The sequence below is a fragment of the Oncorhynchus clarkii genome, chromosome 4, assembly GCF_045791955.1.
Source record: "Oncorhynchus clarkii lewisi isolate Uvic-CL-2024 chromosome 4, UVic_Ocla_1.0, whole genome shotgun sequence".
NCBI lineage: Eukaryota > Metazoa > Chordata > Actinopteri > Salmoniformes > Salmonidae > Oncorhynchus > Oncorhynchus clarkii.
Genome location: NC_092150.1, coordinates 66,110,011 through 66,182,099, shown reverse-complemented (window position 1 = coordinate 66,182,099; position 72,089 = coordinate 66,110,011). Strand labels below are relative to the sequence as shown.

At 40.7% G+C, this 72,089-nt stretch overlaps 4 protein-coding genes across 16 annotated transcripts; 2 read left to right on the top strand and 2 right to left on the bottom strand.

Annotated features, from left to right (window-relative positions):
• Window positions 1-21,937: 21,937 nt before the first annotated feature.
• LOC139407125 (cbp/p300-interacting transactivator 2-like) lies at window positions 21,938-24,356 on the top strand. Its single transcript, XM_071150532.1, has 2 exons — window positions 21,938-22,081; window positions 22,416-24,356. The coding sequence occupies exon 2, from the start codon at window positions 22,424-22,426 to the stop codon at window positions 23,126-23,128; it is 705 nt and encodes a 234-aa protein (XP_071006633.1). The 5' UTR covers window positions 21,938-22,081; window positions 22,416-22,423; the 3' UTR covers window positions 23,129-24,356.
• A 3,212-nt stretch (window positions 24,357-27,568) lies between these two features.
• Window positions 27,569-49,209, top strand: LOC139407145 (beta-taxilin-like). 13 transcript variants are annotated; one of them, XM_071150619.1, is made up of 11 exons: window positions 27,569-27,793; window positions 29,003-29,344; window positions 30,086-30,177; window positions 30,828-30,998; window positions 42,228-42,422; window positions 44,824-44,943; window positions 45,252-45,326; window positions 47,329-47,421; window positions 47,639-47,734; window positions 47,945-48,568; window positions 48,689-49,209. In XM_071150619.1, the coding sequence occupies exons 1-11, from the start codon at window positions 27,658-27,660 to the stop codon at window positions 48,842-48,844; spliced, it is 2,100 nt and encodes a 699-aa protein (XP_071006720.1). In that variant the 5' UTR covers window positions 27,569-27,657; the 3' UTR covers window positions 48,845-49,209. The 13 variants fall into 13 exon arrangements, with proteins under 13 accessions (XP_071006720.1, XP_071006718.1, XP_071006721.1 ...); XM_071150617.1 differs by having other exon boundaries at window positions 47,945-48,646; window positions 48,707-49,209; XM_071150620.1 differs by lacking the exon at window positions 45,252-45,326 and adding an exon at window positions 45,139-45,213 and having other exon boundaries at window positions 47,945-48,448; window positions 48,599-49,209.
• A 7,379-nt stretch (window positions 49,210-56,588) lies between these two features.
• Window positions 56,589-61,437, bottom strand: LOC139407144 (headcase protein homolog). The gene is made up of 4 exons (XM_071150611.1): window positions 61,008-61,437; window positions 58,596-59,684; window positions 57,358-57,512; window positions 56,589-57,080 (listed from the first exon to the last, which is right to left on the bottom strand). The coding sequence occupies exons 1-4, from the start codon at window positions 61,168-61,170 to the stop codon at window positions 56,916-56,918; spliced, it is 1,572 nt and encodes a 523-aa protein (XP_071006712.1). The 5' UTR covers window positions 61,171-61,437; the 3' UTR covers window positions 56,589-56,915.
• Window positions 61,438-61,851: 414 nt separating this feature from the next.
• On the bottom strand, window positions 61,852-68,520 carry LOC139407124 (costars family protein ABRACL). The gene is made up of 3 exons (XM_071150531.1): window positions 68,420-68,520; window positions 67,350-67,415; window positions 61,852-63,216 (listed from the first exon to the last, which is right to left on the bottom strand). The coding sequence occupies exons 2-3, from the start codon at window positions 67,408-67,410 to the stop codon at window positions 63,032-63,034; spliced, it is 246 nt and encodes an 81-aa protein (XP_071006632.1). The 5' UTR covers window positions 67,411-67,415; window positions 68,420-68,520; the 3' UTR covers window positions 61,852-63,031.
• Between the last annotated feature and the right edge of the window lie 3,569 nt (window positions 68,521-72,089).

The following is a 72,089-nucleotide window of genomic DNA, read 5'->3' as shown; positions in this document are numbered from 1 at the left end:
GTCTGCTAACAGAACAACAAAGCAACAAACTGCTCTGCTATATCCAACCAGGTTTAACTCTTCACATCCTTTTGGTTTCTGAATAATACATAAAGGTGCAAAATCCACACATAGTCTACCTATTGAAACTGCTGTATACGTCTACAGATAACTTGCCTGAAAATATTTCGAAATGTGTGTCCATACAAAGCCATTCACAAAATCACATATTTAGATAGCTGTGATTTATGTACTGTTTACACAACACTGGCGTGAATTGCATTAGCTCTGTGACAGCTCTTGTCTTGTCAAAAGATGGACACAATATAAACAGTGTGTACAAAATATTAGGAACACCTGCTCTTTCCATGACAGACTGACCAGATGGGGGCCTCCCGAGTGGCGCAGCAGTCTAAGTCACTGCATCGCAGTGCTAGAGGCATGACTACATATCTGGGTTCGATCCTGGGCTGTGTTGAAGCCGGCCGCGACCGGGAGACCCATGAGGCGGCGCACAATTGGCCCAGCATCGTTTGGGTTAGGGGAGGGGATGCCCTTGTCCCATCGTGCTCTAGCGACTCCTTGTGACGGCCGGGTGCATGCACCCTGATTTCGGTCGCCTGCTGTGTCAAGCAGTGCGGCTTGGCGGGGTTGTGTTTCGGAGGACGCTTGGCTCTCGACCTTCGCCTCTCCCGAGTCCATAGTGGAGTTGCAGCGATGGGACAAGACTGTAACTACCAATTGGATATCATGAAATTGTTGAGAAAAAGGGGTCAAAAGTACACAAAAAATAGACTGATCAGATGAATCCAGGTGAAATATTCACTATATTCACTTATTGATGTCACTTGTTAAATCCACTTCAATCAGTGTAGATGAAGGGGAGGAAACAGGGTAAAGAAGGATTTTTAAGGCTTGAGAAAAGTGAGGCATGGATTGTGTATGTGTGACATTCAGAGGGTGAATGAGCAAGAAAATTATTGAAGTGCCTTTGAATGGTTACGGTAGTAGGTGCCAGGGCGTACCAGTTTGAATGTGTCAAGAACTGCAACTCTACTGGGTTTTTCATGCTCAACAGTTTCCTGTGTGTATCAAGAATGATCCACCACCCAAAGGACATCCAGCCAACTTGACAGAACTGTGGGAAGCATTGGAGTCAACAGCATTGGAGTCAATTGGAGCGCAAAGGGGGGAGGTGAAACTCAATATTAGGTGTTCTTAATGTTTTGTACACTCGGTGTATATCCACAAGTGTCTGGAGCCACTGAGGGGAGCTGCTCATCATGACACAGGCAGCCTTTACCGGTCCAAAGGTGACAAACACATTACACCCCTCACACATTGACTCAGTACTGGGACCCCGTGCACATAGCCAAGTTATCCTTCCTCATTGTGTATTTATTCCTTGTGTTATTATTTTTCTATTTTTCTCTCTGTATTGTTGGGAAGGGCCAGTAGTTAGTCCACACATGTTGTTTACGAAGCATGTGACAAATACAATTTGATTTGATTTACTTGATGTGACATAGGCTGGCTGCGAAACATGGTCTGTGTTTGTTTATACCAGAATGTTCCTCCTTAATTAGCTCCAGTGTTGAGCAGTTGGGAAGGGTGGGTGGGGGGGTGGGGGTTGTTTCAGTGCGTGGGACCACATAGAGCTCTACAGGGAAAGAAAACAACCCTCTTTCTCTAATTGAAAGCAAGTTTACAATGAAAACAAGATGGTGTTAATAGTGCAAGAGGATCCAACCGGTTCCACCTCAGACACTGGCATGCAATTGACACATGGACAGCGACAGGCCAGCAAAATAAAAAAATAAGTGAGTAGGAAAACAGTCAGTATAGCAGTAGTGTAGTGTGTCTCTGCTCTCTCCCTTCCCCCTTCTTTCTCTACTGGCCCTGCCTGCACACGAACCAGACAGCTGGCAGAGGCTTTTTAAAGACACAGTGCCTCAACTCGACTAGGACTTCATCTGGGAGCTGAGGTGATAGTCCACACTCCCTCCCCAGCAAATAAACACACATCCAAATATGGTGTCACGCAGCATGTCCACAGGGCAGTGAAAAAATGAGAAAATGGCTCCATTTGAGGACTATGTTTCAAGATGGAGAGAATGTCAGAGAATCATGCTGTGATGTCAGAAAGGCTGAGCTGTGAAATGAATAAAGAGTGCTCCCTGCGTGGTGCCAGGGGAAACACTAGCTCTGAGGGAAGCCTGATTAGGAGGTGTTTTTCTTCACTGACCTTGGTGCTTACAAGGTCTTGATCCCTGGGCCAACTCTGTGGCTCATTAAGCGCTAGGCCTCTCTCATGATCTGCTAGACCAGACAACTTTGTATTCCACTTATACGGTCATAAATCAAATCAGTAGTTCACATTAGTTGAAGTTACTACAAGGACAGCTGATGGGATCTGATTGGGTTCCAAAAGGTACATGGACTTTTCCTTATAATTGACAGAGCTTTTAGTCTATTAATTCAATACCATGGGTGAAATGTTCATCATACAAAACAGCACTGAACTGTGCAAACAACAACAGTTTTACTGAACAGTGTGAAAATGTGATGCACGCAATGCAAATGTTGCAGTATTCAGAACTCATCTTGGATGACATGCCTTCCCCATCCATTCAAAATGTTATTTTTCTCACTCTGTTTCTTTTTTTCCCTGCGAGGAAACTCATTCACAACAACAACGGAAACAGTATTTCTGAAGTGTTCGAGAAAAGCCAACCAGCTGAGAAACTGTGGTCTAACAGTGAGTTGAACTTTGACTTTCAATAAATACCTAGCTTAACATGAAATTGACTTATATTGGAGTTAGCCACGACGCTTCAAAGGAAGTCCTTACATGACCATGTATATTCGGTCTTATGCAACAGCATGCCTGAGGTCACAATGGAAGTTAGATACAGGACATGGCCTCTCAAGGTTTTAACAGGGAGCCTTAGGAATCCTCTCTCTAACTTGTAGTAAGTCCATTTTATTCCAATATTAAAAGTTACTGCCCTGATCATGACAACCTCATAAAATGAAATACTACAGAACAATCCATTCAGTATACTGGATATATTGTTCATGGCTGCACTACAACCAATACAGTGCCTTCTAACCAATAAAGCAGACAATGATTTTGAAACATTCTGGAGTCTGTGGTATCACATGTCAATGTTATTTATTATTTATTATGTCTATATTTTAAGACACTCAATTAAACCTGTGCTTTTCACAGTAACAAGAGCCTCTCAGCTTTGACCGACAAAATACAAATGAAACATGTTTACAAGGAAAAAAGCCCAATTGTCTCCAAACAATACCTTTCACCTGCTATTTGATTAGTAAAAGAGAAGTGAGTCATCCTGCAAGTTTTGTTGCAGTAAACATTTGACATGATGTTCTGCTGCAGTTGCCTGGCAACGTTTGAGAGAGAAAGAGAGGAGAGGCGACAGGCAGCGAGGGCTAAGTATGGGAAAGCAGCCCACACTGCTCCAATCAAGCTGCTGAGATGAAGCTAATTATTACTCTGGTAAAATTAAGGACAAAAAACTCCTTAATCTCATTAACTCAAACTAGGCCTCAAGCTGAGTTACAATGCCATGCTGGAATCTTCCAAGGCGAATCAAACAACCCTTTAACAATAGCATTTTCTGTCTGCTTGGTATTAGATAGCAAGAAGTTTGTGAAATGTCAAATGTCTTATGTTTAACAGGGAACGCAATAAGCTATGCAGTCAGTTTGTCATTGTGTGCATTATCTTTTCCTATACAACTCTCTGTTGTCCAATAGCTTCTTAAAGGGGGATTGGGTAAGCAGAACAAACTCACAGGGGTTGTTACATTTGATTTCTGTCACTTTCTAATTTCTGTCACTTTCTGACTACACCCCTTTAGATTTGAATGAAACCTACCATACGATGTTTGCCCATGGCAGAAGTGGTCAGAAATTGACTTTTTGGACTTGAATAACAAAACATTCAGGAGATAGAGGTGCTTAAAGTTGACCTATTTTGCATATCCCACCCTACCCCACCCATTCATGTCGTCATCACTGAAAAGATAAACGGTAGAGTTTAATATCATTGGAAAGCTTGCAAACAGGGTTGTCAAACTGTTTTAAAATTCATAACAAATAAACAAAAAATACTTTTAACTTGAATTATTACATTTTTTTGTAAACTCAGGTTTTTGTCATGTTCAGGTAACAAAATAAAGGAAACACCAACAAAAAGTGTCTTAATAGGGCTTCAATGCACCTTGGCATAGATTCTACAAATGTCTGGAACTCTATTGGAGGAATGCAACACCGTTCTTCCACAAGAAATTCCATCTGATGCTGGTGGAAAACTCTGTCTCGGGTGGCATCAGAATCGCTCCTGAGACACACACACAAACCACCTTTAAACCCCCTATGCTCCTTTGAGACCCTCATTCAAAATCACTGAGATCTTCTTCTAGCCATAGTAGCCAAAATAATGGACAACTGGGAATTTTTATACATGACCCTAAGTATGATGGGATCTTAATTGCTTAATTAACTCAGGAACCACACCAGTGTGGAAGCACCTGCATTCAATATACTTTGTATCCCTCATTTACTCAAGTGTTTCCTTTATTTTGGTCGTTACCTGTATGTTTTAACTTACACCCTATTTTACACCATGAGGTTTTTGTGTTGTTTTGAGACACAGCATACTCTAAAATACAGGGTGTGTGTCATGTTTTGGCTGATAAATGTACTACAATGTGAATAGAAATGAAATTTCAACTTTCAAATGGTACCACAGATATGGTTGGAGGTCCACACATCAGAGAATTTTGACTTGAGTGGGAATATCCATTGTTTTGAATGAAACATAGGAAACATATTGAAGTCATATAAATACGTATAATAGAATAGACATTCAAGTCAACATTCGGTGGGTGGCAGCCATCTTTCTGTAGTAGTTGAAAGTTAAAGTTTCAATTACATTTAAATGACAGTGCTGTACCTGCTAAATGATCTGATTCACCTGTCTGACCCTGATCTGATTCACTTGTCTTTGTGCTTGTCTCCACCCCCCTCCAGGTGTCGCCCTTTTGCCCCATTATCCCCTGTGTATTTATACCTGTGTTCTCTGTTTGTCTGTTGACAGTTCGCCTTGTCTCGTCAAGCCTACCAGCGTTTATCCCGTACTCCTGTTTTCGTTCTTGTCCCTGTCTTCTTGTTTTCCTGGTTTTGACCATTCTACCTGCCCTGAGCCTGCTTACCGTTCTGTACTTTGTGACACTGCTCTGGACCTGTCATTTGCCTGCCCTCTGTTTTTGAAATAAACTTTTGTTACTTCGAACTGTCTGCATCTGGGTCTTATCCTGAGGTCTGATATACTGTGATTGTTTTCAATTAAAAACATTTTTTTTAATGGTCACTTTATTAGCTAAATAATTTGTTCAAAACTGTTCAACTATTGTCTCTCTCTCTCTTGAGTCAACTACACAGCACATTTCATGCACTGCAGTGCTAGCTAGCTGTAACTTATGCTTTCAATACTAGATTAATTCTATGATCCTTTGATTGGGTGGACAACATGTCAGTTTATGCTGCAAGAGCTCTGATAGGTTGGAGGACGACTTTCAGAAGTTGTCAGAATTACTGTGTAAATCTATGGAAGGGGGTGAGAACTATGAGCTTCCTAGATTTTGTATTAAAATCCATGTACCCAAAGGAGGATGGAAACTAGCTGTCCTCCAGCCACACCATGGTGCTACCCTACAGAGTTCTATTGAGGCTACTGTAGACCTTCATTGCAAAACATTGTGTTGTAATTATTTATTTGGGGATGTGAATATTTAGTATCTAAAAATAATAACTTGTTTAATGTTTCACTACTTTATTTATTTATTAAATTCACTGAGGACAATGGCCCTCCCCTTTCTCCTCCGAGGATCTTCCACTGTAAATCCACACTTACTGAAATCAATTGATCACATAAATCAAAGGAAAGCAAACTATAATCTTAGCGGCCCTTAACTCACGTGTGTATATCAATGGGTTTCTAAAGTGGTGACTCATGACATGTTACTGCTGCATATTGACACACCATATGGCCACCAAAACACAATCAACATCCATGTACTTTGTGTGAATTCCTAAGTGTATTGGAGTGTTAATTGCTCTGCATTTACAGTAGCCTAAGAGGATAGTTAATCATTCTATTATTAGATGCCATAAAATGTGCATATGTGTAGGATACGGTGTGAAATTCCTGAGTGCTTGATGTCTGGGAAAGTTAAGTAATATCAGCAACATTTCAGTTAGAGCCACACAGCTTAATTTAATACCTTGAAGTTGGCAATTACATTCGCGATAGCTACCAGCACACTGTCAATTCCAGAGTGTCGGATAGAGTATTAATTTCCAATGGCTCTTGTTGCTTGGAGACCAGGGGAAAGTTGCTCTCTCCCTCTCTTTTATCTGTGGATTACCTCAATGTTTACTTATCATGCTGCTCTCAGCCAAGTGATGGGGAAAATATTCTGTATGTACTTGGGATGAGAAAAACGCTCATGGCTTAGTGGGAGAAAAACAAAGTGGTCAGTCCTTATCTTGATGTCTTTTGTTCGAGATGTGCGGTAGATTGTAGACAGTGAAATAAATGTAGCCAATTAGAAGTATGTTTTGTTCTAAGCATTGTGTCTTTGTGAGATGTACACTGTGTACAAAACATTAGGAACACCTTAAGGGATCATAGCTTTCACCTACATTCACCTGGTCAGTCTATGTCATGGAAAGAGCAGGTGTTCATAATGTTTTATACACTCAGTATAAAAGTCATACAGACTTTGCTTTACTGTTTGTCCAATGCATAACGCCAGTCCATAAATGTATCCGAAATTATTGCCAGCCTTGATAAAGATTAACAATAATGACTGTATAAAATAAATAGTTCCAATACTGAGCTATATTGTATGCTCAAATAAATTGGGAAATTATATTGTATACTAATACAATTGCTCAGAGAAAGAGATTTTGTTTAACAAGTAATGATTTAGACATGCTAACCTCTCACCATTACCAATAACAGGGGATGTTAGCATGTTTTGGGGTCATGATATTTGACCCAATGTAATTTTCTCACTCGTCATTATTCACGATTCATTCAGGACAATCTGTAATCATGGTAGCATCCACATTAATGTAGAAGTGTTTAGAAACATGTTATATTCTAATTTACAATAAAAAAAATGTCTCCAAAATTATAATACATTATGTAGCATTAATTTCTATTGGGCACAAAATAATCTGAAACTCAACCAAAACGAACTGCAAATGCATCCAACAAGTTTGTAGATTCACAAGCTTGATGAAGTCATTATGTGCTAGAAATATGGGACCAAATACTACACTTTTGACTACTTCATTTATAAGAATCTTTAGTGGTGTCAACTAATTTTGACCCTACCTTTTTGAGAGAGAAAAATATTACTTGTAAATATCTTTCTATGAGCAATTGTATTAGTATAAAATAATATATTTTCCCTCCAAAAAATGTGAGCTTACCATATAGCTCAGGATTTGAATGATGTATTTTACACAGTCATTATTGCTCATCTTTATCAAGGCTGTCAAACATTTCCCCACTGTGTATGTTAATATAACATATTAACCACATTCCCTAAACGAAAGCTCAGCACTTCTTTGGAGGTGGGCGCTTTTCATAGAGTGTTCATAGGTTACACTACTGTAAACAGAGAACAGAGAAGGGAAAACAAACCGAGCTATTACTGCACTGCCATGACGACTGTGGGTTATACCAGGACACAACTTCAAATCTTCTCTTCAACCTAATGTCACCTCACTCAATTCTTCCCTTTTCTTTCGGGGACCTCCTCCCATGCATGAGCTGGATTGATTGATTGATTGATTTTATTTGTCAGTTACAAAACACCCATATACACACGCAGTACACACGTTTTAAAAACGTGACAGGATACAACAAAAAAAGTAATAGGCTTATTTTCATTTTGGTTCATAAATTCCATGGTGCCAAAAAACGTCCGGTAGCACTTTATAATAACTCCACCTAATAAATCATTTATAATGGATTATTAAATAGTTTACTCATCATTTAGTAATTGTTATTCCCACATTTGTAAATCACATTTACATTTTAGTAATTTAGCAGATGCTCTTATCCAGAGTGACTTACAGCAGCATGTTAGTAACCTAGTTCTTCACACATTTATAAACAACTAATAGTGTGATTTGTAACTTTAGACACACTATGCTGAGCAAAATAAAGCTTTTAGTCAAAAAATGTTAACATTTCTTGGCAGTGACTTTTCTACCAAAACCGAAATAAGGGTTTGCAGTCACTCCTTAGAACAGTCTAATCTTGTTAACCCAGAACTAAAATCTTGAATAATTTGGTCAGCTGTAATTAAGTTCTGGGTCCATACCAGCGGCAGCGACGGCTCGCCCATTAGGGCATTAGAGGCGGCACCCCACTTGTGATTGGTACATTTTTTTGTTTTAAATGCTCAAAAAAGTGTGGAAATGTGTACATTTTCCTGTTTCAAAAATATGTTGTTTAAAACAAGCTGTTCAGTTGCCAGCAGCGGCACATCCGTCTCCTTGGGTGCACAGGCCATGCAAACATTGCCTGGATTGTGTTGCCAGCTATTTGCTGTGAGGGGGAATGGTCACAATGAAATGGCAGGAGGATTTCATAGCTTTAATCATAACAGCAGAAAGCAAATGGACCGTCCTGCTCAAATGTCCGTTCAGTCACAACTTCTGGGTCGGCTCTAGTCTCCTCTCCCCAATGAGTCGGCTTACTTCCACACCTGAGACTATAGTAGATCTGCTCTATCGGGTACTGATGTCGCTAAAGCAAAAAGCTAATTGTAATTATCTTGCAAATAAATAATCATAACAGTCATAGGAACCTGGGACCTGATAAACTGGACAACTACACCCAACAAGGGTCGAAGGACAGTCTTTCTAAACTCTTATCTGACTAACTCAGAAATATTACATTATTTCAGAATAAACAGTAACTGGCTAGCGCGTCATGCTTTGTGACATTATGTTAACTAGCTATCCCCAGTTAGATAATGTGTTTTCACTTATTGCATCTGTATGCTTGTTGCGTTCTCCCTGGTGCACTCGTTCCTTTGTGAGCTGGCTACTTGTTCTGGATAGTATAATATATTCTGTTCAAAACAGTGGCAACATGTGCAGCAGTGGTCATTCAGTGTTTGACATGCAAAAAAATAAAACAGGTGTATTTATGCTGTCGTTCAAATGCACAGATCGCTTTTGTATCTTCTCAAAGAAACTTCTGGTACTTTAAGAACTTGGCATCACATTTCTGTCATACTGCTTTGTTGATAACTCCAACCATCTCGCACCCTGGGTATTCAGCCAATCAGCGGCCGCCGCTCATCCATATGTGTTAGAAATTGGGGGTTCCGGTCTGCGACGTCTCCACCTTGCAAAAAAAAACTCTCAGCCAAAACATTAACATTAAAACTTTCCCTCAATTCCTTTCAAAAGTTGTTTCACAATTGCTTTTGTGAATATAACCTCCTGTGTTGTGTGCTTATTCTTTTACCATTGATATGTTCTAGGCTATTTTGAAACCTTAAGGAGCATCAGGTACTGCTGGAATGTCTACCAATGGCATGTCCGTCTTTTTGACGGAAAAAAAATACATTTTACTGGTCAGGCAAAACATTTATGGGTGTGCAAATACGGGCCTTTTTGAGTCTCAAGGTTAGATTTTTAAGATAGAATGTTAATTTAGATTTTTTTTATTTCACATCCATTAACACCATAGTACCCTCAAAGCTCATCACAAAGCTAAGGAACCTGGGACTCAACACCTCCCTCTGCAACTGGATCCTGGACTTCCTGACAGGCCGCCCCCAGGTGGTGAGGGTAGGTAGCAACACATCTGCCACGCTGATCCTCAACACTGGAGCTCCCCAGGGGTGCATACTCAGTCCCCTCCTGTACTCCCTGTTCACCCACGACTGCATGACTGCATAGCCAGGCATGACTCCAACACCATCATTAAGTTGGCTGACGACACAACAGTGGTAGGCCTGATCACCGACAACGACGAGACAGCCTACAGGGAGGAGGTCAGAGACCTGGCCGAGTGGTGCCAGAATAACAACCTATTCCTCAACGTAACCAAGACTAAGGAGATGATTGTGGATGACAGGAAAAGGAGCACAGAGCACGCCCCCATTCTCATCGACGGGGCTGTAGTGGAGCAGGTTGAGAGCTTCAAATTCCTTGGTGTCCACATCAACAACAAACTAGATTGGTCCAAACACACCAAGACAGTCATGAAGAGGGCACAGCAAAGCCTATTCCCCCTCAGGAAACTAAAAAGATTTGGCATGGGTCCTGAGATCCTCAAAAGGTTCTACAGCTGCAACATCGAGAGCATCCTGACCGGTTGCATCACTACCTGGTACGGCAACTGCTCGGCCTCCGACCGCAAGGCACTTCAGAGGGTAGTGCGTACGGCCCAGTACATCACTGGGGCAAAGCTGCCTGCCATCCAGGACCTCTACACCAGGCGGTGTCAGAGGAAGGCCCTAAAAATTGTCAAAGACCCCAGCCACCCTAGTCATAGACTGTTCTCTCTACTACCGCATGGCAAGCGGTACCTGAGTGCCAAGTCTAGGACGAAAAGGCTTCTCAACAGTTTTTACCGCCAAGCCATAAGACTCCTGAACAGGTAACCAAATGGTTACCCGGACAATTTGCATTGTGTGCTACCCCCCAACCCCTATTTTACGCTGCTGCTACTCTCTGTTTATCTTTTATGCATAGTCACTTTAACTATACATTCATGTACATACTACCTAAATTGGCCCGACCAACCAGTGCTCCCGTGCATTGGCTAACCGGGCTATCTGCATTGTGTCCCACCACCCGCCAACCCCTGTTTTTACACTTCTGCTACTCTCTGTTCATCATATATGCATAGTCACTTTAACGATACCTACATGGACATACTACCTCAATAAGCCTGACTAACAGGTGTCTGTATATAGCCTTGCTACTCTTTTCTTTTTACTGTTGTTTTATTTCTTTACTTACCTACACACACATACACACACACACACACACACACACACACACACACACACACACACACACACACACACACACACACACACACACACACACACACACACACACACACACGTACCTTTTTTTCTCACCATTGGTTAGAGCCTGTAAGTAAGCATTTCACTGTAAGGTCTACCTACACCTGTTGTATTTGGCGCACGTGACAAATAAACTTTGATTTGATTTGATTTAGAGACTAAAATAAACTTAAGCACTAAGCACCCACACCCAAACTTTTGACATTCTGCTATGTATTAAACGTACAAAAGTATTTATAATAAGAAATATTTAATACACCTGTTTAAATATGACTTGGGAAGATAATATTTTTTTGTACGTCATTACCAAATAGGCTATAATAGATGGTTTAAAAAAATATATGTTTTAATTATGTGTATTTAGGATACATTGTATGCTGGCTGTTCAACTGCAGTTAGCATGCTAGAATCCCTGATATTTATGACCAAATACTGTAAAAATGTCATTCCCACCACACGTCATTACCACCACATAATGAAATGTGATGGCAAGGACAGAATGTGATGGTAATGACAAAATGTATACATGTTTACATACCTTAAGACCTGAAAGGACACACGAATTACATACATGATCATGGTTAAGTGAAATGTAACACTTATTTACCCTTTGAAGGCCATTATGTTTTGTATTAAGTCAGGATGATTGAGTGATATTGATGTCCATTTATGTGACTTACTATGGTGATTACTGACTTAAATTATTTATTTTAGATTTTTCTATAAAATGCCCCCTAAATCAACCAAGTAGAGGACAAGCAAATACAGTATATAAACAAAAGTATATGGATACCACTTCAAATTAGTGGATTCTGCTATTTCAGCCCCACCCATTGATGAAAGGTGTATTAAATCAAGCAAACAGTCATGCAATCTCCATAGACAAACATTGGCAGTTGAATAGCTCGTACTGAAGAGCTCAGTGACTTTCAACGTGGCACCGTCATAGGATCCCACCTTTCCAACAAGTCAGTCCATCAAATGTATGCCCTACTAGAGCTGCCCCGGTAAACTGTAAGTGCTGTTATTGTGAAGTGAAATCGTCAAGAAGCAACAACAGCTTAGCCGCAAAGTGGTAGGCCACACAGCTCACAGAACAGGACCGCTGAGTGCTGACGCGTGTTGCGTGTAAAACTTGTCTGTCCTTGGTTGAGACACTCACTACAGAGTTCCAAACTGCATCTGGAAGCAACAACAGCAAAATAACTGTTAGTCGGGAGCTTCATGAAATGGTTTTCCATGGCCGAGCAGCAGCACACAAGCATAAGATCACCATGCGCAATGCCACGCGTCAGCTGGAATGATGTAAAGCTGGTCTGGGGCTGTTTTCATGGTTCGGGTTAGGCCCCTTAATTTCAGTGAAGGGAAATCTTAACGCTACAGCATACAATGACATTCTAGATGATTCTCTGCTTCCAACTTTGTGGCAAAGGTTTTGGGGAAGGTGCTTACCTGTTTCAGTATGACAATGCCCTCACACATAAATGGTTTGTTGAGAACAATGTGGAACAACTTGACTGGCTTGCACAGAGCTCTGACCTCACCCCCATCGAACACCTTTGGGATGAATTGGAACGAATGGTCTGTTCTATATATATAATAAAATTAAACATGTACAACTGTGACAAAATGTTTAATAGTATTTTTCATCAGTTGTTTTATACTGTACCAGTCAAAAGTTTGGACACACCTACTCTTACAATGGTTTTTCTTTATTTTTTTTTACTATTTTCTACACTGTAGAATAATAGTGAAGACATCAAAACTATGAAATAACACATATGGAATCATGTAGTGACCAAAAAAGTGTCTAAATATATTTTATATTTGAGATTCTTCAAAGTAGCCCCCCTTTGCCTTGATGACAGCTTTGCACACTCTTGGCATTCTCTCAACCAACTTCATGAGGTAGTCACCTGGAATGCATTTCAATTAACAGCTGTGCCTTGTTAAAAGTTAATTTGTGGAATTTCTTTCCTTCTCAATGCATTTTAGCCAATCAGTTGTTTTGTGACACAAGGTAAGAAGGTTATACATAAGATAGCCATATTTGCTAAAATACCAGGTCCATATTATGGCAAGAACAGCTCAAATAAGCAAATAAAAATGACAGTCCACCACAGTCACATAAACCATCAAGCGCTATGAGGAAACTGGCTCTCATGAGGACCACCACAGGAAAGGAAGACCCAGAGTTACCTCTGCTGCAGAGGATACATTCATTAGAGTTTCCAGCCTCAGAAATTGCAGCCCAAATAAATGCTTCACAGAGTTCAGGTAACAGACACATCTCAACATCAACCGTTCAGAAGAGACTGTGTCCATCAGGCCTTCATGGTCGAATTGCTGCAAAGAAACTACTAGTAAAGGACACCAATAAGAAGAGACTTGCTTGGGCCAAGAAACACAAGCAATGGATATTAGACCGGTGGAAATCTGTCCTTTGGTCTGATGACTCCAAATTTGAGAGTTTTGGTTCCAACCACAGTGTCTTTGTGAGACACAGTATAGGTGAACAGGTGATCTCCTCATGTGTGGTTCCCACCGTGAAGCATGGAGGAGGAGGTGTGATGGTGTGGGGGTGTTTTGCTGGTCACACTGCCTGTGATTTATTTAGAATTCAAGGCACACTTATCCAGCATGGCTAGCACAGCATTCTGCAGCAATATGCCATTCCATCTTGGTGGGACTATCGTTTGTTTTTAAAAAGGACAATGACCCAACACACCTTCAGGCTGTGTAAAGGCTATTTGAGTGATGGAGTGCTGCATCAGATGACCTGGCCTCCACAATCACCCAACATCAACCCAAATGAGATGGTTTGGGATGAGTTGGACCATAGAGTGAAGGAAAAGCAGCCAACAAGTGCTCAGCATATGTGGGAACTCCTTCAAGACTGTTGGAAAAGCATTCCAGGTGAATCTGGTTGAGAGAATACCAAGAGTGTGCAGAGCAGTCATCAAGGCAAAGGATGGCTACTTTGAAGAATATACCATTTGAACACTTTTTTGTTTACTACATGATTCCATGTGTCATTTCACAGTTTTGATGTCTTCACTATTATTCTACAATGTAGAAAATTATACAAAAATAAAACCTCTTGAATGAGAATGTGTGTCCAAACATTGACGGGTACTTTATGAAATATAATTTCCACCACAGTCATTATCATCGCGGTGCATATTTTTGAGGCCAAGGTGTTTTAAATTCCAGTGCTTTCCCTTATATGCTTGTTCTTAAGATAATTCCTAAAATAATGCAAAATATTAAGATGTTGGTGTTTTTGAGTATCATCAAGGCATGTATGGACATTTAGACATCACAGTGACGAATACATATAATTAGTCAAACTTCCAAACAGTAAAAAAAACAAAACATGAACAAATGTGAAGTGTTATATGAAATACCTTAGGCACAATTAGCACATTTTATGACGTGGTGGTAATGATATTTCCCTTCAGGTAATTGGGGTAACTGACCAAAATGTTTATATTCTTCAAGAGTACGGTCTCAACCACTATTAAATCTTGATTCCAGACAGAGTGAAGAAAATATTCAGGTAGATACAAAGCGGTTTCAAGAGGTTTCATTTAACATCCAAAAGTGCCCGTTTTGGCAAAATCAACCTTATAAAGTATAAATAGCCCACACTTTAGATGAGGCCACGCAAAAAGACTTAACTAATGATTAGTAAATGGTTTATAAGGACCTATATTCAACATATTATGAATGGAGTAATGATTCATAAATTATTAATAAACTATGTACATTATAAATCCTTTATTACGCGGAGTTATCATAAAGTGCTACCCAACATTACATACATACATAGATCAAAAATAAATCTAGTGCCTGAGCTAAGTGAGTTTTCTGAAATAGCACTAGTAGTGTGAGGTAACAACTGCACAATATAGGCTGTGCCACAATCTCACAGACCGCAGTCCAATTTGTCAAGCCATGGGGAATTCTGGTGTTGACCCTGCAGTTCTGTTATGCCAGTGTGAATCGAGCACAGGACGGGTCTTGCCAGTCTGTTGGGATTCCACGATCGTTTGGCTACGCTGAGTTACACAGCCATCAGACAGCATTACAGTCACGTAGTAACAGGAAGACATGATCCAAACACCGTTTGTTTATTTGCCACAGATTGTTTTCTTTACTTGTATAGATGCTGCAAGTGTTCATCTTACATTCATGTGAGACCAATGTGAGAATAACCCCAAATATATTTACATGTGGTAGTCAGTAGTTGACATATTCTGTCTTGAATGCTGTATCTGAAATGCAATAAGCTATTTCAAAGTGGGGAAAGAGGGAGAAGAGGACATTGAAAAGGAACTAATACTTCAGCACAAAGGGAGAGCGATGGCAGCATGCTGATCATTAGAGAAGTAGCTGACTACGAGTAATTGACATAATAAGTGATCCAATCCAGGGAGGTAGGAATCATATAACGCTCTTAATCCACAATAAACTCCACAGGTTCTTTGTAGTTTTTCCTTGTATGGATATAAAATCACATGCAATTATTAAGAGCTCTCTCCCTCAGAGCCTCCTTTGACAGCCCAGCACAGCAAGGACAAGCACAGGAGGGGGACCGCCATAATGATGCCATCAACAAACAACATAAACCCATTAATAATAAAAAAGCTCTGGAGCAATCCGGAGCAGAGGTGTTGAAAAACTCCTCCTCAAGCCTTCCCTCTGCTCGTCCATGATCAGAGCCCAGCTCGAACCCAAAGTGAATTGATTTATGGTAACATTGGGGTTGAATTGGCTCTAGAGTGTGTAAACATCCTGTCTTTGCATAATGAGACAAATGAAAGTCCCCAGCCAGCAGCCGCGTCTCACTGAGGGAAAGAGAGAGAGAGAGAGAGAGAGAGAGAGCGAGAGAGAGAGAGAGAGAGAGAGAGAGAGAGAGAGAGAGGAGCAGAGCCAAACATAGCGCGGTGTGGTGGTCACATGCACACATTCCTGGTGCGCCTGACCCCCCTGACCCTGCAGGCTGTTTTAGAGCACGGAGCTCATATCACGGGGGTGGGACTGGGACTGGGACCTCATGGGAAGGAGTGCAAAGCCTTGCTGCAAAACCCCAACAGAGAAACACCTTCTGGCCTAACAGCATGCACACCGAAATGTGGAATAGCATGAAATGACATTAATACGCAGTGAACCAGTCAGCTGAGGGATACAATTAACTTAGAGGAAAGGACCGATAGCAACAAGTTCTGTTTGATTGATGCATGTTGACTTGAAAGATGTAAATTACTTTACAAATGAGGGGTGAGGGGAGCCGTGTGAGGTGGAGCACCAAAAAAAAAAGTGATGGCATTGATTGTACAGTATGTTTATGAGAGTAAAAAGACCATGTGTTTACTTTACACTCCTATATGTGAATACAATCATTTGATGAAGGACGGACGCAGTGATAATCCATCTAGTCAAGTGGAGAGTCCTCCTCTATGAGGGACCTAGAGATGGTGTGTTTTACATTTTACAGTCAAATAGCAGCACAGGGTAGGCTATATTCCAGTAGACAACAATCAATGCTTTTAAAGTATTGTGTGGTTGTGAGCTTTATAAAAACTAAAGCCCTTTCAGCCACAGCACCAGACACAGATCCATCTAACATTCAAGCTCACTCTTTAATTAGAGCTGACAGAAAATGACTCAAAGCCGCTTCTTCTCTCTCATTATGACCATATACAAATGGGCATGTTTATCCACAACGCAACTAAAGATGACTGAAAGCGTGTTGTGTTTATTTTCAAATGCTGACATTTTATATCTAGGCTAAATGACTGACTGTGGTCGTCGTCGTCGTCCCCTCCCCCCCCCCCACACACACACAAGGGTGAGGTAGTGAACAAACCAACATGTTGCAATGAAAGCAGTCCAAGGTTTAAAGAAATATAGGCTTCTGTCGGTTGACGTTCTTCAACCATAGTGTATAGTCTCAGTCTTGAACAATAAATAAAAATCACAAGTAGAGTATACCAATAACAACAAGGTGCTGTTAAATACAGTACAAGCGAATATGTCATCTGAACATGTACAATATTTTCCCATGGTAAGTTTCCTAAGAGCTTGAGACAGCCAGCTAATAAAGAAATAAAGATAATATATAATTCATGGATGTACAATATATACCACACCCATGAGGCTCAATAAAAAATGCATAGTGTTATTTCTGTGGCCGACAGACAGTTTTCCTGATGTTGAGAGACAGAGAGAGAGATAGAGAGAGAGAGGTAGAGGGAGAGAGACATGGTTTATCCATGTGCTGCTGTCTTAGCTATGCCCCTTTGCCGTGGCAAATTTCACTTTCAACGTACTATTTAACCTCAGATTATGGCAGGTGCATCTGGCCGCTTATTTGTTTATGCCACTCCAGCCAGAGAATAAAACCTTTCTGTAGAGGGAGAGGTGGCCAGCCAGCCCACGTAGCACAAACACAGAGCAGGCTATTTTACAGCCTGTAGCAAGTAGCAACGGTAATGTGACATTTGAGCGAAGCCCTGCCACCCAATCGTTGAAAACGCTGCAACATCACAGGCCAATTGAGAGAGATAATTTTATAAAAGTTGTTTCTTCACAGGTTTGCAGTCTGGTGTCCACGCACTCATATTGCTACAGCAGAGTTGCTGATCACATACTTTAGTTTGGCTAATATTTCAACTTTTTTGCTTAGCGCAAGGGAGTGAAGCTAACGGGTTGCGAACAAGAGCAAATGAGCTGGCTATGCTGCTTGTAAGCCTCTCATGTAAAGAGGTTATAGTGTTGTAACTGTTTAGTGACTGTTCAATATTGTTCACTATGTAGTAATGAGAATCCACTCGGCACAGACGTCAGTTCTGTCACAACCTGACCTTAGTTATCTTTGTTTTCTTTATTATTTTGGTTAGGTCAGGGTGTGACAAGGGTGGTATGTGTGTTTTTGTCTTGTCTAGGGTTTTTTGTATATCTATGGGCTTTTTGTATGTCCAGGTACATGTAGGTTTATGGTGGCCTGAATTGGTTCCCAATCAGAGACAGCTGTTTATCGTTGTCTCTGATTGGGGATCCTATTTAGGATGCCATTTTCCATTTTGGTTTTGTGGGTTATTGTCTATGTGTAGTTGCATGTCAGCACTAGTTGTTTATAGCGGCACGTTCGTTTTGTTGTTTTTGGTTAGTTTGTTTAAGTGTTATTCGTGTTTTTCATTAATAAAAGAAGAATGTATTCTAGTCACCCTGCGCCTTGGTCTCATCGTTACGACGATCTTTCAACATTTTGCTTTCATTTACATTTGGTTGAGTTGTCAACTAATGTCAATTTAACATGAAATTAAAAAAAAAATGGGGTTAAAAGTAGGGTGAAAAAAGGCCAATGTTTCCTTATGTTAATTACTTTTTTCAAATCCAATTGGTTTTCCACGTTGATTCAATGTAATCACATTGAATTTTTGTGTTGAATTGATGTGGAAACATTGTTGATTCAACCAGTTTTTGCCCATTGGGAAGTCTCCCTCGTGTACCATTATTTCAAGGGAAATAAAATAGAATGGAATTTTCTGCCAGCCTGTGATCGTACGATTACAAATCAGCCTTTTAGAACGGCATCTCTTCATGATCTTTGACATTTATCATCATTTATGTCCCTTGTTGAAGAGATTATCTAGTGAGAATATATTTATAAAACACACATTAACATGGTTTGAAAAAAAAACAATATTTTGATCAACGAAATCCATCAAAGTGTTCAAATCTGTATTTAAAGACACGTGCATGCACACACAGACACACGGAGGGACACAGTTTCCCCCTCTAACACACACACATTAAACCCAACCAAATCAATGATTCGGTCTACACCTGGTTGCCCTCAGACTGATCAAGTGCCTTGGAGGGCCGTATCCTCAGGTGGGTTTAATATAGCTGGATATGGGCAGTCAGAACAGACCACAACAGTAGAGCTTAATACCTGTAAGACTGAGGTTTAACACCTGGATGTGCAGGCCTAGCTAAAACCACACAGCGCTTGGCTGTATGGAAATCTTATCCAGAGGGCTCAGCTGGATACTAGTTTACTGTGCTTAATGATGGAATTGTGCTATTGGAGACTATTGCAACCTTCTTTCTCTGATTTATTAAGAGGCATAAAGCAGTACTTTCTGATTCATTGAAATCATAATGGCCCCAATGGGTTTAGTGGTTGGTTGGTTGCACTGCACAGCAGTAAATAAAAACCCAGGGGCTTCTAAAGAGATGAGTATAATGTCACACTACAGTGGATTTAGGGGGGATGGTGTGGATTATGAGTCTAATATTTGTTTGCAACGGATGAAGAGGAAGGGAAATAAAATATGCCCAATGAATTAAACAGTGAACAGTCCATTAAAACATGAATAAAGCAGGTTGCATTTCCTTTCAAACAAAGAGAGCCAGCCAGAGCACCCGAGTGATTTCTAGTGGCACGAATGTGCAGTAGGTTTCCAACATACTGTATGGTTTAGTGGGTGTAGGCTCATTAGTTCTATTCCCCACTGGGGTTGAGTGAGGCATGACGTTGGGATTAAACCACCGAGGAATGCTATTGTCCCTCCACATTCAACAGTTGGAAAGGGGAAGAAAACTGTACTTTTGAAAAGGATAGACCAATTAGTAAAAGGGTAGAAGCATGGGTATACAAGACACAGGCTGGCTGGGGGAAACGCCAGGCATTAAGAGTCTATTTTACCATTATGTACAGAACTGCACTGCAGGTATTATGTATTAGTCTACGGTGACTGAGAGGCAATAGTTCACCATTGTGAGTTCTACTTTATAATAATATCAGTCATATCAACTAAGGTGGTAAAATGCATGTGGTTTGTTTGCCAAACAGAATATGCAACATCCCTTGGAGGAATGTGGTGAGAGACTGGAAATATAACAAATGCCTTTTAAGTTGTAGCCAGAGACAATACAGTATCATAACTATTAGGGCTCACTTTTAAAAGAAAAGTGGCAATGGAGACCTGGGTGCTTCTATAGAGGAAACAACATTGATTCAACCCTAAATGTGTAAACGGGTTTTCTATTTTCCCTCAGCCACTTTCCAGATCTGTGACTCAAATGGCATTTCACAAAGACGCCGCCTGCCGGGGTCTCCGAATCCCTAGCTCTCACTTTTCACACAATGGTTAAAGAGTTTCCCTCCAGCTAGGAGCCATGCTTTCTAACCAAGCATGGCTAACTGAAACAGAATCCACCCATTCCACACTGTGTGCTCTACTCGCTAGCCCCTTTCATTTTCACACAGTCAGCTGAGTGCACTCACATACCGAGCTCCTCTTCCCTCACTCTCTGTCAACACTGGTTTCCAAACACACTCAACGGAACTCAAGAGAACAGTTAGTCACTCTGTCATGACGAGGTGAAAACAAACGTCATATGGTACATCCAAAAGCATTGGAGATGGTGACTCAGAATAGAGGTTTTATATTCTAGGTATGAATTACATTTCTACTACATTATAAGCAGGCTAAAATGATGCTACACCCAAGCAAATTTAAAGATGCATTTAAATTCACTGATATCATGCTATCATCATAAGCATGAGCCACCATCACTTTAGTATTTACATACTATTCTGCAAATAAGACGCTGTGTACAATCATGCATTGCTAATTTGCCTCCAGTGTGACACAGGTAATTGGCAGGTCACTTTAAGAGCCTTGTGTAATATGGAGCTGGCTTTGTACTCTCATGAGAAGCCATGGTAGATGTGTTTGTGTACAGCAGTGGGCATCATCAGGGTTGAGGTGATCAGGTTTGTTTACAGAGCATGGAGAAGTTTGGCTGTTCAAGACACTGGTGGCAACTGCTACAAGCAGAGTGCAAGTCCACAGAAGCGTTCCATGTAAAACATGGAATGTGCAAGGACTGAGGGGCAGTGGACAGTTTTCCATTGTTCAATGTGGATTAATGTCACTTCACATGTCATTTGTAAATACTGAAAATACTAAGTCATGCAAATGAACTAGTAGACTGTTAAAGGGCTGTATACTGTATATCCTCTGTATAGCCTACTTTTCCAGGACAGATTATATAGGGTATTTTTATCCATAGTGAGAGATAGATGTCGCAATATCATACCCCCAAAATGTATTTTGTGCGGGGAATATGGGACCAAATATTAAACGTTTGACTACTTTAATACAAATATAAATTAATTTGTCCCAAGAATGTTGGTCCCCTAAAATGGGGGGGACTATGTCATTTCTAAACGGTTCACCTGGTTTTGTATAATTTCAGATGCAAAGGGCTGGAGTACAGAGCCAAAACAACAAAACTTGTCACGATCTCAATACTTTTGAAATTCACTGTATCTAATTTTGTATTTAGGTTGATCAACTGTGGATACACCTATGCTTATCCTAATTATATTGTTTTATGAGTTGATGCATGTTAAAGTCTGGACCTCTGACCACAAGACTAAATAGATTATACTCTGTCCATTAGGTCATTTTTGACCTCTATGCGCAAAAGTGAGAGACAGCTTCTATGCATGTTGATCTTTCCAAAGCTGTGAAATGTGAATCCACGGTTTGCCACTCTTGCCTTGAACAGAAATAGCTGCAATGAGGTAATGTGTGCCTCGGTGTTGCTGCTGTGAACGCGGGAGACGTTTTGTGCGAAGACTCTCCTCCACGTTTTGCGCGATCCTGAATCCAGACTTTTGTCTCGTCAGAGTCAAGATTCGGTTGCTCCGCCCCTGACTGCTTGTATATCAGCACTGGATGAGAGCGGTTGAAACAGTTTTGTATTTTTTTGAGCTGAGTTTGAAAGTACACCATCTTGATTTCCAGAATGCACACCATTCACTGAGTTGTGATTGCAAAAACTGGACTGATACAGTCACTCGCCTTGTGCTGACAGCGGAGCCACATCCAAGGGATCCCGTCAAAGAGGTAAATAACGAGTTTTGTGTTTGGAGTAGTGGAGTGAGCTGCGGAAATTGATTCACTGAAAAAGGAAAGTAATTACAATGTCACGGAGACATTTGAAACAACCTTGCAGCTCTGTTTATTGTGACTCAGTCTGCAGTTACATTGTATACATACATAGTGTCTAAGATTAATGTTTTGCATTGGGATTTGTTTCTAAGTAGTTTTAATATAATAATTTGGAGGCTTTAACTATTTACTGGGTGATAATCATTTTCACTGCGCGTAAATTGTTGGATAGCCTGTTTTTCTTATCCAGTCGATGCAAATTAAATGTTTGTATTTTAATTTGTGACAGCTTGGGGAATGGTAGACCGCATGATGGCAATGAACCATGGACGATTCCCTGAAGCTGTGAATGGTCTCCACCATCACCACCCAGCGCGCAGAATGGGCATGGGGCAGTTCTCGAACCCACTACACCATCAGCAACAACAGCAGCAGCATGGCTACACTACTGGTATAATGGGAGATAATTTGCACTATGGAGGGGGCAATGTAACAGCTAACCACGGAATTCGGCATTCTGTGGGGAATGTAAACGCTGGACACCCAAACGGCAACATGCCTCCCGGAGCGCGCTACAGCTCTCAATTTGTGGGACCTGCCGCCGCCGTCCCCACTCAAGGACAGCTCGCGGCAAGTATGCAGTTACAAAAGCTCAACACGCAGTACTACAGCCACCATACTCACCCCTCTCACCATCATTATATGCATGATTTGCATCCTGCGAATCATCAACTTAACGGGACGGGACAACAGTTCAGAGACAGCAACGCGAAACACAGCACGTCCAGTTTGCCTCAACAAGCGCATCATGTGCCTGCAGCAATACTGCCCCCCAACGTCATTGACACGGATTTTATTGATGAGGAGGTCTTGATGTCTCTGGTCATTGAGATGGGGCTGGACCGAATAAAGGAGCTACCTGAGCTGTGGTTAGGACAGAACGAGTTTGATTTCATGACAGACTTTGTATGTAAGCAACAGCCAAGCCGAGTGAGTTGTTAAATCTCACTAAGTGGACTTATACAGTCATCTACTCAAACAGACTTTAAAGCATTCCTTGTTGTCCCCTAAACTCGAACATTGAGAGAGAAGATCTGCAATATACCAATGGAAAACCATTCAAACATGTACTATACCAGATGATATATTCCTCAAATATTTTGGGGTAATAGACTTATACTGCAGATATAATGGAAAAGAGTTTGTTTGATGTAGGAATGCACTACAATCTCAATTGAATCTTTGTCAGAAAGGCAAATCTTTACATCCATGCTATGCATCATTACTTCAAGCTAGAATCCTTAGTTGCTACATCAATTTTTGGAGAAATTAACTAAGAAATGTTATATATATATACCCATTGATTCTTGAAGAATATAACTTAGAAATGCCTCATGAGCTTAGTTCAACTGTGATACCCCATCACCCAAAGGAAAAATATAAGCCCTTTTTTGTTAGCAATGTTAATATAAACAAACACTGTATAGCCTCAACATGGTTAACTATCATTTTGATATAATGTGTGGTCAGTCCTTGCACCAATAGCTGTGTCTATGAATTTTTGGCCCATTCCTCAGCTTTTTTTAAAAACCAAAACAGTGGGGATACCCACTTTGTTATTGTTTCAATTAAGGATTCTAGCTTTAGTTGGACAACAGAACATGTGAAATCAAGAAAACCTTTTAGATGAGTAGAGTGTGTCTGCTTATTTGAATAGGCCTAGTTCTGGAGGAAAATAGAGCCGTACAATAGCGTGCTTGGTATATTTATTTTCCTGCCTCGTTCAAACATTTTGGATGACAGAAAATGTTGAATAATTATGAATTGCAAATGAACCATATTCAAAATGCTCGAAGTGGTTAAGAAACATGCTTGTAGACAAGTACTGTGTAATTGTTCCCTACAATACTATACTGTACAATGTTGTGGCCATATACTTACCAGATATCTGTGCTTTAAAATGATTTGTCTATCATGGAGGAAAACTGAAACTTGTGCTTGTTTTTTTAAATTTCCTCATCTGCTGCAAATGTATTTTTAACATTGCTTGTATCACAGCCAGGATGCACTGTGAGTTAACATGGTTTTCTTTGATATTGTAAAGGTTAATGGTAGGAATGGAAATGTCTTTACAGAGATGTGGATCCTTCAATAACAGAGGGGGTGATGTGTGGGTATTTTCCACATGCTTAAATGGGAACAATGTCTGTTTAGAAAGAGAGAAAGAAAATGAGTCTTTGGAAAAGGGATACTCCTTCGCTTAAATATCCGACCCCTCCCCCCTGCTCCTTCATGTGTGGACAATAAACAGTGTGGAATGTTGTCAAGGTAAAGGGTATCATTTCACAGGACGTCTTGTTTCTCATCAGTCCTCAGAATTGACACCACTGTGCTTATTTAGTGTATGCGATACAAGGCAATACTACTGTGTTGAAGCTTTCCAGGAAAGTTTGACAGTATTTTTGTACATTTTTTTTTTTTTTTTAGAAGAAGAAGAAGAAGAAAATTGTTAATTTATTCTATTTTAATTTGCAAACATGAATAAAGCAGCTGAAGTGCATTACTGTAGTGATCATGGTGTCATTGTGGGTGTTGGCATCCGTTCCATGTTTTCAATTTGTGGGGTTTGTTGTTGCACACTTTTGCCACTTTTGCACAGTTGCAGGCCAAAGAATGAGGGCAATTCCACCGTAACAGAATGATGCTGAGACTCCGATTTCTCTTTTCACTTTTAAAATGTATGTCAAAACAAAAACCAATGATAGCAAAGATAAATAATATGCACAAGGACTACTTTTAACAATTTCCACTGGCATCTTTACAAAAACACATTTCACTTGAACAGTGCAGATGCAAAGTTTGGTAACAGTATGACATAACAGTCACCAATGTACTGTTCTTCAACTAAATGTGCATCAATCTGTTAGTGGAATTGCCCATGACTATCCTTTTTACATTCAGACAACAGTTTGGTTCACATGGATTCAAAGTTAGGGTTGTTGTGAGGAAATACTACTGGTGAGACTTACCACTGGTGATGCATAAAGCCTCAAAATACCCGACAACGTAACACTTCTAGTAGATATAGGATAGTAGTTAATACTACTTAATTTAGCCAAACTGTAATAAATATAACAAACTTAGCACTTTGAACTATGAAATTCCATTCGGACTATTCCGCCCATAATACCTTAATGGTGATCTTTGCAGCCAGCTGTCTCTCTTTGAGAGGGAGCGTGAGGAACCAAACACTTAACCAAAAGGAAGTGCTCAATGAGATGAACCCTGAGGTGTAACGCTGTAAGCGTCTAACCTTAACCATGCCAATGTTCAGCAGCTTCATATGCTGAGCTCTTTCTCACCGTCTGATGAGACCTTGAACCGTTTCTCATGTGAAGCGTGAGCGAATTTTAAACACATCTTAAATCAAAACTTGAGACTAATGAAAAGTATGGAAGATGAGTCCCATGTGAGATTTTCACTGAATATTAAGGTAGAGAGATTCATTCATCCCAGAGGCATACTACCCTGTATTGTCCTTGAGTTTCTTATTTTTTTTAAATCTCTGATTCAGTCATTCCTTTTATATGGGAAAAGGGATTAGATTCTCAGAAAAAGAGACACTTTAAAAGAAGCTTGAATTGTTAGCAAGAAAATGTTCGGAAGACTTGAAGGGTTATCAGTAAATTGCAATGAATCCTGAAATTGGTGTCTTTGACTATAGAAAACCAAATTGACACAACAATACAGTAGCTTAGCAATAGAGACACTTGTCTTTGTGAAGTGTGCTGTGCAAACCCTTGAAAATATTAATTTCACTCAGACAAAATGATAGGCTCTCTTGGCTCCCAAGTAAATAAAATATACAGTGAATGACAGAGAAGGACATTAAAAATAGTATTTCCATAAACATTAAATATTTACTTTAATATACCTCGGCTTCAGCCCGATCATAGACACAGAACTGTCTTAGGGACAGTTGGCAGGGACGTTTAACAGTGACGAGGAGTATCCTTGTGCCAAAAAACATAGATGCTGCTCCGCTGGTCAGTCTGTGTGCCATTAACACCTTGTCAAGTGTGCAAACAAACCCTGATTTGTATGTTTACAGTGTCTAGAAGAAGGAATAAAATTATCTGTCCTTAAAAAAGGCTAAATGCTTTCAGTGATTAATTTTGCTTACAGGTGTGCATGGATTTTCGTTGAAGACTTGACCATTTAAAGGCCCAATCTGTAATTTCAAAACCTGACCCTAACACTGTTTGGAAACTGACAGACGAGGCTGTGACAATGTAACCACTCTCAAATTTACAGACAAGCTTACGAATGCAAGGAGTGACACCCCAACAGTTTTTACTCAAATGTGTATATGTGTGGGCATAATTTTAGTGTTTATCTATGGTGATGTGTGTTAAAGGATCCCCAACTAAGAAAAGGTATGAGATCAGTAAATGCTGTATTAATAATCTCCCATTTAGAAAGTACATGTGAATGAATGTCTAGGTTGAGTCGCTGATGCTCTCTCCTGATAGCTACGCTAGTGCAGTAGGATACTTTACAACAGACAAACCATGGCTTTCACTATCAACCCCCAATTTACAGCGGCTGAAACGGAGACAGCACCCCATCCCCCACACCCAATCTATGATTGGCCACCTCAGTCACGTCCTGAATTACTAGATTTAGGATTTTAATCCCAGTCCAGCAGTGGGATTCAACATATTCTCCTGCTCAATCCACACCAATCAGATATGTTTAGCCAGTCATTTAATTTTGACCATATAGAGGGTTTGGGGTCAGTAGCTACATACAATTAATTTTAAATAAACAGTTCAGTGTTGACCTATGAAATAGATGGGGCAGAGGAAAAGCTTCCACATGAAATCCATGAAGTTAAATAATTAACATTTATGACTTGGCAAGAAGTTGAAGTAGTACTGCAGCTGGTGGTAAATCAGGGAGCCAGCGCAGTAACAAAATGCACTCTGGAGCAGTTAAATGCTCATCATAGCGAGTCATTCAATAAAGTTTTAATTAAAAAGAGGTCATTTAAATGGCCAAGTGCCATTTTGGCTGCCTCCTGTAAGTTTTGATAGCTAACATTCACATATTCCATGGAATGAAATGTGTATAGATTTTATGAGTCCTACAAACAGCTCTATAAAAAACTTCAACATAACATGATGAGACATTACCATTTTTACAGCTGTCACAACACAACATGAGCTTTAACTAGGGCCAGGGGGTTATCCTGGCCACATGACATGACCAGAAAAAAACTGGGCGCTACTTATAAGCTATCCAGGGTCCAGAGTATTTCGTAGTCATGTGATATGGTCAGGAAAAACTCTGTGCCCTAAACAAGAGGTATAATAACCAGACAATCTAAACGTGTACTGTAGACCTTCACCAAACATTTATTTAAAAACAGCCCCTGGAGATTCCAGAAAGGACAGTCAAGGGTGGTCCTCGGCGCTGCCCTCCTGGAAAGCCTGATCAGAAAGGCTATTATTGTACCCCCCCACCCCTCGATGGGCCGACATCCTCTTGGTGTGAGCCGAGTTGAGTTGCAGGAAGTTATTTTAAGGGGCTTGCCTGTCACAGTTGTTGTCTCAGTCACCAGAGTCCTGTTGGACCCATTTCACTTCTCTCTCCCCGCTGGACCTGGTAAGTGGCTGTCCCATACTATTTTACACACTTTTCAGGTACAGAAATGACATGTTAAGTTTGAGTTTCTGTTGGTCTTAGTGCTAAGTGTTCCTGGACTGTTTAGAGATGATGGTTGGTAAAACATATTTTTTTAAACCTGCTTCATGATATGTGGTGACAAAGTTTCTTGGCATTACTGTCAAGCCATAGTGACAAATGTGTTGTGCTAGTGCGACATGTGTAATGATAAATGTTCTGTACCATGGTGGTGCATTGAGTTGGTGGGGAAGTTTTCTGCCAAATTGATTTGGCCTGAAGTCACACTAAATTATTCAAACACTGATGACAAGTGTTTTTTGATGTGCGTTCTTAATTCAACATTATCAGAGGAGGTGATTAGCTGTTCCAAATGATCAACTGAAACACACGGTCGTTTAGAAAATATGTGTAATCTCATCAGGTGTTATAACAGCTAACCAAGAATGAATGCAGACATTCAGAACAAAATGTCAACTCTGTTTTTCTCACTTCTACGTAAAAGCACAGTCATTGACATCAGTAGATACGTGTCTAGAATACGAAATAGCTTGACCATATTTAGAGGCTCCTAAAATAGAGTGAAGCCTCATAACAGGTGCCATGTGCCTGCCCGCTGGAAGCAGGGAGGGGGGAAGAGGGCTGCAGAGTGGGACTAGGGATCATTTTATCCTGATAAGCAGGGGGCAATCATGTTGCAATAGAGCTGGGGGATAAACAACCTCTGGATACTTTAAGTTCATTCCATATTAAATGAAAGGGAGAAGTGGGAAGGGAGCCTGGTGGGTCTGATGTCTATTTGTGACAGGGCAGATTTAAATCCTCACAGTGGTATTGTGTCCTGACTCCTGACAGGCTACTGGGTTTTGTGCTATTTTTCACCACCCCTAGTGATTTGTACCACATGCATCAGACTGAAAGTTACTTTGCTTGGAAGTAATACTCTAACTAGTATGAGGATGAACAGGAGCTTGAACATCAGAGTAAACATTAGACAATAAATATATGAGATTTCTTTCAAATATTGTTGACATTTTAGTCTATCAAAAATATATTGCAGTTTGGCGATTTGGTTATAGATGTAGATGGCAGGTACCATTGATTAGTATACTTTTCAGTTTGTTTGTTTTACACTGTTTCTATGTATCTGCCACATGGGTACTAGTATCTAACATCTCCGTCCCCTCTCAGCCACATCTGTGAAAATGGAGACCAATGTCCAGTCTGCTGCAGAGGTCATTCCAGCCCAGACCAGAGTGACTCCACCACAGTCCCCAGTCACCACAGAGACCCAGGTCCCTCCACCCCAGGCCCAGGAGGCCCAGCACATGGACCCCATGGAGGAGTTTGGTCGTCAGCTGGAGGAGATCATCAACACCTATGGCTCCGCAGCCAGCCTGATGGAGAAACAGTGCATCGTCCTGGAAACAGAGGAGGTGGACGAGGAGGCCAGCAGAGAGCAAGGTGATGAAGTCACAGCCACCAAGGATGCCAGCACAGACAAGGATACAAAGAAGTTACTGAAAGCCTTAGGTGAGTGGTTTTAGTGTCACTGTTTTGTTTTGTTTCTCTCATGCATTATTTGTATTGTGCAGTTTTGCTTTTAAAGACAACATCCACAGTGATTTCTATTGAAAACATACAGTCAAGTCTTCACTCGAGAATGGCTTTGTTTTTCGACACAGCTGTGCTGTAATCTGTTGTTTGACAGCAGTTGCTGTGAGGGCATAGACAGAGCAGTGTGCTGATGAGAGAGTCCAGAGGAAATAATTTAACAACTTCCCTTCCAATCTAAGACAAAGTGCATGTCAGTTTACACTTAATCCCATTCATCATCACATTTTCACAAAGAGAAGAGTAGACTAAATAGCAGAGTCATGCTGTTACTGTATCTAACCATGACAGCAATGTTGTGCCCCATGGTCAGATTCTGTTTTGAGGACAGGTTACACAAGTCCTGGGCAGAAGCAACACAAACATGTATTTTCTAACCAACAGCAGACAGTTGGTTTCTTTGCCACAATATGAAACCGGGCCAGCAACGGAGGGTTATAAACACCTTCCTTGCACATTTTCAGGAATTTGATTTGATTTGCTTTTCCAAAGCCATAGTTGTCAAGAAGCAATGGCTTTCATGCTGAGGAAATGGCTTCAGAAGAGTATTTATTTTGAAGAAATTTATAGAATGATCCCTGGTGGGCTTTTTCCATCCTTCTTTTTTTTATATCAGTCCTACAGAAACAAACATTACATGATTTATCTCTATCCACACAGGAAAGGAGGGCACGCTACTAATGCAAAGTTTGAACAAGCTGCACACACCACAGGAGAAATTGGATGCTCTCCTCAAGAAGTATGCCGAACTGGTGAGTGTTCTCTTCTCCCCTCTATCAGCACACCAGAGAGTAGAGTCCTTCAGCACAGCAGTAACCAGCGGCAATAAAACAGACGAGGGAAAGTTAAAAGGAAACAAATAAAAACACACAAATGAATCAACGGGGAAAACAGAGAGTGCCTGGTGAGATCTTGGAAGGGGTTCAGCCTCATACCGTGATGACCTAAATATTCTTCGCCTCCGGCAGCAAAAGCAAATCCGAACACAAGGTCATATGCCATGTGATACAGTTAGCTATAACATGGCTCTCTAATTCCTCGACAGAGATATCAAGAACACTATGCATTATGAATAATATTATCAAAGACATCGGCTCTCGCAGTCAGTTTCATGTTTAACAAATGGATAGTTCCTTAGGCCATCCTAATATACAGTTCATAGTATCACCAGGAAAAGGAAACAGAACGTATAAACAAATGTTGGGTGTCGAGATTAAACAAATATATACTCATCCATATACACCCACCCAGCCATACCAAATCCTCTTCGGGCATTTTGTCTGCTTTTAGTCACCTAGCCGGTTGTTAGCCAAAAGCAGCTTAAAGAGCCCAAGTCTGTACAGAGGGCAGAGGCTGTGATCCAGTGTAATATATATAGCACATCTGTCTGCACGGTCCACAGCTGGAGGAACGTCGTGGGGAACAGAAGCAGCTGAGGTTCCTGCAGAAGAAGCAGGGCCACGTGGGGAAGGAGAGGGACCAGCTCCAGTACGAGCACAGCAGAGCCATCCTGGCCCGCAGCAAACTGGAGGGCCTCTGCAGGGAGCTCCAGAGGCACAACAAGACCCTCAAGGTGTGTGATCACTGCTCACTGCTCAGCTCAGCTTCAATTAACACTACACTAATCTAATCAACATAATGGGCTCAAGACCCTTGAGGTGGTTTCTCACAGCCCAAACTCCACATTACACTAATCTACTCAACATTATGGGTTCAACACCGTCGGGGTGGGTGTTCATAAGACCAACTAGGTTTTGAACCCAGGTTATCCACATGACGTAAGACTATGTTAGACCATTGAGCTAAAGCCTATAGGCATTAGCTCTGAAAGAAAGCATGAATCAGGCCTCAAGCAAGATTACGTACCACAATTCAATTTAATTGAATTGAAAGTGCTTTATTGGAAAGGGAAATAGGTTTACATGCCAAAGCAAGTGAAATAGATAATAAACAAAAGTGAAATAAACAATAGAACATTACACTCACAAAAGTTTCAAAGTAATAGAGACATTTTCAAAAGTCATAATATGGCAAGGTAACGATGTGCAAATAGTTAAAATACAAAAGGAAAAATAAATATTCTCTGGTTGTGTCACATTGGTATGAATGATTTGGGAGACAGGCACCAGAATGCGTAATAAGGTTTATTTATTACACCCAAATTACGGCGTGCCATGTAAAGGCATGGAGACGAAGACCAAACAAACACTATACAAAACACAGGGTAGAAACCCAAACAAAAGAGCGAGGAGTACCTCAAATAAATAACACAAATGCACAATGATTATCACAGGGGACGAGACCCGTAATCATCTGCGCAATCCACAATGGCACGAAAGCCAAAACACACCGCGCCGGTAGTCACATTGTAACAATAATCGACAGGACAATGGTAAACCAAGGACACACTTATACAATTACTAATCACTGGGAATAGGGGCCAGGTGTGCGTAATGAAAGTTCCGGAGGGATCTGTGACAGGTTGCCCTTTTCTTGTGGCAACAGGTCACAAATCTTGCTGCTGTGATGGCAGACTGTGATACTTCACACCAATAGATATGGAAGTTTATCCAAATTTAATTGGTTTTCAAATTCTTTGTGGGTCTGTGTAATCTTAGGGAAATACGTGTCTCTAATATGGTCATATATTTGGCAGGAGGTTAGGAAGTGCAGCTCAGTTTTCACCTCATTTTGTGGGCAGTGTGCACATGGCCTGTCTTCTCTTGAGAGCCATGTCTGCCTACGGCGGCCTCTCAATAGAAAGGCTATGCTCACTAAGTCTGTACATAGTCAAAGCTTTCTTTAGTTTTGGATCAGTCACTGTGGTTATGTATTCTACCACTGTGTACTCTGCTTAGGGCCAAATAGCATTCCAGTTTGCTCTGTTTTTTGGTAAATTCTTTCCAATGTGTCAAGTAATTATCTTTTTGTTTTCTCATGATTTGGTTATGTCTAATTATGTTTTTGTTGCTATCCTGGGGCTCTGTGAGGTCTGTTTGTGAATAGAGCCCCAGGACCATCTTGCTTAGGGGGCTCTTCTCTAGGTTAATCTCTCTGTAGGGGGTGGCTTTGTTATGAAAGGTGTGAGAATCGCTTACTTTTAGGTGGTTGTAGATTTTAACAGCTCTTTCCTGGATTTTGATGTTGAATTTTATGTTCCTTTTGATGGCGTAGAAGGCCCTTCTTATCTAGTCTCTCAAATCGTTCACAGCTTTGTGGAAGTTACCTGCGGTGCTGATGTTTATGCCGAGGTAGATATTGTTTATGTGCTCTAGGGCAACGATGTCTAGATTGAATTTGTGGTCCTGGCAAGTGGACCTTTTTTGGAACACTATTATTTTTGTCTTGCTGAGATTTACTGTCAGGGCCCAGGTCTGACAGAATTTGTGCATAAGATCTAGGTGCTGCTGTATGCCCTCCCTGGTTGGGGACAGAAGTACCAGATCAGCAAACAGTAGACATTTGACTTCAGATTCTAGCAGGGTGAGGCCAGGTGCTGCAAACTGTTCTAGTGCCCTCGCCAATTCGTTGATATATATGTTTAAGATGGTGGGGCTCATACTACATCCTTGTCTCACCCCACAGCCTTGTGGAAATAAATGTGTTTATTTTGTCAATTTTAACTGCACACACCCACTCTGCTACAGCTCAACCTCAGCCAACCCTAGATTGTTGAATGTCACAGTTAACACCTTCTCACAAATAACTGTCCTGATGTTGCAGAGATTGTTAATTCTGCTCTTCAAAACTCCCTAGTGTCAACCCTTGTCATGTGTGCTCCCTCTCTGGCCTCTAGGTCACCAGGCTGCTCATTACGGCACACACCTGTCACCATCGTTACGCGCACCTGCGTGTCATCAGACTCACCTGGACTCCATCACTTCCCTGATTACCTTCCCTATATATGTCACTCCCTTTGGTTCCTTCCCCATGTTAAGCGGAGCAGCACAGAGGAACCCAAGAGCAGACTCAGACTAGAAAACAGGGATGAATGAACCAAGATATTTATTGTAACAGGGAGAGATGAAGTGCAGAAGTACAGGGAAGTTCGGATGAGTTGTGGGAAACCAGATGTGGAGGCTGAGGTTGGAGTGAGCTAGGTTGGGACAGGGTAAACAGGTCCAGAGGGGAATCCAAGGGAGTGATGGTGAGTTGAGTCCAGAACAGAGTAGCATGGTGGTGAGATGTGGAACAGGAGACAGAATCAGGGCGGCAAAACTGCAGTGAGAGGATAAACAGCGTCAAGCAGGGAAGCAGGTACAGCAGGGTAATAGGATCTTGAATAATAATAATGGCTAGAAGCTTAAGCTGACTGAGCAGAGATTACGATCTGGCAGAGTGGAAGTGGCAGAACTGAGTATTTGTAGAGGTCTTGATAATGGAACGAGTTGTAGCTGGTAGGGATCTGCTCTGACTCCAGCACACCTGTCTCCAACCACACAAGCAGAAAGGGAGGGGGGGGGAGTGTACTGGGGGAATGACTGCAGGTCAAGCAGACACCGGATGACCACTAGGGGGTGTGGCAGGAGCAGATGTGATACCCCAGGCGTAATTGTTTCTGTTTCTGTGTCATGTCTGTGTTGTTTGTGTTTTCTTGTTTTGTATGATATTACGTTTATTTTTTAGAACACTCACTCCCTGAACTTGCTTCCCGACTCTCAGCGCACTCGTTACAGCCCTAGCTATATGGAAACACAGTTCCCCAAAAAATAACACAAGAGCTCACATTAACATAATTACTGGCGACACACTGGTGCATTAATGGAAAAAGCCCATTGCCCATCAAGTTTCTATTAATGTCTTGCTGGTGGTAGCTGTGAGTATTGAAACTCAAATAGACTTGATGAGGGAAATAAGACATCAAATGCAGGAGAGTGAAAATGTTACTGTCAATGCCAACTATACTCGTTGGATGAATCCATTTGAATTCAATCACTTTTTGACAGCATCCCTTTTGATTTAAACAAAACTTTTCGTACATGTTTGCCAATGGAAGAAGAGGTCAGATAGTGACTTTTGCCAAAACATTCAGGAGATAAAGGTGTTCAAAGTTGACCCATTTTGCATACCCCACCATACCATGAGACATCCATGTCTTCATCACTGGAAAAGATCAACGGTTGAGTTTGATATCACTTAAACACCTACAAACAGGGTTGTCAAACTATTTTTATAATTTCTTTAAAAATAAAATTGTTCTAATCATATTTGTTGTTGCTTTGACCCTACTTTACGTCATCTGAGGTTTTTGTGTTGTGCTGATCGGTTGAGACACAACATGCTCTCGGGTGTCATTTCATTCATAGAAATATAATTAATAGAATGGATATATCCCTTCAGACCACTGTAATTTAGCTGGTACACCATTGAAATTGAATTGAAATTGTAACTTCTAATTACAACCACAAAGATAGCCACCAGTCCACCCACCCACCGTCCAATTTCAACTTAAATCTATATTTCTATGTTTTCAATAGGTTTCCTATGGATGATTGACAGTATAATTTAAACCACACATATTTGCATTCAAGGCTACATTATCTGATGTGTAGACATCTACCCATCTTTGTGGTACCATTTGAAAGTTGTAATTTCGATTTTATTCCAATTTTAGTAAATTTATCAGCCACCCTGTATTCAAACGCATGTTGTGTCTCAACTGATGGCAGACACAACACAAAAACCTCAGATTATGTAAAATAGGGTCTGAACTACAACTTCTGTAAATATGAAAAATCTGAGTTTCCAATTAAAAATAAAAAAATTGACGTTAAAGGTAAAAAATATGACAAAATGTATATTAACAAAAAAAGTTTTTCAATCAATCTATTTTCCAATGAGGAAGACATGGATGTCTCATCGTATGGTGGGATATGCAACATAGGTGAACTTTGAGCAGCTTTATCTCTTGAATGGTTTGGCATGGGCAAATACGTATGGAAGGTTTCATTCAAATTAAAGGGGTGCTGTCAAAAAGTGATTGAGTTCAAATGTCTTTACCCCACTGTAGAAATGTGCTTAAAAAATACATTCTACTGGTATTGTCATTCGAAAAGTTGGATGCTTAAAGGCGCCACTCCCAAAACGCCTTGACTCTCTACCCTGAGTCAGAGGGATCTCAATGTGAGGGGGTCATATCTCAATTAGGCCTTACATGGGTGAGTGTCCTGTTACATCTATAAATAATAGATTGACATACGGTATGTTTAGTCATCCCATTATAAGTGGCTCGTGTGTAACATTTCACAGAAAGAGCATGACCAATGGCACTACCTAATTTTAGCAAAGGTCACAGGTTTAGCACAATGAAAGCTTTCTATTGTGAGTTGACACATTGCCACTGCTGTTCATCCTCTCAAAAGGTGAAACCTCTTCAGCTAAACTCTAGGTATTGATCAAGTTTATGCCTTAATCAACATAAATGAAACCGCTGTTCACTTATCCTTTGATTCACAGCCAATAATTATGTACACTGTTTGGCCATTTGATTTGTTTATGAATCATAAATCACCCTATAAGTCAATGGCATAATGCTCAATGATCTGTAAACAAATAGTCCCTTTTTACTGGATCAGTGTCCTATCTATTGTGCAACCCTTACACAATCTCTGGGACGTATTGAATCTCCTGTTCTGCTCCCCTTGGGAGGTAATTGGACTCCATGTCGCTCTCCCTCTCTCGTCTCTCACCGCCACAAGGCTGTGTGTGTGTGTGTGTGTGTGTGTGTGTGTGTGTGTGTGTGTGTGTGTGTGTGTGTGTGTGTGTGTGTGTGTGTGTGTGTGTGTGTGTGTGTGTGTGTGTGTGTGTGTGTGTGTGTGTGTGTGTGTGTGTGTGTGTGTGTGTGTGCGTGCGTGCGTGTGTGATTCCCACTCAGAGAGGAGACCCCTCAGACACAGGGCACCGGTGACGCGGCTCTCTGACAAGAAGGATGGTTTCATTGGGCTTTTGTGGCATCTGCTCTTCGACTATAAATCAAAGGCGAGAGAAAGAGGCTCTAATGCCTTGACCCATCTCTTTCTGCTCCTTCTAACATCTTCACATTTCAAGATATAGAGGAAATCAGGGTTAAAGCAGAATTAGGATGATCATTTGACTGTTGGGTATAATCGATTAATATGCAGATTTGTGTAAATAGCCAGCTCTTTATACATCCTAAATCAATCAAACAAACAATAGACAAATATCTGAACAAGAATCCTACATGCTAACAAAAGTAAATCAAAATGTGCTCCTCTGAATTGGAATGGGACAGCTGTTGAAAGTGGAAGATCATGTCTTGTCATCTGGTAGCTCATGATGTAAGCGAGAGTCTGAGGAGGCTTGGCATTAATGTGCTTTGCTCCTTTAGTTGTAAGAGCTCTGTATTTCTGCACTTATCGGTGGGTGTAATTGCGCTACAGTACATTTCCCATGTTGGAGCTTATGCCTGTGTCATTTGCAAACACAGTCAAATAAACAGCCATGTCTTGAGATAGAAACTCTGTCTGGAAACTGGCATTTCACAATCCTGACCCTAGCAACTGAATGTTTTTTTTGACACATTTTTTATTTAGTTAATTTTTTCCGAGTGGGGTTTACAGGTACCAAAAAACAATCAAAGAAATACCTACATATAAAACCCCAGCGCATTATATTGTTCTTTACAGAGTCACATATATTTGTCCAGGCCTCAGTTGTTCCTTGACTAGCACCATTCATTTTCGCTGTCGATAATTCTGAAATTATAACATCTAGTAGTAACTGTATCCACTGGTTAAATGGGAGAGAGTGAGTGCTGTCTGCCAGCAGTAATCTTCTCTGATTGATGGAGAGATTCAAAGGACTATCATCGTTAAGTAACATAATAGAAGCAAAGCATTGAATATTTAAATTCATGCACTTCGAAATTCATTTTGTAACTTTGCCCCAGAAGCATTCAACTGCAGGGCACTCCCACATCATATGAAGGAATGTGCCGACCTGATGTAGGGGATGCAGGGAACAGATATGGAGTTGGTGCCAATTTAATCGTAAAATGTTTCCTTGGTGTTAAATACAGTCTGTGAACAAACTTAAAATGTATAAATTGTTGGTTCAGATTACGGGATGCCAAGTTAATATTTCTCCATATTCTGTTCCAGTTAAAAGGTGGTTGAGATTCAATGAGATTTGTGGACTATGGTTTTGTAATCTCAGAATAATAATAATACATATTATGGAGATCAGTCCTTTCGGGAGCACAGATACTTTATTTATAAATCCCATCATTGGATGGTAGTTGGCTTTCCATAGTTGTAAACATAGAAAATAAGGAGTTGCCTGGTAATGTGTGTGTCGTTCAAATTTTAGAATGATCTCAAACCATTACCATCCATGATATTGATAAGGGTACAAATTCCATATTTGGACCATTGGGGGGATGCAAAAGGCCACCCTCCAGATCGCAAGGCATTATTGTAACATATTAGAGTATGGGCATGCCATTTTGATTCCAGTTACATTTTTGTTTTTCAATTTTGCAGATGAGGCGAAATGCTAGTACCTGGAAATACAATTTACAGTTTGGTACGGATAGTCCTCCTACATATTTCCCTCTTTGTAAATGTGTTGATTGTATCCGGGACCATTTACCTTCCCATATACATTTTGAAACAGCACTGTGAATTTTATCCCAATAGCCAGAAGGAGAAGCCATAGGAAGCATTGAACTACAGAAATTCAGCCTTGGCAATATATTCATTTTGACAATAGATATTCTGTCAGTTAAAGAAACTGGGATATTATTCCATCTACTGAGGTTGGATTGAATTGATTTGAGCGTTCTGTTAAAGTTCTGGCAATGGTTTTATCTAAGGAAGGAAATGTATATTTTCCCAAATATTTAAAACAATTGGGATTCCATAAGTAGAAATGGAGTCATCCATTGGAGTCTTGAGAGGCAGTAGGGATGATTTGGGTAGAGACATTTTATAGCTTGAGATTAAGCTGAATTTATCCATGAGTTTCAATTTGTTTTGGGACAATTGAGATACATTGGCTGGATAAAGTAAAAATATTGTCTGCGCATAATGAGATGAAGTGATCAGATTTTAAGGTCATGTGTTATTTCCGTTGATAGACGAATTGCCTGGGCCAGGGGTTCCATGGATAGTAAGAATAGCAGAGGCAAAATTGGATCGCCTTGTCTGCTGCTTCTAATGATGTCTGTTATAACTATGGCTGAGGGGTTGGCATATAGTATTTTAATCATATTAATGAAATTGGAGCCAATTCCCATATGTTCCAAGACAGACCAGAGATATGACCATTCTAGTCTATCAAAAGCTTTTTCTGCGTCGAGAGACTAAGATCTATTTAGCAAAAACGTCAAAATTAATGACATACAGTGCCTTGCGAAAGTATTCGGCCCACTTGAACTTTGCAACCTTTTGCCACATTTCAGGCTTCAAACATAAAGATATAAAACTGTATTTTTTTGTGAAGAATCAACAACAAGTGGGACACAATCATGAAGTGGAACGACATTTATTGGATATTTCAAACTTTTTTAACAAATCAAAAACTTAAAGATTGGGCGTGCAAAATTATTCAGCCCCTTTACTTTCAGTGCAGAAACTCTCTCCAGAATTTCAGTGAGGATCTCTGAATGATCCAATGTTGACCTAAATGACTAATGATGATAAATACAATCCACCTGTGTGTAATCAAGTCTCCGTATAAATGCACCTGCACTGTGATAGTCTCAGAGGTCTGTTAAAAGCGCAGAGAGCATCATGAAGAACAAGGAACACACCAGGCAGGTCCGAGATACTGTTGTGAAGAAGTTTAAAGCCGGATTTGGATAGAAAAAGATTTCCCAAGCTTTAAACATCCCAAGGAGCACTGTGCAAGCGATAATATTGAAATGGAAGGAGTATCAGACCACTGCAAATCTACCAAGACCTGGCCGTCCCTCTAAACTTTCAGCTCATACAAGGAGAAGACTGATCAGAGATGCAGCCAAGAGGCCCATGATCACTCTGGATGAACTGCAGAGATCTACAGCTGAGGTGGGAGACTCTGTCCATAGGACAACAATCAGTCGTATATTGCACAAATCTGGCCTTTATGGAAGAGTGGCAAGAAGAAAGCCATTTCTTAAAGATATCCATAAAAAGTGTTGTTTAAAGTTTGCCACAAGCCACCTGGGAGACACACCAAACATGTGGAAGAAGGTGCTCTGGTCAGATGAAACCAAAATTGAACTTTTTTGGCAACAATGCAAAACGTTATGTTTGGCGTAAAAGCAACACAGCTGAACACACCATCCCCACTGTCAAACATGGTGGTGGCAGCATCATGGTTTGGGCCTGCTTTTCTTCAGCAGGGACAGGGAAGATGGTTAAAATTGATGGGAAGATGGATGGAGCCAAATACAGGACCATTCTGGAAGAAAACCTGATGGAGTCTGCAAAAGACCTGAGACTGGGACGGAGATTTGTCTTCCAACAAGACAATGATCCAAAACATAAAGCAAAATCTACAATGGAATGGTTCAAAAATAAACATATCCAGGTGTTAGAATGGCCAAGTCAAAGTCCAGACCTGAATCCAATCGAGAATCTGTGGAAAGACCTGAAAACTGCTGTTCACAAATGCTCTCCATCCAACCTCACTGAGCTCGAGCTGTTTTGCAAGGAGGAATGGGAAAAAATTTCAGTCTCTCGAAGTGCAAAACTGATAGAGACATACCCCAAGCGACTTACAGCTGTAATCGCAGCAAAAGGTGGCGCTACAAAGTATTAACTTAAGGGGGCTGAATAATTTTGCACGCCCAATTTTTCAGTTTTTGATTTGTTAAAAAAAGTTTGAAATATCCAATAAATGTCATTCCACTTCATGATTGTGTCCCACTTGTTGTTGATTCTTCACAAAAAATACAGTTTTATATCTTTATGTTTGAAGCCTGAAATGTGGCAAAAGGTCGCAAAGTTCAAGGGGGCCGAATACTTTCGCAAGGCACTGTACTGGCTATGGCGTCTCAAAATGGACAACCAGTACTATTGCCGCTTTTTTCTTATTTTTCAAGCGAAGGTTTTTTAAGGGAGTATGCAAGCACACTTGTTCGGTTTGGCTAGCCGAGTTTGGCTAGGCACCAGCCGAACTAAAGCATGCTGATGCCTTTACAGTATTGCAGCATACCTATGAAATCTCTTAAGCAACATATTTTTTGGTCTCAAAACTTCTTCAGGCTAGGGTCTATTTTTCTCCACTTCCTGTCTGACTGACGTGCCCAAAGTAAACTGCCTGTTACTCAGGCCCAGAACCCAGGATGTGCATATAATTGGTACCGTTGGATAGAAAACACTCTAAAGTTTGATAATGTATGAGACTATAACACAATTGATGTGGTAGGAGAAAATCCAAAGAGAGCCCATGCTCTTTCAATGGAAAGTTATGAGTCCTACGCAATTCCAGCTCCCAGATTGTTGATATCTAGTGGAAGCCATAGGAATTGCAGTCTTTGTTCAAGGTTTCAGGCTTGTCTGTTCCCAAATGAGGAAGAATTTTGAGTTTTGGTACTGGGAGTCAGAGTTGGAAATCAGTCTGGTGGCGTGCGACAAAGAGGACGCGCACTTGTTAATTTTGCTTTTCTATTGAACATACTTCTTTCCGTATGAAATATTATAGTTTAATAATATTTTAGGGTACCTGAGGATTAAATAGAAACATAGTTTGACTTGTTTCAACAAAGTTTAGCGTCAGTTTTTTTGGATTCCTTTCTCTGCATGTTGAATGAGTGGATTACTCAAATCGATGGCGCCAACTAAACTGATTTTTTGGGATATAAATAACGATTGAATATTGAATAAAAGTGAATATTTAATCGTTATTTGTGATTTTACGAAGCCTGTGCAGTTTGAAAAATATTTTGATGTGGGGCGCCATCCTCAAACAATCACATGGCATGCTTTCGCTGTAAAGCCTATTGTAAATTGGACAATGCGGTTAGATTATCAATCATTTAAACTTTTAACTGATATAAGACACTTGTATGTACCTAGATGTTTAATTCCCATAATTTTTTTGATTATTTATTTGAATTGCGCGCCCTCCAATTTCACCGGAAGTTGTCGACAGGTGTCCCGCTGTAGGGACGCCTAGCCCTAGAAGTTTTAAGGTATTGAGAATTAAATAAATAACCATTTACCCCTTCAGACCTTTACATTTAAGTTTGCAGACTTGATTAATTAGGGTTAGCCACCCTAATTAGGGTTAGCCTCCCTAATTATGAAGAAAAAAGGAGAGATGAGGGAAAAAAAGTAGGCAAAACAGAAATACAAGCCTAAACAGTCAAACAGGATGTCTGTGGGAGCAATAGCTCCTGATCCATTATCATTAGCAATATGGTCTAAATTACCCTAAACATAACGTACCCTAAATTTGTATTAAAGGAATTCTTTGGGTGATTTTTCTGTAAGCATGTATGTGCTCTATGCTATGCACAGTATGGGACCAAAAATTGTCATTGGCATTTCTAACACACCAGCCCATTCTTTTCCCTGAGACAGCCAAACTGGCCAATTATTTTCCTTGAGGCTACCATTATTAGCCAGATAATTATCATTTTGCGAAAAACATTAAAAAAAAAGTTAGACAGGCCCACTGGGACAGAAATGAACCAGCCCACCTGGCATTTGCCCGAAATGCCAGATAGCCAATCCGCCCCTGCTTCTGAATGTCTCTCTCTCTCCCGCTCTCTCCCCCCTCTCCCGCCTTCTCCCACTCTCTTTCTCTCTCTCTCTCCCTTCCTTGTCCCTCTCTACCTCCCTTAATCTCTCAGGAGGAGACCCTAGCTCGTTGTCGTGAGGACGAGGAGAAGCGCAGGGAGATCACCACTCACTTCCAGAGCACACTGACAGACATCCAGGCTCAGATCGAGCAGCACAGTAACCGCAACAACAAGCTGTGTTTGGAGAACGCCAACCTGGCAGACAAACTCAAACACATCATCAGCCAGTACGAGCAGAGAGAGGAGGTACACAACAGGAATACGTAACCTTAACCTCACTGTTATATGTCTGTACACTCTCATTGGGGTGGCAGGCCGCCTAGTGGTAAGAGTGTTGGGCCAGTAACAGTGTTAACCCACTGTTCCTAGGCTGTCAATGTAAATAAGAATTTGTTCTTAACTGTCTTGCCGAGTTAAATAAAATCCCTGGCCTACTAACACCATGCATGCAGGCTCCAGTCATGGAGTCATTTGATAACCAAAGCTATTATTGATCATAATTCATCTGTCCCCAAAAGGAACAAAAGTCTATACAGGAAGTAGACACTTGTACGTCATGTTTAGTGAGATAGCTGTGACAAAATAATTGAGTCAGATCTTTGAATAAAGACACTCAGAGACACTTAGAGGTATTATTGCTCCCTACGCACATCAACAGTCAGAGATATAGCCAGCCAAGGGCGCTCATTGAATAACACTATAGCATGTCATATGTAATCACACAACAATACACCAGGAAAATGACAAGCCTAAAGTGACGCACGAAAAACAGGATCTGTCATGCAGTTGGTTGCCACTGAGGCTGTTGCACCACTTCTGCTGCCCACACACAGCTGCAGCTGGTGTGGTAAAACATAAGAAGATTTACATTTCTTATTTTTTACTTTTTTTTAAACTTGTGAGTTTCTAATAATTTGTCTTGAGTGCCATCTGCTGGTTGTAGTCAGTATAAACACTTCAAATCAAATTGTATTGGTTACATACACATGGTTAGTGCGAGTGTAGCGAAATGCTTGTGCTACTAGTTTGACGGTGCCGTGATATCTAACAAGTAATCTAACAATTCCCCAACAACTACCTAATACACAATGAATGAGAATATGTACATATAGTATATAGATGAGCAATGGCCGAGCGGCATAGGTAAAGTGTAAAAGTGCATAGGCATAGTAAAATAGATGGTATAAAATACAGTATATACATGTGATATGAGTAATGTAAGATATGTAAACATTATTAAAGTGGCATTATTTAAAGTGGAATTGTTTAAAGTGACTAGTGATCCATTTATTAAAGTGTCTGGGTCTCAATGCAGGCAGCAGCCTCTCTGAGTTAGCGATTGCTGTTTAGCAGTCTGATGGCCTTGAGATAGAAGCTGTTTTTCAATCTCTCGGTCCCAGCTTTGATGCACCTGTACTGACCTCGCCTTCTGGATGATAGCGGTGTGAACAGGCAATGGCTCGGGTGGTTGTTGTCCTTGTTGATCTTTTTGGCCTTCCTGTGACATCAGGTTCTGTAGGTGTCATGGAGGGCAGGTAGTTTGCACCCGGTGATGCGTTGTGTAGACCGCACCACCCTCTGGAGAGCCTTGCAGTTGAGGGCGATGCAGTTGCTATACCAGGCTGTGATACAGCCCGACAGGATGCTCTCGATAGTGCATCTGTAAAATTGTATCAGAGTTTTGGATGACAAGCAAAAAAAATTCAGTCTCCTGAGGTTGAAGAGGCGCTCTGGCGCCTTCTTCACCACACTTTCTGTGTGGGTGGACCATTTCAGTTTGTCTGTGATGTGTATGCTCAGGAACTTTCCACCTTCTCCACTGCTGTCCCTTCGATGTGGATAGGGGGGTGCTCCATCTGCTGTTTCCTGAAGTCCTCGATCATCTCCTTTGTTTTGTTGACGTTGAGTGAGAGGTTGTTTTCCTGACACCACACTTAAATGTCAAAAAGACATGATTATTTGATATCCAAATAACATCTAAAGTGTCTTATTAAAATATGTGAGTAGATCCTACATTGCAATTATGACATAAAATGGATACAAGTTGACCTTTGATAGTTGGCTAAATGCTGATGGACATAAATGAACAGGAAACTTGTGGAAACTTGTGGATTATGCCACACTGTTTATGCATATGGCTATTTCCCATAGTAAAGAAAATAGATTTGTCTTACGCGCAAAATAAACAATATGTATAGAAACAATTATTTTCCGCAATTGAACTCATCTTGGGTCAGTATTCTCATCAGAATGTGTGCCCTGATGATAATAATAATAATAATAAAAATCCCGATAAAGACAATACTTTAAACCATTTACTCCCCCGATAAATGTGAAACAGTAATTCAGTAAGTCACAGGTTTTAATTGGTTCTCCACCCACTATTTTGTCTGTTCTCCTTGGCATCATAAAAAGTGTCTGAACTTCCCAATGAAATACTGTAAGGCAAAAAACAATGGTCTTAATTACGTATCAAGGCACACATTTATGACCATTTCTCATAGACAGACATAGGGTAGCGGTGGTGGCTTTTAGCTAGACAAAAAAGTGTGAAATGTATCCTAATTGATGAGTCATAACCTGTACAGAATGTCTCAGAGGCCCTTCTCAAACCAAAGTGTCCAATCTCACCTTGTCTATCACTCAGAGCTTGGAGAAGATCTTCAAGCACCACGACCTGCAGCAGAAACTGTCTGATGCCAAACTGGAGCAAGCCCACGCACAGCTGCAGGAGGCTGATGAGAAGCACAAGAGAGAGAAGGAATACGTGAGTTACTATACTTTAACCAACTTTTACTGACCTTACCCACAACGTACTGTAAAGCAATGTCAATATAGTTGAGAATCATTTGCCTTACATTTTAATTCTGGTTTACTTTCAAGTATACAACCAATAAGTCTTACTGTGCATGTGATGCTCACACAAATTAGTATTGTAACCATCCACTGTCTCTGTTGTTAGCTGCTTAGGGAGGCAATTGACAAAACAAAGAAATGCTACACATTGAAGGAGCAAGAGTTGCAGTTGAAGAAAAAGGTACATTTGTGCTTTGCGTGTGTTTTGTTTTTAACCAGTTACTGGTACACGCAGCTGAGTGGAAACTACAAGCTAAACTTCTGAGAGAGCAGGAGACAGTCATGCAGGCTCAGGTGAATATATCCAATATGGTGCCAAGCACTCTTATTCAAACCATTTCTTTCAGGTCCAAGCCTACCAAAGGCAAGCACAGTCCCATTAAGGTCCTCTGGATTGCTCAATGTGTTTTAAAGGCCCAATGCATACATTTTTTATCTTAATATCAAATAATTTCTCGGTTACAGTTAAGTACCTTACTGTAAAACTTTTCCATTAAAATTGTAAAATCTCAAGCAAGAATTTTTGAGAGTGATCTGCGTGGGGCGTGGGAGGCATATGTAATCTGAAAACTAGCTGTTGTTGGCGGAGAGTTTTGGAACTCTCTCTGTTATTTGCCAATATTAACTTAAAGTACCTGGCGATGTCACCAGGCAAGCCAAAACTCCACCTATGCAAAACCTGTTGATTAGAAGGTCCTGTGTAGATTGTATTTTCAACCAGCAACTATTAGGAAATAACGCTGATAACATATTTTCACACTTTTACAGTGTTAGCTTCATCAGCTGTTGTACAATATGATACAAAACACAGGGAAACAGATGTTCGACTGCACTGGGCCTATAAAAGACAACTAATCTATTTCTGTGTATTTGTCCATTGGGATCTAAAGCCCTTCAATATCATCCCAAACATTGGCAAAGTGACCCCCTCATTTGAGAGTAATCCCAAATCGTATTTCTCTTCTCTTATAACTATATGGCTTAATGTACATAGCATTTAATATGAAAGGAAGGAACACCTGTTAGCTGAGCTACTGTACGCATTTTTTGTTGTTGTACACGGTCAAACCAGCACAGAGAGCAGTCATAATTCCCATGATAGCAGCAGGCAAGGCAAGAGCAACTTCCTCTCCCTGAACCAGCAGCATGACCCACTGCATCATGGGGATACAAAAAAACTCTTGCTTTGCAATTAATGTGACATGGAGTCGATAAAGGTGATGATTGCATCAATGCAATGCAGCACTGTTTTTCTGTTGGAACATTGAGTGCATACTCCAGTACCATTGATTATTCCATTTGAAAATTATGATAAAATTACAATTGCTATGTTTATTGGATGTGGTACAATCATTGTTTGGGTGCAAGCAAATTATACAATGAAATTAGTTGGGCTGACACACACCATGTTAATAAATGATAAATCATACAAAAATCATTTATGAATCCAACGGAACAGCATTTATCGCTGACAGTTGATATGGTTATAATTAATTGCAGAGAAACCTTGCCAATATGTAAAGCCTTGAGTTTTCTCAATAGAAACCTTAGCCTGGCTCCCAACTAAATCAAATGACAAAGTAAAATGAAAACATAAATTAAGTTAATATTGCATTTCAGTACCCATACGATTCATTACATATTTGTAGCAAGCCATGTCACATTTTCAATCTAATTTACGGGGAATGTTAATTTCTCTGTCCAGTAACAGACAGATTTAGATCACACAAAGAAATGGCCGAGTCAGCCTTCAGACAGAAACTGATCTGAAATACAAAACATATTCAATCAAAAGCCTTTCCTCTTTTATAAAGTGTGTCAAGTCATTTGTTTTGCTTTTGTGCCAAACCAGTAGCTTCAAAATATAGACAGTTGATCTCAGTTGAACAGGGTGGCTTGCAGAGACATGTTTGAATATTGACTGACTGTGTCTGCAATACTGCTTTCCCCTGAGGGCCTCCAGAGATTAGCCTGTTAACTCTAGCTGGACAGACTGCCTGGCAAGGCATACCAACAATAAGTGACCTTATTGGAAGTGCTTATTTGTTCCCGGGGAAAATATACACAGAGGAAAAAAATTGTCAGCCCCCTCATGAATTACCAAATGTTTGCTGAACCCCCCCCCCTGGCTCTTTCTCTCTCTCATCTCCCTCTAAAGTTTAGAACATTTGTTTCTGGCGTGAAATTATGTTAAAATCATAGATCTGATTGTTCCCGGGGTGAATAGATGCATATTATTGCTACATGTGAAGTCAACATGTAATCTCCTGAAATCAATTTCTCTGTTTCTCTGCAGCTTGTTCTGTACTCTCAGAAGTTTGAAGAGTTCCAGACTACGTTGTCTAAGAGCAACGATGTGTACGCCAGCTTCAAAAATGAAATGGAGAAGGTATTTGGCATCCTTAAAATAAAATCATTGTTCCTTACAATATACAGTGTATTTTTAGGGCCAAGTGCTCGGAGGTGATATAAGGTCAGCATCATCCTGAAATGAGAAAACAACTATTTTCTGGAGGGATAGAAGCTTCTATCAAACATGTTCAAAACGATGAAGGTTACATTTATTTTCAGATATGTTTTAACCCAACAAACATTTTGCTTCATAGATGACAAAGAAGATGAAGAAACTAGACAAAGAGTCAACTGTTTGGAAGACCAGATTTGAGAGCACTAACAAGGCTCTCTCTGAGATGATTGAAGAGGTAACTACTTATCTGAAACACATAAAAAAAGAGAGCCTTTATTCAAATGAGCTACAACAAGTTTATTTAATTGAATTTGTAAAAATGTATTTTACCTTTATTTAACTAGGCAAGTAAGTTAAAAACAAATTCTTATTTACAATGGCGGCCTAGTTTAACTGCATGAACAACAGTGTCCCTGACTCTCTGATTCACTCTCTTTTCCCACAGAGGACTCTGAAGGAGAATGAGTATGAGATGTTCGTTGTGAAGATTGACAAGCTGGAGAGGCTCTGCCGAGCACTCCAGGATGAGAGAAAGATTCTGTATTCCAAGATCAAAGGCATCCGTCAAACCCCTAATGCCCCCGAGGGGACACCCAAGGACGAGACACAGGAGCAGGCCCCTGAACCAGTCCACAGCCTCATGGATATTGTTGAGGAGCCAGAGATGACAGAGGAGATGGCCCGTCTGAGAGCTGAGCAGAACAGGCTTGCGGAGTTCGCCGCCTCTCTACTGGCCCCGTCAACAGGAGACAATGATGACGATGACTCTGACAGCGAGGAAGAGCCAGAGTCTACAGAACTGGCTGAGACCCAGAACATCTCTGAACCAACACAGGCCTCAGCACAAGTACAGGTAGAGGCAGCAGCAAAGGCAGAGGAACCAGCACATGCAAAGGCACCAGCACAGGCTCCATCACAGATAGAAGCACCAGCACAGGCTCTCTCACAGGTAGAAGAACCAGGACAGGCTCCCTCACAGGTAGAAGCACCAGCACAGGCTCCAGCTCAAGTAGAGGCACCAGCACAGGCTCCCTCACAGGTAGAAGCACTAGCACAGGCTCTCTCACAGGTAGAAGCACCAGCACAGGCTCCCTCACAGGTAGAAGCACTAGCACAGGCTCTCTCACAGGTAGAAAAACCAGCACAGGCTCCCTCACTGGTAGAAGAACCAGTACAGGCTCCCTCACAGGTAGAAGCACCAGTACAGGCTCCCTCACCGGTAGAAGAACCAGCACAGGTTCCAGCTCAAGTAGAAGCACCAGTCCAGCCAGAGCCCCCAAAACAGCCAGAGCCCTCTGCCAAAAAGCAGACACCAAAGAAGAAGAATGCAAGGAAGACCAGCTGAACCGACAAATGTGTCATTGTGTGATCGTTAGTACTGTAGTCCCTGTGCCTGGTGTTATAGTTGAGATATCTAATCCAGCTTGGTTTGTCTATATACTGGTGTATCCAAAGTCTATCCAAAGTCATGGGGTGCAGTAGAAGTTTGTTTAAATTGTATATCAGATGACGACAGAGATTTACTGTTTTTTACCATTTAGAAATACACTGGCATAACCAAAGAATGGGCAGCAAGGTTGTTCAGGACATTGCAGCCTAAAAACCTTTCAATGCCAAATGTGGTTTGCAAAACAGCATCATAAAAGCCACTGTCTTTTTTTCCATCTGAACCCTATAATGTAACTTCAATAAATATCTGATTTAAATTTATTTAGACATGTTGGTGCTCTTTGGAATGTTTTTATAGGCCCACTTCTCTGGTTTACACAATAAAAACTCATATCTAATATGACCAAATATTGGAAGATGCAAAGTAGCTAGATAAATGCACTACAATGCTTTCATGTCCCTTTTATTTTGGACCAGTCTCTCTCTCTCTCTCTCTCTCTCTCTCTCTCTCTCTCTCTCTCTCTCTCTCTCTCTCTCTCTCTCTCTCTCTCTCTCTCTCTCTCTCTCTCTCTCTCTCTCTCTCTCTCTCTCTCTCTCTCTCTCTCTCTCTCTCTCTCTCTCTCTCTCTCTCTCTCTCTCTCTCTCTCTCTCTGTATGAATTGTTAACTGGACATCAAAAACGTCTCAGAAGACACGCGGCCACTCTTTCACGATAATTTAGGGATGGATCCTTACTGTAGTTTCCATGGCAACCCAACCAAAAAAAGCCAAGCGGACAGTGCACATCTATTTTTTTTTAAATATAATCTGTATCAGACAGTCTCTATCCCCAGAGTGGGTTGTTTTGGCCAGGCCGTGGTCTGTCTGTGTTCTGGGAAAATAACAAAGTTACACAAACTCTCCTCCACCAAGGACACAACATTAGAATGACAGGCACCGAGTCGCCACGGCAACGCCATCTGCTTATTCATTGAGGAGGACATTAAGATGTGCATGATAATATAATAGTGCAGAGGACCCTGGGTTTTTAATAAATACTGATCCGTGTTGAGTGCCTCAGGGAAAACAAATTAGACCACTGTGAACATCATGTTTATGTTCTGGATTGTAGTACTGCTTCAGCAGATTGCACACTGCACAAAAATTGTATACAATATCTTCCGTATCTTCCGAGTCCTATCCAATGCCCGACTTTATGATCATATCTACACCAACCTATGGAAGTCATCCTGATGCCTGAAATAGCCTCTGCAAACTTACAAGTGACGTGAGTATATTCAGTTTCACCAAGAAGATGACAAAGCTTCACGGCTTTTACTTCATGGTTGTGACCACCAGATGAGGCCTTTGAAACCATTCACAATTCCACCGAAACCTCCACACGGACTTCCCTCTCATTTGCATTCCTATGCACATTACTGTGGATTTATACAGTGTGTCATGCAATCAGCCTTTTGAGGGGCCTAAACGAAATGTTGTTGCGAGCAAAACATTTTAGCAGTCCCCCTCTTGACAGCGGAGAGAAAACATGTACATTTTAGAGTTAATTTAATTCTACACATTTTGCTATGGGGCGTAGAGAAAATGTTTGTTTTAGAGAAAGTTTGCTGCAATTCTACTAATTTTGCCATGGGGCATAGAGAAAAATTTGCAGTTTTGAATATGATATCTGAGTGAGATTTACGAATAAAATAGTAGTAGATGGATCGTTTGTCCAGACCTGCAATAGGCTAACTAGTAATCATACCTTACCTAAAATCTGCCTTAATTTGTCATATGAATCTCAAGAACAAATAGCTGATAGGCAGCGGAGAGGCCAGGTGCACCATTGCACATGAAAGAAGAGTGAAGATATGAGACACACAGCTCAAAATTCTCCCTTATTGATCGTGTTTAGGGGAAATACAATTGTCCGACATAGACTAGCCTACAACACCACAATGCAATGAATAATTGCAATGAATAATGAGTGCAAAATTCTGCAGTGAAAATGTAATTTGAATAACGGCGCGAAAGCCCTGTGATTTCAATGTTTCATTCGATTTGGATCAGTTGTGGGTCGACTCTCGACAGTTTATAAGGTCGATAAAGGCACAGAAGCACTCCAGTCTAGCTGTATTTTTACTTCTGATACTGAATGCGCTGTCTGTTGCAGATCATCACTCTCCCAAGTCATCCTATAATAATGTGACCACATACTCCCCGCAGGCCCAGTTATTCAGGAAAGCTTAACACATGCTCTGCCTCCTCTCCAATCTGAGCGGCTATTCCTTTGACACCTAGAACCTAACGCTTCAATACAGTCAAAATATTTATCATTTAACTTTTTAAAAGGAATTACCATAATATGTGGCATAAACACAACCAGTCACAATGTTTTAATCTGATTAGGCTACTTCAAAAGTCTCCTGTAGGCATGCGCACATTCCTCCAAAATATAATTCCAGCATCCTCAAAATTGTTTGACAATAACTAGATTTCTGCATCGCAGTGCTTGATGCGTCACTACAGACCCAGACTGTGTCACAACCGGCCGTAACCGGGAGTCCCATAGGGCGGCGCACAATTGGCCCAGCGTCGTTCGGGTTAGGGGAGGGTTTGGCCGGGGGGCTTCACTTGGCTCATCGCGCTCTAGCGACTCCTTGTGGCGGGCCGGGCGCCTGCAGGTTGACTTCGGTTGTCAGTTGAATGGTGTTGTGTTGGCTAGCTTCAGGGTTAAGCGGTCGGGTGTTAAGGAGCGTGGATTGTGGGGTCATATTTCGAAGAATGCATGACCCGACCTCCGCCTCTCCCGAGCCCGTTCAGGAATTGCAGCGATGAGACAAGATCGTAATTGGATATGGCAAAATTGGGGAGAAAAAGGGAGAATAATAAAATAATGTCACCCCATCATAGGAAAGCATGCAGTTTATTAGGCTACAGATTAAATAAGTTATGATGATCTTCACAGGGTGGTGAAAGTGCAGGGTGATGAACCTCATCACTGTGCACTTTCACCACCTTGTGAAAGTCATAATAACTTATTTCATCATAACTTATTTCATCATACCTTATTTCATCATAACTTATTTCATGCTCCTTTCAATAAATATCAAGGGTCTTATTATGGTGACATGATGATCGATGCTTGGCTGCTATTTGACAAATAAAAATAATCTTGCACTTTTGTCCATAATATCTCATCATGTAGTAGGCTACAATATACCTGCACTGTATCTGCAAGCCGCTGGCTAGAGCGCACATGCCAATACCAGAGTGGGCATATTCGCTATAGCTATGCAACATTTTCTGTGACAAAACCTTCAGTATGGTAAGAATGTATTGTAACGTTTTTAAACGCTGTGTTCTACTCCCTTCACAGAACAGCGCAAACTGGCCCTAACCAGAATAGAAAGAGGAGTGGGAGGCCTCGGTGCACAACTGAGCAAGAGGACAAGTGTCTAGTTTGAGAAACAGACGCCTCACAAGTCCTCAACTGGCAGCTTCATTAAATAGTACCCACAAAACACCAGTCTCAAAGTCAACAGTGAAGAGGCAACTCCGGAATGCTGGCCTTCTAGGCAGAGTTGCAAAGAAAAAGCCATATACAGTGCCTTGCGAAAGTATTCGGCCCCCTTGAACTTTGCGACCTTTTGCCACATTTCAGGCTTCAAACATAAAGATATAAAACTGTATTTTTTTGTGAAGAATCAACAACAAGTGGGACACAATCATGAAGTGGAACGACATTTATTGGATATTTCAAACTTTTTTAACAAATCAAAAACGGAAAAATTGGAATTGAATGAATTGAATGAATCCATCCAATGAATGATCCAATGTTGACCTAAATGACTAATGATGATAAATACAATCCACCTGTATGTAATCAAGTCTCAGTATAAATGCACCTGCACTGTGATAGTCTCAGAGGTCCGTTAAAAGCGCAGAGAGCATCATGAAGAACAAGGAACACACCAGGCAGGTCCGAAATACTGTTGTGAAGAAGTTTAAAGCCGGATTTGGATACAAAAATATTTCCCAAGCTTTAAACATCCCAAGGAGCACTTTGCAAACGATAATATTGAAATGGGAGGAGTATCAGACCACTGCAAATCTACCAAGACCTGGCCATCCCTCTAAACTTTCAGCTCATACAAGGATAAGACTGATCAGAGATGCAGCCAAGAGGCCCATGATCACTCTGGATGAACTGCAGAGATCTACAGCTGAGATGGGAGACTCTGTCCATAGGACAACAATCAGTCGTATATTGCACAAATCTGGCCTTTATGGAAGAAAGCCATTTCTTAAAGATATCCATAAAAAGTGTTGTTTAAAGTTTGCCACAAGCCACCTGGGAGACACACCAAACATGTGGAAGAAGGTGCTCTGGTCAGATGAAACCAAAATTGAACTTTTTGGCAACAATGCAAAACGTTATGTTTGGCGTAAAAGCAACACAGCTGAACACACCATCCCCACTGTCAAACATGGTGGTGGCAGCATCATGGTTTGGGCCTGCTTTTCTTCAGCAGGGACAGGGAAGATGGTTAAAATTGATGGGAAGATGGATGGAGCCAAATACAGGACCATTCTGGAAGAAAACCTGATGGAGTCTGCAAAAGACCTGAGACTGGGACGGAGATTTGTCTTCCAACAAGACAATGATCCAAAACATAAAGCAAAATCTACAATGGAATGGTTCAAAAATAAACATATCCAGGTGTTAGAATGGCCAAGTCAAAGTCCAGACCTGAATCCAATCGAGTATCTGGAAAGAACTGAAAACTGCTGTTCACAAATGCTCTCCATCCAACCTCACTGAGCTTGAGCTGTTTTGCAAGGAGGAATGGGAAAAATTTTCAGTCTCTCGATGTGCAAAACTGATAGAGACATACCCCAAGCGACTTACAGCTGTAATCGCAGCAAAAGGTGACCCCACTGGGTGAGATCTTGCGTGGAGCCCCAGATCGAGGGAGATTATCAGTGGTCTTGTATGTCTTCCATTTCCTAATAATTGCTCCCACAGTTGATTTCTTCAAACCAAGCTACCTATTGAAGATTCAGTCTTCCCAGCCTGGTGCAGGTCTACAATTTTGTTTCTGGTGTCCTTTGACAGCTCTTTGGTCTTGGCCATAGAGGAGTTTGGAGTGTGACTGTTTGAGGTTGTGGACAAGTGTCTTTTATACTGATAACAAGTTCAAACAGGTGCCATTAATACAGGTAACGAGTGGAGGACAGAGGAGCCTCTTAAAGAAGAAGTTAGTTAGGTCTGTGAGAGCCAGAAATCTTGCTTGTTTGTAGGTGACCAAATACTTATTTTCCGCCATAATTTGCAAATAAAGTCATTAAAAATCCTACAATGTGATTTTCTCGATTTTTTTTTCTAATTTTGTCTGTCATAGTTGAAGTGTACCTATGATGAAAATTACAGGCCTCTCTCATCTTTTTAAGTGGGAGAACTTGCACAATTGGTGGCTGACTAAATACTTTTTTGCCCCACTGTATCTACAACACAAAATCCATGTGTACCTGTGTGTAAAGTGCGTACGTTATCATGTGTGTGTATGCATGTGTCTGTGCCTACGTTTGTGTTATTTCACAGTCCCCACTGTTCCATAAGGTATATTTTTACCTGTTTTTTATATCTGATTCTACTGTTCTACAGTTACCTGATGAGGAATAGAGTTCCATGTAGTCATGGCTCTATGTAGTACTGTGCGTCTCCCATAGTCTGTTCTGGACTTGGGGATTGTGAAGAGACCTCTGGTGGCATGTCTTGTGGGGTATACATGTGTGCCCGAGCTGTGTGCTGGTCTTTTAAAAAGACAGCTCGGTACCTTCAGCTTGTCAACACCTCTTATAAAAGCAAGTAATGAGGAAGTCAATCTCTCTTCCACTTTGATCCATGAGAGACTGAGATGCAAAACCAGTTCTTTAAACATGCAAAACCTGTTTTGTTTAACTCTTGAGACATTTTTATTGGCTAAATTAACTTTGATCTGTCTTTTTAATTGTGTGCTCTGTATTTAGTTTAAGATAGGTTATAGGTAGGTGTAAAATAAATATAATTAGCCTTTAGCCTATTTCTGTAATTTGTTGGGTATGGTAGCCACCTGCCTTTGTTGGAAATTGCTGCAATATAGCCTGTTCAAAAGGTTTAAACCAGTTTGGAAGTGTTTTGCTCCATTCTGTTGAGCCATTTTCTTTGGCCAAATTAAATTAGCTCCTGAATGGTGCAGCATTCTAAGGCACGACATCTCAGTGCCAGAGGAGTCACTACAGACGCTGGTTCGATTCCAGGCTGTATCACAACTGACCGTGATTGGGATGTCCATAGGGTGGCGCACAATTGGCCCAGTGTTGTCCGGGTAAGGGTTTGGCCGCGGTAGGTCATCATTGTAAATATGAATTTGTTCTTAACTGACTTGCCTAGTTAAATAAAGGTTAAACAAATGAAAAAAGTTCCAAATGTAATGCTGTGTTTGCAGCAATATAATAGCCTGCTCTTATTTTTCCTATAAACAATGGCTTGACTTACTTTTCATATTACCCTAAAAAAAGTTTTGAAACTTTTGTGAAGGTTTGTTGTGGCTATTATTAAGCTTTAGCTACTGCAAGCCTATGAAGGCAGTGTGCACTGGCGTTCCAAACAACTCTAACAGTTGAACTTGAGGTGAGCAAGAATGTTTCAGGCCTATTAGAGTTACTCATATAATCTTACACTATAACGCTTATCTATATACAGCATATTCTGATTGACAATGAATGAATTAGCCTCCTTTTGTACATCTATATCTCTATAACCATCACTCAATGAAATGCATGTTGGTGTCCTAGCATCCTGCCGGTGATATCTCTATCTTTCTGGGGCTAGGCCTAACCTTCTCTTCCATTATATAGGCTATATTTACATATATTAATATCATACAGTGGACACCTAAGCCTATAGGCCTATGCATGCAATGCCCTGATGCATTTAGTGCTCACATCTCCAACAGCTGAATCGTGAGGTGGACAATTATTATTTTAGGAAAGCAGCCCAAAAAAAATACAAATTAATTGGCTATAATGTTTGGGCCGATATCCCTCATTTAGTCCAATGTGAATGGATATGGGCGGTCAGTACATTTCTGAAATGTCTGGTCAATTAAAATCTTCCTGGTCACGTTGTCCGGCACCCTAAAAATGTTTAAAACATCCCACTGCTGGCCTGCTTTGAAGCTAAGCAGGGTTGGTCCTGGTCAATCCCTGGATAGGAGACCAGATGCTTCTGGAAGTGGTGTTGGAGGAGGCACTCTTTCCTCTGGTCTAAAAATAAATATCCCAATGCCCCAGGGCAGTGATTGGGGACATTGCCCTGTGTAGGGTGCCATCTTTCAGATGGGATGTTAAATGAGTGTCCTGACTCTCTGTGGTTACTAAAGATCTCATGGCACTTATCGTAAGAGCAGGGGTGTTAACCTTGGTGTCCTGGCGAAATACCCAATCTGGCCTTCATACCATCATGGCCACCTAATCATCCCCAGCGTACAATTGGCTTATTCATCCCCCTTCCTCTCTCCTGTAACTATTCCCCAGGTTGTTGCTGTAAATGAGAATGTGTTCTCAATCAACTTAACTGGTGAAAAAATAATAATAATGAGATTCATAGTGTAATTTATATTGACTAATTTCTGCCTACTCTAGGCAATTATGATGAACAAGAGCATGCAACATTTCTTTCTCTCCTTTATTATATATTTGTCATCCTTTTGTAAAAAAGCAAATTTGGCATACAGATACATTCACTTGTTGTCACAGTATATGTGTTTCATCTTTTTAAGTGCCAGACAGTTCCGACCATTGTAGGTCTTATGAATATAACTTTTTCTGAAATCATATAGATGCTGTCTTGGACATTTTTAGTCGAGTCATATTCTTTCTATACATACAAAATAAAACAATAACTAAAGCCCAGAAAAAAGTATTTAAGGGCCAAAAATAAAGTTGCCTAGATAAAAAACAGAAACAAGAGAAACAGCACTAGCATGCATGCACATTTGTCAATAAGCTTCCAAGACTTTGAAGGAGGAGAATGGCTTGACAAAGTGGTAGTCGAGGTTCCCACAGTGGGGGCACTGCTGCACGTTGCTGTACTCTGAGAAGTACTGCATCCCCACCCTGACATCTATGACTGGCTTGCCACAGTGCTTGCAGTTCAGACGGGCCTAAGGGTACAAATGGAGGAAATGGCTAAGGATCCGCAGTAGTTGACTTTGCCATGCATAATGTCAATGAGACGATTTGATAGGAAGAGATCTAGCCCCAACACAAAACCTGATTTTTTTTAACTGACTTTGGTCCATGAAGCTACCTTATGGTAGGCAGCCTGCCATATTTAAATGACACCCCTGAACCATCTGGATGCTAACTCAAATATGACTTTCAAACTCATCGTGAGGAGAAAAAAAAAGATATATAGATAAATACTAATAGCCTACTCACCTGACAACATGGTGTGGCGGCCAGTATATCGTAGGTGTACATCGTCCCCAACTGGTGCCAGCTCCCATCCCACCTGGACTTGCACTTGATACAGACAATTTTGTGGACTCCCTCCAGACAGTCGACACATATTGCATACAGATGCATCAGCCTCCCTTTACAAGAGAGACAATAGGGTTGTTTAATAGATTCCACAAATAATCCCTAAAGCGTGAAAAATAATCATGCATTACAAAGCCTGAAGATCAAAGCAACAGCATTCAGCCACAGATTTAATTCTTATCCATGTGGTGAATAGCTACTAAGAACCTGTTTGTGGAAAACAGTATAGATTGACTTGATTGATATGCATGTCATGCTTGATCACATTCATGTGCCATAATAATTTTGTTTAGTTCTCAATGAAAGTAATGAATTATATTGTGCCAGGTTTATTATGGTGTGTTCTTATCTCAAATATATGCAAGGGATAACACCCTTGCTGACCAAAATAACAATTATGAAAATTCACAACCAAACGAGTTATTCTGAAATACACTAAAACATGCATATCTGGAAACAGCTGTGGTCCAAATCATTTGCTTGCAGCAACATACTGTAACTCCTGGGGCCTGATCAGCTGTCAACAGTAAGCCTGAACATTTCACTGTCCACATTTCTTCTACCACAACAGGAACCAGCATATAGGTGTCAGGTAGCCTAGAGGTTAAAGAGGCGAGCTAGCATGTCCGACCCAGGTTCGACGAGGAACAATCTGTTGGGAAGTGAGCTGGCAACCAGAGGGTTGCTGTCGGTACCAAATCCTAGATGACATTGACTGCCGTTGTGCCCTTGAGCAAGGCACTTAACCCCCCAACAACAACAGCTCTTGGGGGTCCAGTGTGGCAGCACCGCTACAAAATCTGTATGCATGTGTGTTTTTCTGCAGTGTTGGGTTCAAAGTCAAACGTCAGATGGAACGTGTGCAATTCACCAATAAAGTGATCTTTCTCTTAAACTCGGGTTCAAGACAATCATTTTCAAATTTTTAATTACAGGTCATCAGATTGTTTGTGGGAAAATATGTCCACAGAATATTAGAAAAATAATTATGTAATTTCCAGTTTGCAATATTTGAGTTTGTACCCAATCACAACATACATGCATGCATGCGCAATGGTTGGGCAGTCTGCTGGTTTTGATAGCCTAAGTGTTTCAAATTCTGTTTCTCAGAGATGGACATTGTTCCAAAGACCTACCTTGCAGATGGCACGGCACATCGTACTCAATCTCATCGTGTCTGGAGGGGCTCAGGAACAGGGTTCCGTCCACCAGGGGGAACTGCTCAAAGACAGGCAGGGTGCGGTGGCACAGGGCACAGTTGACCATGTTCCTGTGGCTGGCGCTCAGAGCCGACAGGATGTACCTCCTCAGGTCCTCTCCCTGGCCCGCCTGGGCATCATCCTCCATACGTACGTGGTAGGTGTTCAGCTTGTGTCTGGGTATGTGGGTCAGCAGCTCTGTGAGGTCCAGCCTCCGCAAGAACTGCACTGGGTTGTCCCCTGGGGTGAGTCTGGGCAGGGGCAGGATGGTGTGATCGAGGTGGCCTCCGCGACCCAGCATGCCGCTTGCCAGCATGTGCTTCCGGTGACTCTCCATGTGCACCGCATTCTTCAGGAACTCCCCCAGGTGCCGGGAGCTGCGGGGCCCTGTGAATGCAGGCGGGGAGAAGAAGGAGAAGCCTGACGGAGGGGACTGACCCGGGGAGTCACAGGGTGAGCGGGGCCCCAGGCTGCTTCCACAGAATAGGCCTCCGTGACCCCTCTCCTGAGAGTTCTGCCGATCCACTGACTGTCGGCGAGGCAGCTCCTGACTGGATGCTCTGTGAGCCAGCTTACTGCCCCCAGGCAACTTGCCCCTTTTAGGATCATCAGTGGGATCCAGCCCACCTCCACATGCACCCCCTCCAGCTGAACTGCTCAACTTCCCTAGACTCTTCTCCAGAGGCACCTTCTTCTTCACCTCTGTCATGCGCTTCACCTGGTACCAGTCCGTGTCTTTCTTAAGGTGGCCCTGGCCACAGCGGCAGGAGCAGAAGCGGAAGGCCAGGTCGTATCCCTTCTTAGTCCACATGTTCTGCCGGCACTGCTTCTCGTTCCAGCTGCGGGCCCTTCCAATGCAGTTGAACTGGACCAGGATGCTACTCTCCCACTCGTAGAAGCACTGCAAGTGCATCCAGTTGCCATAAGGGCAGCTATCACTGTTACACACCACACGTTGATAGTCATCCTTGTCAAGGTCAATGTCTCTGGCCAGACTGCACACAAGAGGGGTAGCACAGGGTGCCTCTGCAGCACACAAAACAAAACAGAGTTACTATATCACTCATAAACATATTATAACATCTCCATACGAAATATGACTTGAAAATTAAAAAAAAAAAACATGCTGAGGCTCAACATTCACTTTGGACATATTACAGAGCAACAAAACAATATTAAACAGAATAGATTTGTGTTCATGCTATCAGGACTAGCTCCTTGGACTGCAATGTTGACAAAATTCTATGCTGTTACTGAACGATTCAGGACTCAAACATCAATGCACAGTCAGTCTGGAATTTAACTTTAAAACGGTAATGGACTGTGTGAACATTCAATAATAAGAAGAAGGCTAATGGGATTATGTGTTATCTTGCAACATAAGAGCCATCATTATTGAGTATGGATCACTGAGAAGTGGTGCCTGAATACCTGTCAGACAGGGAAACCCTCAGTGTGTGTCTGTCTGTCTGTCTGTCTGTGTGTGTGTGTGTGTGTGTGTGTGTGTGTGTGTGTGTGTGTGTGTGTATGGTAGATCAATTTCCTCCTTTCATTTCCTGTACTTCATTGTCATCTCTCAGCCCTCATAGTTTCTAGACAGTGTATCAGAAACAATCCCATGCATGCACTGTAATGTGCCTAACTATACCTGCATCAAAACTCAGTTCAGTTAAAAATAAAAATAAATAAGAAGAACAGGACTAGTCTATGCCTCTGCAACATGATTATGAGTCACCAACTTCAGGCTGCCAGGGTGATTCAAACATAAACCTGAGGCTCTGTACAATGAATTCCATCATTGTTCAGCTATTTGCCTACCCCAGCACATTTTATTAATTGGTAATATTTTGTTTATAAAGAGCCGACCGGAATATGTTTACATGACAAAACATATTTCATTCAGATAGTAAGTTAGGCCTGGTATAACTTTGATGCCAACTATAATGTATATACAGCCTATATGCACAGCCTACTTATATCGTTTCTGTGTTACTTTATCTGACTCAGGACACAGACGTTGCAATACCGACAATGTATCAAATTAAGTTGAACTTGAGCAGGCAAGCGGCGAGGTGCCAGCACTACCCATGAACAAGGCCACAACTGACACTGTACATGTGTGCGTCGTGATATGACAGTGCATAGAGCTCCATTACGACGCATCATTAAATGATCAATGCATAATGCTCGTTGGCAATTACACTATAACGCGTGAGTTATGAAGCCTACAGTCGATAACAACAAAAATGTGAAGCACCGTAAAGCGTACGTTAGCTCATAGGCAATAATAAAATAAAATCCATTGCAATAACTTCGGTCACGCATGTTTTGACACAATTTCACTCTTACCACTTCTATGCTCGTTGAACGGTGCAGCTGTAGCCCCTAATAATGTTGCTGTTACCCCTGGTGCTCCTCCTGTTGCGGCAGCACTGGCTCCATTTTCTTGTTCATCTCCACTACTATTAGTCCTTTTATTTCTCTTCCCCCTGTTGCTTTTCTGGTTGGGCATTTTACTGATCCAGATATGAATACTTTCAACCCATCAACGGCTGGCTGACATTTCTGCGGATTCCATTTGAATCCTACTTCAGAGATGCAATGATTCTCTTCTTGATTGCAGGTGGTACTGTTTACAGCTATATTATCTCCATCCAGGTTTATGCAGTTGTGACAGCAAAGGCAACCTACGAAGAAGGCGTGTCCGTTTCTTGTTTTGATTCCTGCTCTGAATGTAGATCCGTCAGGCGCTGTTCTGTTTTCCTCCTGCCGCCATGACGAAACACGGCTCCGCCCCCCGAACCTTGCTGTAAATTATTATTCGAATTAACAAGGGAGTCCCACGTAAAGCGTCCTGGTAAGAAAGGAAAACTCAAGTAATTCCTCAGGTTCAAGTCAATGCTTTCTTTGGGTTATCTGTGGCAACAATTGAAGTCATACTCTATCGCATTGTCAGCTATCTAATGATTACTTCTAAAAGTGCAGACATCAGTGCAGACTTAATAGACTGGTGGTAGTATAGCCTACTGTCCTTTTCACAATACATATATTCACATTTTCTTCAAGAATGCGATGTTATATAGCACAGCATAAGGTTACAAAATATATATATACACACATGACCCTTCTGTATGCTATACATCTGTAGTAGGGAGCCTATAGATTTATGTATTTTTTAAATCAGGGTGCAAAGTGAAGGTTTGTTCTTTATTAACTGAGTATTTCATCCTCAGAACACTTTCTTTGGAATACATTAATGTCAATATGTCAATAATTTGGAAATTATTGGACTTTGGAAAGGAACTGCACTTTGATGATCATACATGTATTGTGCTCAATTTGTAATTTGTTTATTTTTTTCTTGTTAAACCAATTATTATTAATTTTTTTTGAAGAGTTACTATTGCTTCCCATGTCAAGTTTCAAATCTATTTCCTACCAGGACACAATACTAAGCATCGTGTATCTTCTTTGAACATTAACACCATGCATGATAAGCCTATATTCACAGTTCATGGTAACCCACACAATTTGATGACAGAGTCTTATTCATGATATGGGGCACATTAAGTAAGCCACAACATACATGTTGCAGGTATAGAAATGTGATCAACAACTCCCTAGCCTGTAAAATAGAGAACATCTTATACATCATTTCTATCCATCTACAACATTTGAGTACTTTATCAATATGTCTCTTATTAAGACTATTCTATGCTTGCATAATATACAACACTGTATCTGGAATGAGGCAAACTTGTATTCTAAATAAACGAGTCTAATTTCAAAGGTCAGTTTAACATTTGGTCCTGAGGAACATTACAAAACCTAATTCTTATTTGGCACAAATCACCCTGTCATTAAATACTACTAAGAATCACACAGGAAATCCATTGGCTTAATCCCCCTTGGTTATAGCGAAGGCAAAGGTTTGTGAGTGGTCGATAGAGAAAAGACAGTCATGCAAACATATAAAAGCTTGAATAATACATACTCAAATGCTTAACATTAGCATGAATAAAATAAAAATCAATATGTGCAAAAGCCTCTCTTGAAACACTGCCATCTTAGTTTTTCTAAGGAAGTCCACAAGAGGTACCAAAATGACCATGTAAACAATAAATGAAGTTGCCATTTGGTGATTCCTGTAAGGTAATTTGTTTCCTAAAACAGCTAGGTGTATTTCGTCCCCTAGAATATACTCGTTATGAACAATATTCTAATGTGGTATACAAAGTGTTACATTCTCAGCCTGTACATTTGTAGTCCTAAAAATGTATCAAAATGTTGATTTGTGATCCCTGGTTGGTAGATGTAATAGTAACGCCTCAAAGAAACTTGACTTTGCATCTGAATAACGATAGCCATCAGTTTCATTCTTGCAGGAGTGTGATGTCAACATTGTCATGGACACCTTGCAGGAGCAGCTCCCCTTCAAATGCGATGATCTTCTTCCTCTTGGCAGCCCTCAGAGTCCCAACCAAAGCCTCAAAGATATTTGCGCACCTATCGTCATTGAACAGGACACCAAATTTTACACAAGTTTGTCCATCTGCATCTGTAAAACAAGGCAAGGTAGTATTAAAAAAGAGAATCCTGTATTCCTTCAATAAGAAAAAAAAAAAGAAAACAAAACGTTCCTGAAACACCTGTGAATGTCTATCACATAAACAATACTCGTCAAATGTTTGGACACACCTACTCATGCAAGGGTTTCTTCATATTCTACAATGTAGAATAATAATAATAATAATAGGCGAAAACATCAAAACTATGAAATAACATATGGGATCATGTAGTAACCCCTCCCAAAAGTGTTAAAATCTAAATATTTCATATTTGAGATTCTTCAAAGTTGCCACACTCTCAACCAGGTTCATGAGGTGGATTACATTTCAAGTAACAGGTGTGCCTTGTTAAAAGTTAATTTGTGGAATGTATATCCTTCTTAATGCGTTTCAGCCAATCAGTTGTGTTGTGATAAGGTAGTGTTGGTATACAGAAGATAGCCCTATTTGGTTAAATCCCAAGTCCATATTATGGCAAGAGCAGCTCAAATAAGCAAAGAGAAACGACAGTCCATCATTATTTGAAGACATGAAGGTCAGTCAATCTGGAAAGAATTACCTCTGCTGCAGAGGATAAGATAATTAGAACGAACTGCACCTCAGAAATTGCAGCCCAAATAAACGCTTCAGAGTTCAAGTAACAGACATATCAACATCAACTGTTCAGAGGAGACAGCGTCAAATCAAGCCTTCATGGTCGAATTGCTGCAAAGAAACCACAAAAGGACACCAATAATAATAAGAAGAAACTTGCTTGGGCCAAGAAATACACGCAATGGACATTAGACCGGTGGAAATCTGTCTTTTAGTCTGATGAGTCCAAATCTGAGATTTTTGGTGTCTTTGTGAGACGCATAGTAGGTGATCGGATGCCCTCCGCATGTGTGGTTCCCACCGTGAAACATGGAGGAAGTGTGATAGTGTGGGGGTGCTTTGCTGGTGACACTTGTCTGATTTATTTAAAATGAATCTCACCAATTGAGATTGGTTGTGATGAGTTGGACCGCAGCATGAAAGAAAAGCAGCCAACAAGTTCTCAGCATGTGGGAACTCCTTCAAGGCTGTTGGAAAAGCATTCCAGGTGAATCTGGTTAAGAGAATGCCAAGTGTGCAGAGCTGTCAAGGCAGAGGGTGGATACTTTGAAGAATCTAAAATATAATTTAACACTTTTTTGGTTAGTACATGATTCCATGTTATTTCGTAGTTTTGATGTCATCACTATTATTCTACAATGTAGATAAGTCAAAATAAAAGAAAAACCCTTGAATGAGTAGATGTCCAAACTTTTGACTGGTACCATGTTTAGTGTTTCCTCTAGCACTGCACAGTATTGGCAGGGGATGACACTGAAACGAGCCATTCCCAAATAGGCTGCGGCAGCTGAGGAGCAAATAGGGGGGGATGCATGGCTCTGTAAACAAGGAATTAAAGCCAGGGGATTTTCAACAGCAGGAGAGAGCATAGAGGTAGTGGAGCTAATATGGGGTGGTTATTTGGAAAAGTCTGAGATGAGTTCACAAACTGGATGCTCCACTGCCGGAGGATAAAGTTGGTGTCCAAATGAAGACAAAACAGGCTTACTTTCAGTGCACCAATTAATTATGGATCACATTAATTGCATGATGGTGTTGGGGATCCACATGGTATGCAGACTTTGGTTCCACCCCAGTGCTAATGAACTCAACTATCCACCAATCCCTTGAACCAGGGGAGCATTCAGCAGGACAACATTTTGGATAGAAATGTTATATAGAACAAACATGCCTCTACGCAACGTTTGTTTGTTGGAACTAGTGCTGAGCAATTAATGCTGAGGTCGGTTCAGTTATGCTTATTTGAAAACAAAATCATGGATTTCGATTTGATATATTTTATTAAGCAACTGCATTATGAAATACTGACATTAAAATTAGTAGAGCTTTTTAATGAAAATGCCAAAGCCAAAAACAAGCAATTAGGGTTCAATGAGATCCATTGAAAATATTCCATCGTCTCAGTCAGGTCCACATAGTAATTAACTATTTTAAGATATTTATGTTACTTAGTTTTACTTGATGGCTTTATAATTTTACTTAAAGTCGTCATCTCATCTCAGGCAGCCAGATATTTCTGTTCTTCCCATACTGTAGGCTACTGTCTTTAGTCACCCCATTAAGCTAGGCAAGCCTGCCTAAGTATGCTGCTCTCTGAAGATATCATTTGACTAGTTCTTCAAAGTAGATCAGGCATACTTTCAATAACTCTATCCCTATCATTCTTTATGTTGTCTCTCTCTCATACGGTGGCGTATGGGGTCTGTGTGCATCTAAACAAACCGGCATAAAATTAGTGGTGTAAAGTACTTAAGTAAAAATACTACAAGTCATTTTTGGGGTATCTATACTTTACGATTTATATTTGACAACTTTTACTTTACCACATTCCTAAAGAAAATAATGTATTTTTTACTCCTGACACCCAAAAGTACTTGTTACATTTTGACAGGAAAATTGTCCAATTCACACACGTATCAAAAGAACATCCCTGGTCATCCCTACTGCCTCTGATCTGGTGGACTCACTAAACATACATGCTTCATTTGTAAATTATGTCTGAGTTTTGGCTATACAAATTATTTATACTTTTGATACTTAAGTATATTTAAACCAAATACTTTGACACTAGTATTTTACTGGGTGACTTTCACTGGAGTCATTTTCTATTAAAGTATCTTTACTTTTACTCAAGTATGACAATTGGGTAGTTTAACAACAACTGCATCTGTGTCTGAGCCGGTAACGAACAGGTGCAATGGATTATGGCCATTGCCGTTAATTACCACTTTTCGCCACTAAACTATACTGAACAAAAATATAAAAACGCAACATGTAAGGTGTTGGTCCCATGTTTCATGAGCTGAAATAAAATATCAGAAATTCTCCATATGCACAAGCTTATGTCCTTCAAATTTTGTGCACAAAATTAGTTTACTACTCTTTTAATGAGCATTTCTTCTTTGCCAAGGTAATCCAGCCACCTGACAGGTGTGGTATATCAAGAAGCTGTTTAAACAGCATAAACATTACACAGGTGCACCTTGTGCTGGGGACAAGAAAAGGCCACTAAAATGTGCAGTTGTGTCACACAATGACACAGATGTCTGAAGTGGAGGGAGCATGCAATTGGCATGCTTACTGCAGAAATAGCCACCAGACCTGTGAGGGGGGGGGGGACAAAAACGAATTCGGATTGGCTGGGCCTGGCTCCCCAGTGGCTGGACCTACCGGCTCCCAGAGCCAACCCTGGCTCCACCCCTGCCCAGACATCTGAAATCCATAGATTAGGGCCTAATGAATTTATTTCCATTGACTGATTTCCATATATGAACTATAACTCAGTAAAATATTTTAAATTGTTGCATTTATATTTTTGTTCAGTATAGGTTGAAATGTTGCTTAATAAAAACTACGACTCCCTTTGGACCAGCATCCCATATTCTGTTCTTGACTTAATTTCTAATGATTTGATTTCTCTCTTGAGAAACTAAATGGAATTCAAGTAATTGAACCAAAGTTGGAAATGTGTTGTTTAATAACCGAAACCCCCTCTGAAAATATGGCTAATGGCTCAGCACTAGTTAGAATTTAGCTGGGAGGGGGAAAAAATAAATAAATAAATAAAATAAATAAAATAAATAAAGTCTACACACCCTATTTGGAGAGAATTGTAGAAGTTTCAGATTACAGCACAACCTCTATTACAGGAATCACACCACCTATCCCTGCTGATTTGATAATTATAAACAGATGGTCTTGCAAAGTACATTGATTAAGCACTTCATCCGGTTGGTTTCATCCTTGGGATTGACATTGAGGTCTGAAAGGACGCCTGAAGATTATGATCACTTGCCTGAATTAAGTATCTATTTTCATCTTCACATACGGAACTAAAAGGACCAGACTACTGGAATTATTAGGATTTTGGTTATCAGTAAAAAAAAAAATAATAATTAAAAGTCACCTGCCTAATGGAGCAACCCTCAACTTGTGACAACTCGGGTCACTTGCCCCGGTCAATAGGGCAACCCCCATTGCATTGGTTATTTGTTATAAGCAAAGTGCACTGTAATACAAGACTACTTACTTTTACTGCCAAGCCGTTGGATCTCTCCAACAAGCAGAGATACTTCATGTTGGACGTTCATTGCAACTAGAAGTGTAACAAAATGTAAGTGTCACATGCCAATATTATATGGGCATTCCCAGAAACCAAAAGCAGCAAGGGAGAGGGGGTGTCATAATGTAGACATGTGTCATAACATCCCTTGTAATGTATTATAGGATAAATGGGCTCCTGGTTAAGACAGGATACACCATCACAGTATTATAAAGATGGTCCGTTTCTCAAAAATGTAGCCTACGCAGCAGCAGAAACAAGTCAGTTTCACATTGTAACAAGCTGCAACAAAATTGCCTTCCATATGAAAAGTGGGGCGGCAGGTAGCCTAGTGGTTAGAGCATTGGGCCAAGTAAATGAAAGGTTGCTAGATCTAATCCCCAAGCTGAAAAGGTACAAATCTTTCGTTCTGCCCCTGAACAAGGCAGTTAACCCACTGTTCCTAGGCAGTCATTGTAAATAAGAATTTGTTCTTAACTGACTTGCCTAGTTAAATAAAAAGGTTAAAAAAAAAGAAAAAAAGACTATCAATGCGGAAGTAGGCTAGCTGGGCTCAGTAGGGTTTAACCTATTTACCACAGCCGCAAAGTCAAAATGGGCTGTAATGGTGACAAAAAAAACACCCTTTGTCTAAATATAAGTTTAAGCAAAAATTAGCAGTGTGGTTTGGGTTAAAGTCACATTTTAAGAAGAGAAATTGTAGAAATAGGCGAGATATGACTTTGTTGCTGTGATAACTAGTGACGACCGATCACTACCTAAGGGAATTTAGAATCAATCACGTTGAAATAGACGGTGAATCCGTTTCGAGACCCATTACTTGACCCCTGTCCAGCTTGACTATTTCGATCCTTTAAAAAATAAAATAAAATAATTTGATTCTAGACTACATAAACACGGCTATGGCAGACAATGGAAGGAAATGCGAGAGGCTGCCGGCTAAAGTGATGATAGAGTTTAAATGTAGGCTAATAACCCAACAGACTATGCGCATGTTCTATTTCACATTTAAATTGTTATTAGGTTGCGGTATTTACCTGAGTAAGAGCGATATCCCGATATAACACGATGCCTGAGTTGAATTCAACAGGAAGAGAAAGAGGGACGAAGCAAATTAAAACTGTACCATAAAAGGCAGTATTGCCGACGTCATGACCACTCCTTATTTGGCTACAGGGAGGGGGAGCTTAAAACTCCTTTTAGCTTTGGTGATGATCAGCTAGTTTATACAGAGCTCAGTTTGGAAGGCATAGGCTTACGTGAAAAATCTTGTTTTAATACGTACATAAGGCAAATGTTCCGGAACCAATTTACGCCTAGAGGAACATTTTTTCTGGAACATGCTTTCTCCTGACATTGTCTGGAAAAAAAGCTTGGTTGATGCATTACAAAATATTGTATAGCAAACAAATTTAAGGAAGTGCTCTTTAAGATTGTACATAAGATATATCCATGTAATTCTGTGTTGTCCAAATTTGTGGCTAATGATGACATCTGCGAAAAAGTGAACGTTGACTCACTTGTTCTATGAATGTTAATGGTCTTGTTATCAATGCAATAGTAACATATCTATGATAGATTTTTGGGAAAAACCTTGCAGAATACTTGTTTACCTTTTTGAACACCACCCATGTTGTTGACAAATGATATGTTACTATTGCAATGATAACAAGACCATCTAAATTATTGTGATTTATTTTTTATTCTTGTTGCTTTAAACAAGACAAATTCCAGAATTTCAGGACCCTTTCTTTCAAAGATAATTTGTAAAAATCCAAATAACTTCAGATTTTTATTGTAAAGAGTATAAAACACTGTTTCCCATGCAACCAAACAATTAATGAACATGCACCTGTGGAACGGTCGTTAAGACACTGGCAGCTTACAGACGGTAGGCAATTAAGGTCATAGTTATGAAAACTTTGGACACTAAAGAGGCCTTTCTATGGACTCTGAAAAACACCAAAAGAAAGAGTGTTCTGCCATGGCCATCAAAGAGCCCAGATCTCAATCCCATTGAGCACGTCTGGAACCTGTTGGATCGGAGGGTGAGGGCTTGGGCCATTCCCCCCCAGAAATGTCCGGGAACTTGCAGGTGCCTTGGTGGAAGAGTTGGGTAACATCTCACAGCAAGAACTGGCAAATCTGGTGCAGTCCATGAGGAGGAGATGCACTGCAGTACTTAATGCAGCTGGTAGCCACACCAGATACTGACTGTTACCTTTGACCCCTCCTTTGTTCATTCAATGTCTGTGGAACTTGTTCAGTTTATGTCTCAGTTGTTGAATCTTATGTTTATACATGTTAAGTTTGCCGAAAATAAACGCAATTGACAGTGAGAGGACTTTCTTTTTCTGCGTGTACACTACCAGTCAAAAGTTTGGGGTCATTTAAATGCTTCATTTTTTTTAAAAGAAAATGCCAAATATTTGTCCATTAAAATAACATCAAAATGATCAGAAATACAGTGTAGACATTGTTAATGTTGTAAATGACCATTGTAGCTGAAAACAGCAGACTTTAATGAAATATCTACATAGGCCCATTGTCAGCAACCATCACTCCTGTGTTCCAATGGAATGTTGTGTTAGCTAATCCAAGTTTATAATTTTAAGTCACTAATTGATCATTAGAAAACCCTTTTGCAATTATGTTAGCGCAGCTGAAAACTTGAGCCAATTTTTTTTTTTTAAAGCTATAAAACTAGCCTTCTTTAGACTAGTTGGGCATCAGTGTTTGTGGGTTCAATTACAGGCTCAAAATGGCCAGAAACAAATAACTTTATTCTCAAACAGTCCATTCTTATTCTGAGAAATGAAGGCTATTCCATGCAAGAAAATGCCAAACTTAAGATCTTGTACAACGCTGGGTACTACGCCCTTCACAGAACAGCGCAACCTGGTTCTAACCAGAATAGAAAGAGGACTGGGAGGCCATAGTGCACAACTGAGTAAGAGGACAAGTACATTAGAGTGTCTAGTTTGAGAAACAGACGCCTCACAAGTCCACAACTGGCAATTAAATAGTACCCGCAAAACACCAGTCTCAACGTCAAAAGTGAAGAGGCAACTCCGGGATGCTGGCCTTCTTCAGTTGTGCACCAGGGCCTCCCACTCCTTTCTATTCGGGTTAGAGCCAGTTTGCGCTGTTCTGTAAGGGAGTAATACACAGCGTTGTACAAGATCTTCAATTTTTTGGCATTTTCTCGCATGGAATAGCCTCTCTTTTCTCAGAACAAGAATAGACTAATGAGTTTCAGATGAAGGTTCTTTATTTCTGGACATTTTGAGCCTGTAAATCGAAACCACAAATGCTGATGCTCCAGATTCAAGCAGCACAACGGTTCTCAGCTGTGCTAACAATTGCAAAAGGGTTTTCTAATCAATTAGCCTTTTAAAATTATAAACTTGGATTAGCTAACACAACGTGCCATTGGAACACAGTAGTGAAGGTTGCTGACAAACGGCCTATGTACGCCTATGTAGCTATTCCATAAAAATAAAAGCCTTTCCAGCTACAATAGTAATTTACACCATTTAACAATGTCTACACTGTATTTCTGATCAATTTTGTTATTTTAATGGACAAAAGTGCTTTCCTTTCAAAAACAAGGACATTTCTAAGTGACCCCAAACTTTTGAATGGTGGTGTATGCATTTTGTCTGTAGCTGTGTTTTGTTAGACATGTTTGATGTAGGGATGTAAATTGATAATTTGGTATTATGAAAAAAATAAGAGGTTGAGCTTCGCTGTTGGACACGATTAGCAGATCTACATTTTGCCATTTCCACTGCACTAATATGCACGGTGGCTCTATCGTCTCTGTTGCTGCATGTGCTAGGTTTAGCCAGACTACTGCAAACAAAGCCATTCATTAAAAAAACATATATACACATATGTACTTCCAAAAAGTCTAAATAAAAAGTTTTTTTTAATGCCTCATTGGCATCTCCAATGTATTGAGCTGTTGTAGACTTCCAGCAATGACAGCGGTAAATGACAATAGTATATCCCTTCCAGTCTCGCAGTCCCTGCTGCTGAAAAGAATCCCCAATTGCATGATGCTGCCACCACCATGCTTCACAGTAGGGATGGTGTTAGACGGGTGATGAGCTGTGCCTGGTTCTCCAGACATAGCGTTTTGCATTCAGGTCAAAGAGATACATTTGTCTCATTAGACCACTGAATCTTTTGCCTTATGCTTGAAGTCTTTCATGTGCCTTTTTTGCATACCCATCTTAGCCAAGGAACTCTATCGTTCTGTCAGAGTGGTCATTGGGTTCTTGGTCTCCTCCCTGACCAAAGGTCTTCTTGCCCAGTTAGGTCAGCTCGAGGCAGAGTCTGGGTAGTTCCATATTTTTTCAATTTCTCAAAAGATGGAGACCACTGTGCTCTTGGAAACATTCAACACTATAATTTGTTTTATACTCTTCCCCAGATATACCTTAATACAATTATATCTCGGAGATCTACGGACAATTCCTTGGACTTCATTGTTTCTGCTCTGACATGCACTGTTGGACCTAGGTGGTTCTTCAAGATTTTATTGGCAGACTATATCCAAAGAGGTGTATTGCCACCGCTTGGTGGGATGAAAACATAGTTTAACAAAAAAATAAATAAATAGGGTAATGAAAAAAATTAACCTCATAAGCTGGGTTCTAATACTCATACTAACCTCACTAATCATACTATGTCTGATGTAAA

What these genes read in the sequence shown, in the direction of transcription:
- LOC139407125 (XM_071150532.1), top strand. Translation starts at nt 22,424, where the DNA reads ATGGTAGACCGCATGATGGCAATGAACCATGGACGATTCCCTGAAGCT.
- LOC139407145 (XM_071150614.1), top strand. Translation starts at nt 27,658, where the DNA reads ATGGGCCGACATCCTCTTGGTGTGAGCCGAGTTGAGTTGCAGGAAGTT. An exon ending in GAAGTTACTGAAAGCCTTAG is followed by an intron (nt 29,345 to 30,085) that starts GTGAGTGGTTTT and finishes CTATCCACACAG; the next exon opens with GAAAGGAGGGCACGCTACTA. An exon ending in ACAAGAGAGAGAAGGAATAC is followed by an intron (nt 44,944 to 45,251) that starts GTGAGTTACTAT and finishes GTTTTTAACCAG; the next exon opens with TTACTGGTACACGCAGCTGA.
- LOC139407144 (XM_071150611.1), bottom strand. Translation starts at nt 61,170, where the DNA reads ATGCCCAACCAGAAAAGCAACAGGGGGAAGAGAAATAAAAGGACTAAT. An exon ending in TGTGCCGTGCCATCTGCAAG is followed by an intron (nt 57,513 to 58,595) that starts GTAGGTCTTTGG and finishes TCTCTTGTAAAG; the next exon opens with GGAGGCTGATGCATCTGTAT. An exon ending in CCGCCACACCATGTTGTCAG is followed by an intron (nt 57,081 to 57,357) that starts GTGAGTAGGCTA and finishes TTGTACCCTTAG; the next exon opens with GCCCGTCTGAACTGCAAGCA.
- LOC139407124 (XM_071150531.1), bottom strand. Translation starts at nt 67,410, where the DNA reads ATGAACGTCCAACATGAAGTATCTCTGCTTGTTGGAGAGATCCAACGG. An exon ending in CCAACGGCTTGGCAGTAAAA is followed by an intron (nt 63,217 to 67,349) that starts GTAAGTAGTCTT and finishes CTTGTTTTACAG; the next exon opens with ATGCAGATGGACAAACTTGT.